We start from the raw sequence: 72,089 nt of genomic DNA, 5'->3' as shown, positions 1-72,089 counted from the left end.
ATGTCTGTCGCGATAAATTTCGTATACACCATAGAACTATGGCTGTTATTACTGTTGCTTATTGTTAGTTCCAAGAAGTTTATTGACTTTTCTCACTCAACTTCTATACTGGATATTATTTTAAGGTGTTAGATATTCAATATTTGATGAATTATTAGTATGTACGTTTTGTTACATTTACAAGTAATAGGGTGTCACCTATGAGAGCGGATAATTTTATCTAATGTGGACCATTATGCCATTATGAAATTTTACGGAAACAGGTTTAAATGGATTCATTGTATTTAACGAAGGGCATTGCGGAACCACAAAAGCTGCTGTAATTTTTTTTTTTTATTCACGGACAAGCAGTTTCTAAAATACGACCGTCTTCAAGCCATGGGTTATCATTACATCAGGTTAAACTAATATTCCTTGACGTAAATACCGATAACAATCATGAATTTTCGATAAGAAACCTTCCATTAAGCAGATTTAATGTTAATCTGTGACGGAGATGTTCGCTTCTCCGGAACTGGCTGTTCGTGAATAAAGACAATTTACAACAACTTCTCTAATTCTGCGATACCGTTTGTTAAATGTGTAATGGCCCAAATTTATCCACCGCACATGTGTTTTCTTATCTCCCTCTTTACAGTAGTAGCGCCAGGTCAACGGAGTAGGTGTTTACTGAGCGATGGAATTAGGGCTGTAAGTGGAATATAATAATTCTTATTGTTTTGGGAATTTGTTCTACTTTGAGTAACGGGTCGCCATGCAATATTTCAACCACCAAGGGATGGAGTACCTGGACGGACGAGTGAGTGGTGATAGGAGCACAGTAATGCCCCACGCAGCACAAAAGGTACAGAACGTGTCGCCAAACAAAACGAAGATTCTCTAATAATTTATTAACACCAGTTGTAAAACTTTATCCATTTCTGACCACCTCAATTGTTTTTGGCTGCAACAGGTCGGAACAGCTGACTGAGAGCAAACTTTATTGACTCTCTGAAATTTAGTCACATATCACGAATATTAAGAGTAAGTGTAGTTGAGGCCTCAGAATATATCTGGAAGTCAAGTGTTCTGCAATCTACTGATTTTATTTTACTTGTGGCATGGATTGCTTGACTGTCTGAACTTCAGTTTCAGTCTAGTAAAAATTTACTTTTATGTAATGCATTTATCGTGTGTGCAGGCAGATATTATTTACTTGTGGTGGGTTACTCCTTAGAACTGTTGTTCACTCAGAGAGGCGGACCTCTTATTACTATGAGAAACACGTGTGTCAGATGCGAATTTCCACACATGATGTTTTTTGGTCGATACTTCAGTCTAGTGACTAATTTTAGAATCACACGAAGGGATACTGATTAAAAACCGTCATAAGCAGTTTCCACAGTTTTCTACAGTTCTTGTTGCTGTCAGACATGAGGTTATGTTTCTCACACCTTTTGTAGATATTTCGAGTCCTACATATTTAACTGCTGTATTATTAAAACTATTTGGAATACATCGTTAATTGTTCAGGTACAGCATTTCATGGAGAGTAAAATATTTTTAGAATTAACTTGTGGAAAGTTAAGCCATTAGGAACATTTTGATATCTTCTACGTTGGCTATTTTTTTCACAAGGATTCAGTTTATTATATCTTGCAAGATTGTCCAATTTCGGCCTTAAAAGCCATTTTCAAATGCTGTTTGCAAATTCGGTGCCCTGTTTACTGAAGGTAAGATGTGCACAAGTACATTTGTAAATGAGAACTTTTGATGCCTTTCATCCTGGCTGTTTTTCCACAAGAATTCAGTTTATTATATCATGCAGGATTCGCCAATTTCGGCCTTAAAGGCCAGTTTCAAGTCCAGTTTCAAAAATCAGTGTCGTGTTTGCTGAAGGTAAAATTTGAAAAGCTATAATTACGAATGATATATTTTGAAGTCTTCCACCCCTGCTGTTTTTTACTCCACAAGAATTCAGTTTAGTAACGTTGCATGATTGGCCAAATGAAAATTTGTGTCAGATTTAAATAGATTCTGTTTTAAGATGTACTTAACTCCTTACTCTGTTTTGATAATATGTCCGCTTAATTCTATTTCAGTTACTGAGTATGCTATATAGTAGTGTAATACTCTAACAGATAGACTATTAAATACAGTAATGACAAGTTTATCAATCGAATATTTGTTCCTAATACGTGAACATGTTGTACTTCGGAATATGTTTTTACATCTGGAAAAACGTTAATTCTTCTGAGTAATTTTTGTAACTCCAGAAAACGTGAATGCAATCATTTCAATAAGAAAATAAGTTAAACTTGTATTATAGGGCTGGCTAGACCCAAAAGTCTGAAAAGGGTTCCGATGTACAACATTTGCCCCTACTTATCAGTTGTACATAGTCGGCGATTTTTGTGTTAGGTCCCTTTCTATGGGTGGTTCACTTGGCCCAAATTATTAGAACCGATATTTACTTTGAAATGGGCTCTCAGAGCTTGACGTTTGACATAGTTAGTTAGTTTTATCTTCTATGGATCATTTTGCACTACAAATTGTAATGGTGTGGAATGATTCATTTTACATTCACATTGCAAATTAATTTGTAAGTATGGTGACATGATGAACATTTACAAGTTTTTTCTTTTATTTTTTTTAAATCTGCAGCTCTGAGTTTGTAATTCCAATCCACCACCACACATTACAGTAAGAGAAATTCTTGTACAGAGTACAAGGAGTTTTTGAGGAGAAACTTTTTCAGTTTGTTTTCATATTTTACTTTTCTGTCTATCAGACATTTTATATCACTGGGTAAGTCATCAAATGTTTTTGTTGCAGGAATGTGAACCACTTTTTATGCTAAAGACAACCTTAATGTGTGGTAGTGAATCTCATTTTTTCTTCTGGTATTGTATTACACTATTCCTTTTGAGCTGAAGTGGGTCATTTACAACAAACTTCATTAAGGGATAAATACATTGGGAAACTGTAGGCTGAATGCTCAACTCTTTAAACACATGTCTACAAGATGATTGTCGATGAGCAACACATGTTATTCTTACAGCACGTTTTCGAAGAATGAAGACATTCTTTCTGAAATATGAGTTACCCTAGAACAGTTTCTATATGAAATGATTGGATGAAAATATACAAAATATGTAAACTTACTGATTTGTCTCTCCCCCAGATTTGCAATAATTCTAAGTGCAAGTGTGGCTGAAGCTGTATTTTATGTTTTAATTCATAAAGATGCTCTTTACAGTATAAATTCACATCAATATGGAATCTAAGAATTTCAAAGTTTACTCGATATTTATTATTTTCTAATCCATGCTAGATCTATCATTGGTTTAGCATCTCTAGATGTGCATGTTGTTTCTTTTTAAAACTGAGGATGAGGCCATTCACAGAAACGAGTCAATGGTAATTTAACATTTCTTCTGTGTGTGTACTTGGATTGATTACAATACTAGTGTCATCTGCAAAAAAACTAATTCTGTTTTTGGAATATTAGTTGACGATCATTTACTTGTATGAGGAACGATAGTGGACCTAAGATTGAGCCTTCGGTAAACCCATATGTGATTTCTCCCCAGTCATAATAATGTTCCAAGACTACATTGCTTGAATTACTAAGTTGAACACTATGCATTCTTTTGGTAAGATGTGACCTTATACATTGGTTGGTTATAAAACTAATCACATAAAACTTCAATTTATCTAGGAGAACATTGTGAGTCACACAGTCCAGTGCCTTAGGTAGGTCGAAGAAAATGGTAACTGGCGCTGTTTTATTGTATAATACTCGTAAAATTTGGTGAGTGAACATGTAAATGGCATTCTCCGAGGTCCAACTCTTCTGACAACCAAACTGTCATTTGCTGAGGATATTATTGTTTCTACAATACCTAAGAAATTGTTATGAAATATATCTGCATCCTCTGACTGATTTATAGCTCTTTTACTCAGTTCAGTAGTGATGTTCCCCTGTTCTGTCGCTAGTTATCTTGTCTCCCTTTTCACTACGTTACTTATAACTAAAGACCCGATTATATGCATCGTAAAAACCTTAAATTATGCATGTAAATATACATGAAAATTGCTTAACATGCACGAAAAGTTCGAAACATGCACGATCAAGTTTTTAAAAAAAATTGTAGTTCTGTGTGCATTATATCTCAAAGTGAAACCTGTTATGAGGAAGAGCGCCGGTCATGCAAAAAAATTGGTGCAATTAGAACGGCGATCTCATTTTCTGAATACTTTCAGGTTCAGGCTAGGAAGGGGGCTTTCTTGGATTGTTTTCTAAAAATTTGCAAAATGGGGGCGTATACCGTGTTTCAAGAATTGTTACATCTTTGCTGTTTTTGTTGGTAACAAGCGGATGCGATGCTAGTGAGTCGCAACGAAATAATCGATGTGTACAGGATCAATTTCGAGATGTATCGCATGTAGAGGGGCACGCTCAAAAACTCAGTAATATTTTGTTTAAAGAAACAACATACCGTCATAAATTTTTTTGAACAGCATTAACTTTCAATTAATACTATTGGACCAAAGTATCATTTACAATTTATTTTACATTTGTCTACTACTGTATACATAAAACACCAAGAACTGTTCCAAATGATCGGTAGTGAGACTGTGTCTTCGATCACTCAGAACATTTTTATAAGCAGAAAAGGACCGTTCTGCATCAACCAAGGTAATTGGCCAGTATTTGAATTTGAGCGCTATGTTAGCGATTATTGATTCTGGTAAAATTTCAACAAGCCCTTTAATAAAACTATCGATTTGGGAAAAGAATTCAAAGCAAGAGTTATTGTTTAAAATGTTTTCAAATTTTTCTTTGAGTTTTCTTTGGAATACCCCGGCAATGAGAAGCTCACTAGATTAATTTTATTCATTAACTGAATAGATTGATTCATCGCCAAATCTTGAGTTTCTAGCTTTTTAATACTTGCAGATCTATGGAAAAAATTGAATTCTAATCACAGCAATGTCTTTTTTAATACCGGAATCGGTAAAAGCTTCCTTGCAGTGGCAAACTGCCAAAGCCTCTGCACTATCGAAGTCGTTTACTACCCCCCTAATGGTCTCGAAATGTGCATTGTAAAACAACACAGCTTTGACCCACGTACCCCAACGAGTTAGCACTGGTTCGGGAGGTAAAGGCACATTTGGTAGTTTTTCTTTTATAGGTCTTGATGCGAGCAGGAGCCCTTAGAAGCACTTTACTTGTGGTGAAATTAGTTTATTTACATTCACAAACGTAGAACGTACTTCTTCAGCAAGGCGATGCACTCGCTGAGCAAAGCACGTCACATGAATGAAATTGCGATAAAATACTTGGAGGGCTTCCCCTGCTTTGATAATACAGGGAGCAGCATCTGAAATAAACACAAACATCCTGTCATCTGCAGAAGATTCTGAAAATATTTTTCTAATACCCTCATTCGCAAATCTGGCGATCGTAGAATGATTTACATTTTCAAGTTCTTTGCACAACGCTAAACAGAAAGAAGGAGGCTCTTCTTTTAAAGCATCAACAGTTAAATTTGCTATGTAACGGCAACAAGTGTCTGTAGTTTCGTCAACTGAGCTTCAGATAATGCTGTCCTTGAGTTCATCGCATATTTCTTCCAAAACATTTACGTAAATTGTCGGTATGTAATTTTTACAAAATGTTGGTTTATGGTGTATTTCGATTTAAGCAATATTTGTGCAGGTAGACTTTGAGGATAGGGTTTGTAAGTTTTTGAAGAGGAATATTGTTTGCAATGAATGCTTCACATAGATCCATGCTAAACCAACTTTTCTGGCTACCTTCGGACAAATCGCTGCTACTGCAACTTGTTACTGTCAGAAGTTGTCATGGTCCTTTCTTCTGCATTCCTGCGAAATTAAGACTTTGTCCTGACATACTGATATATTTGAATCTTTTTGTTGTTGCATGAAACTTGACAATATAAAACGATTCCATCATATCCAAGTATTCCAGGATGTTCAGCTATCCACGAAACGACGTTTCTTTTTTCGGATGGCATGGCGCACATTACGTTACACACTACACGTCGTAAACACGTTCAGCAGTGTGGAAGTAAATAGAAAGCTAAACTAAAACAATGAACGTGCGACTAAAAACTTACGTAGTTTAATTAATCGTTGTCGATGCGTACGGTATGACAGCGGAGGGGATTAACCAGGGGCTCGGGCACAGAAGCATTGACACTGTCTGCCTGTTTCTGTTCTGCAATGATTTCGATAGGCAGTGGCCTCTCGGTTAGCGATTTAAGGCAGTTCTAGGCTGCGGTCAATTTGTGAGACATCAAAAGTAGGTCGAGCTGGAGACCGCCCGACTACATTTTTAAAATATTGTAAACATAGAGCGAAAATATTAGTGATTTTTGAAATGATGTGCTTGTTCCTTGGTTTGTTAGATAACTTTTGTTTGCAATTTTTTTTTGGTAGTGCGTAGCTATTGTCGTTACTCTATTTTTTCTCGCCAAGCGATACATTTCCCTTTTCTATTCACAAGTTGTTTTAATACCTCTAGTGATTCATCGTTTTTTACGTGGCAGTTTAATGTCTTTTGTGTTTAGCATATGCAGAAAGCTATTTTCAAATAATAGTTTGGATTTGTCATGGGATACGTTAGCGTTTGGTTTATTATACATTTCGTCCCAGGTCATCTATGGTGACCTATTCTTAAAAACATTTGTCTTAGAGTCAGTAATTATTTTTCCACTGACGTTTATCCATGGTGCATGGCATTATGTCATTTATCCTAACTGTGCATCATAATCAGAGAGAGCTAATGCTACCAGGGAAAACTGTTATTTTCCTGCTTTGTGCTTTACCAAAGAAGACATTATCAATTTGGTTCTACTATCGTTATCCACCGATGCTGGAAAGTTAGTTACGGAGGTCAAATGTAGGTTCTAAGTAACGTTTCAACTTCATTTTTCCCGTTGCAATGCTTCAGAAAATCTACGCAGAAGTAACCACAGACTACTAACTGCCACCTGCTGTCTAACAGGATAGTAAGGATTCGAGATTTCTCATAAACAGATCAAAATTTTCCAGGATCCCTATATACTTAGAATTAAAAGTGAAATTTTTTCAGTATTAATTCACAGGCACATACCTTTACGTGTCGATCATTAGAAAATTTACTTGCCTGTAGTAATTATGAGAATATAACGGATGCCAAGTGTGATAATGATGGCATTCAATCAAACTGTTGTCTCACACAAGGAATCACAAATCTTACGTCCTGAGGTTTACAAATATTTGTTGTCTATTAGCAGAGTCGTGGCAGATGTAAATTATAAACCTCACATACTGTACAGTGAGTTATTGAATGCAACACTTTCCACCAAAAATATATGCCAGGTGCAAAGTACAGGGCAGATTTCTGAATGCAACATGCACCCCGACTAATTGTAGTTACGGTCAAAATATAGTGACTTATATACATAACTATTCCCGTAATGAATGTGGATGCTCAGAACGTTAATATTCACAGTGTTGTTTTTAAATTTTTTTGTTTTTTAAATACACCAATGCAATAAATCAGCAGTCATGACACACTAGTGTTATGTTTGTTTACTTTTTGCTGTGGCAAAGTCATCTGTTGATCAATAGGCAACTTGTGTCATTCAGGTATTATTGGTATGCTTTTTCCCTTCCTCTCAAACATTTCTTACATGCAGTATACATTAGATAATATAAGTATTGGACACATACAGCATAAGTTGAGTGTTAATTACAAAATAGTCAACTTCATTCTACAAATCAGCTAGATGCCTAGTTTATTTGTAAACATTAGATGACGTCTTGCAGACCCGATACTGCAGCGTCTTAGTTTCAAGATGAAATATTCTTTCGGAGATGCCTGCGTATCCAAATAAACAGGCACTGCGGCTACGACAGCCATTACGAAATACATGAAATTCATTTGCACTTGCGAATACGAATAAACATCAAATGTATAAGGGAATGGCGACAGCGAGAAATCCGTGCCGGATTGGGACTCGAATCTGGTTTCCCACTTTACTGCGCCACAACCTGTACTCGTAAACACGTTATGTAATTCCCGTAAGAGGGAGGAAATGTAATGGAAACAGGTGCTTAGTATTGGCACATAAACACGATATTGCAGTGCCTGTGTTGTTAAGGGGATACGGAATCAGATTTTGGACGAAAAAATCGTTTTCAATTTTTGCTAGCTTATTAGATTTCTAGGAGATTCCTCTTTAAAATGGCAAATCATTTATGGCTCTTCTAGAATTATAACTATTTTATTTTTTTAGGTTTGCGAGTTTGCTCTTTCATGATACACTTCTGTTATGGCTGACCATAAGCATTTTGGCAGTGTGTTCATGTGACATGAATTCAAATATTCCGATTTCCATACCTGTCAAGGAACGTTTCTCTGAAAGTACACTTCCAAGTTGGCGTGGTTGCCCAGTTTAATTTAGTATGCAGTGTTTGTAAATACAACTGTAAGTTTCCAAGCTCTGTGAAATCCGGTTTCGCAGGACAGAGCGGATCAGGTTGCGGAAAGGGCCAATTGCTGTTAGTTATACAAGAACACACACAACTTTATTCCTCAGACCAATGCACAGTTTTCTCTTTAATACAACAAATACCATTTCACGTCTGAGGGCTCAAGTAACTTCTCCAGAATAAGTTTAAATGATTGCTGTTAAAACACCAGCATTTAGAGTAACGGCTGAAGGCCTTAATTAAGTGAAATTACAATATCTTCTCGGCTAAAGGCCGAAATAATATTTTAGATCAGCTAACGAAATTCTTTAGAAGCCAAGAATTTACAAATTCCGGCTAAAGGCCATATTAAGGAAAATTCAAGTTAATTCTTGGGCTGAAAGCCCAGTTTTTTAAAAAAAATTTCTTTACATAATAAAAGAGAGACTTTAAAGATAAGCCTTTACGCAGTACAACAGGGAAACATCTTAAGAAAACTTGAAGTATCTTGTCAGCTCGGCTGAAGGCCCAAACAGTTACTCAAAAATAATTAAAGACTATCTTAAGATAAACATTTACAGAACACGGCTGAAGGCCGTTTCAAGAATTCAAAATAACTAAAGAAAAATCTTACAGACAAGGATTTACATATTAAAGCCACAGATTCTGAAACAAACGGAGCTGAAGGCCTAAATACAGAGCAACAAGAAGTTTAAATGAAACACTGCTGAAGGCCTAATCTTAAAGTTGTTACGAAGTTCGGGTGAAGGCTATATACTAAACATAAAACAGACAATATTAATATTCGCCTTGGCACAGTACCTGCTACCAAATAAAACAACAATCACAAACACTAAACAGTGGTGCTCAGAAGTGTTCGAAGCGTCGGCCTGGGGAGGAAACTCTAGCCACATTTTTGGTGAGACAGGCAGCCAAGCATAACACTAAAGAATCGGGTTGCAACACGACCTAGGGACGTCTGAAGAACCAACCAACAACCTAATCAATTTCCTCTGCCTATTCCAGTATGCAGACAGCATTCATGTGCTCAGTGGAAAACACAGATGATACACACAGTTCCACGTAAACACACTTACACAAGAACTCGAACAATCGTAAAAGCAATCACTGTGGAATCAATCCGACACACAGAGAGTTTCCACAAGCGGTCGGCGACCAAATACACGTCGTCCAGTGAGACAACCGACCGAACGACCAATGCAGGTCGTTCCAACTCAAGTTATGAGCGTCGGCAACGGTAGAGCGAGCCATGGCTGTCTTAAGCTGACTGCAGCTCCAACCCGATTCAACCCCATGTCCGTTCGGAACTCGGAGACATGACGACCCGGGCACACTGGCTCGGACCCAACCATGCAGAGATAACTATTGCCCATTGGCCAAAACATCTCTGCACAAGGAAGGGACCGAGCTACGTCCGGCAAGATGACCAACTGACGAGGCCCAGACACGGTCAAAATACCAAATACACGTCACCCCCATGACACGACCAACCGAACGACCAACCAACCGTCGTCTCGCTACAATCCCCTCCGCCGGACCGTTCATATGTGTCGCCAGCGGTCGGCGAGCACTAGCTGTCCGCACCTCATTGGCGCTCCGTCCCCCGACTTCACTGCTACTGCGTCTGGACTGAACTCTCACAGACGACGACCCGGAAATACTAGCGTTCGCTACAGAGATCGTACGACAGTGCAGATATCGATAAGCGCTGCTGCTGCCACTCACGGGCAAGCAAACCAGCAACCTATAGGCGCCAGCAAATCGAATGAAAAGAAAAAAACGAGGCGACAGAACCACCAAAACAAGATGACGAGCAATAAACGGCACGACCACTAGCCGCGCACGGCTCACTCTGTTTCAGTAACTGTAAATAATAGATACAAGAAAACTGAACCTTGTAAATATTAGTTTAGTCTATGGGTTACGTTCAGATAGTAAAGGCAAAACAGCAGATGGCATGCTATGTGGTGTCCAAATCTTAGCATTGTACCTTCAAAGTTTGACGCTTACAGCTATGTACTAGTATCTGCAATTGAAGATGCAACACGGAAATCAATGCAGGAAGCTGTGGAAAAGACAGTGAAAGGAAGTTGATGACAACCGTGAACTCATCGTAGATTTTGACAGGGTGCGCCCTAAAAGAGGTCACGCCTCCAACAATGGTGTTGTTACACAAATGTTGTAATAATGGACAAATACTGTAGATGCATAAGCAGACTGAAAAATTAAGATGGCGATGACCGTGTTGCTAACTGTTGTGGTAGTAGTGGTGGCAGGGATGTTGTTGATCGAAAAAAAATTTGTATCGATTTCTGAGTGGTAGGCTATAATGTTCGCTATGATCCTAGTATCTGGGAGATGGTGGCTCTAAAGCATTCAAAGAAGTTTGGAAAGCAAACCGAATGGGAAAAGTGTAAATATAAGCAAACTTGAATGTGGAAACGTCCCCTTTGGAAAATTATAAATTACTGTGCTGGTAAACCCCTTAAATTATTTGATTTTCATACAGATGAGGAAAACTGAACGCACTCAGACATTTCTCTCTTTGCTTATTCTGATCAACACTAACTGACACACAATATTTTTAGCGCAGCGCAATCTGACTTTCAGCCGGCCTCGGTGGTCTCGCGGTTCTAGGCGCGCATTCCGGAACCGTGCGACTGCTACGGTCGCAGGTTCGAATCCTGCCTCGGGCATGGATGTGTGTGATGTCCTTAGGTTAGCTAGGTTTAAGTAGTTCTAAGTTCTAGGGGACTAATGACCACAGCAGTTGAGTCCCATAGTGCTCAGAGCCATTTGAACCATTCTGACTTTCAGTAATCCCTACAAAAGAATGGCCCTGACTAACAATGACCTATACCTTTCATGAATCACTTACCTCACAAAAATCTTCGTTACTCGAACTACTGCAATACAGCGAGCGCCAATACTGCCAGCTAAATAAAAGATTCTAACTACTGAAGGCACTAACTACCGATAAGCACAGTTAGCAAATGAAAGATTTTGATAGAGAACAAACAATGTTTTTACCTTAATAATGTTATATATATATCAGTTGATGATATCCAGTATTACAAATTTACTCTTTCTGATGGACACACGTCCATATCGTCAGCTCTCAAAATTCCGCCACTTCTCTCCTCACATCCACCACTGCTTTCGGCTCACCTCCAACTGCGCAACGCTACGCGCTGTTCACATCCAACTGCCCACCACTGCAATAGCGAATATTCCAACAACGCCAACCAGCCACAGACTGCGCACAGCACAGCCAGTGATTTTCATACAGAGCGCTAAATGACGTTACCAACATAAAAACCCAAACAGCCTACTTCCAATGTACAGGACATGTGCAGAAGAGAGTGGGTGTCAGGCTGAGAACGTTGTAATCAATTATGAAAGGAAAAAAATTTGATGGGAAAGGAAGATTGATTCCACGATAGACCACACTCAGAACTGCTATGGCCTAGGAATCAGGCAAAGTACAAGTAATCTTAAAGAAATGAGGAAAGATATTGGAGCTTTGTATATCCACACCGCACCACAGATAACCATCTGGAACACGGTTTGTTCGCCAAAGGTGAAAACAGCTGGTGTAAATACAACAGGGGACTAATAACTGGGGAGAAATACAGTCATCACCACAGTCTGCAAGCAGCCATCCTGGAACAAATAAGGCCCATCTTCAGAGGCCTGGCTGAAAGAATTTTCTGATGAACAGTCTTCATGAATGGACTAAGAAGCCCATCGAGAGCTTGAATAGTGTGATGTGGCATCACCTCCCAAACAAATTGTTTGTTGGAATTAATACACTGCATTATGGAATGTATGATGCTGTGGCGACCTTCAGCCTTCGGAATATTACTAAACGCCTGGTCCTTGAAAAACTGGATTAGCGTGTGGGTTACCGCACATAATGTGCTATGTTGACTTGGCACACACTAAGGCACGTAGACAATATAGTCAAGACGTTAGCGAAAAAAGCAAGATAGGTGCAAAGGAGTACGAAATGAAGACATGAATATGTTTATGAAGACTGCGAAGAAGGTTTTAACTATGGATCAGGAATGTTTTAATTTTCTTACGTTTTATTCTTCTAGGAACATTATCTCAGGTACTGTAGAACCCTTAAGTCTGAAATTTTTATGACGTGTCCCCAAGGGTTTCTTGTACATACTGAAACAATGATTTTTGATTTTCTTGATTTACAAAAGAGTTAGAGGTAGTAACGTGGTGAAAAGTGATGGAAAAATTTACTTTAAGGTAAATATAAAATGTCTCTGTAAGTAATTATTTTGAGAAAAAACTGTTGTTTTATTATTGTTAGAATATACTATCTGAAAGAATTCATAAACACTTCATTTTGACTAGAGTAATAACTTTACGTTGCTCCAAACCCATACATTACTAAGAATTTCTGTAACATGTCAAACCATATACTGAGGGCTTAAAACGAAGGATAGTTAGTCTAAACTGTATCACAATATTTCAGAATAACTTAATCAAGCTTAAAAAGTACTTGTACATGTGGGCAAAGAGTGCTTGTTGTATATGAAATACACACTACTGTTGAATCACAACTTCTAACGCCCTTTCGAGGGGCCATAAACACATCGAAAAAGCACCAATATCTCCAAAGAAACATGATTAATTTTTAAGATAATTTGCAAAACATTCTTTCTTTGTACGGTAATTTCTACGCACTGGCAACATCAAATTACTGCTCATGCTTTGGTTAGCCGCTCTGAAATGTGTACGCAACAAGCTGTGACATCACTGCTTCGCTCTCGGCGATAACGACAGACGGTGCGTTTGGCTGTGTGTCTTAAAAACTGTTGACTGCTTAGAGAGATCTGTACTTACTTCCCGCACTCTGAAGGTTGGTTTGTACATCGGAGTGCTTTACTAGGCGTGGTCCTACTGGATGTGATAAACCCTTCCCTTGCTCCTATCTTTGAAGTGGCTGCACGTCTCGTACAGTCTTATGTAGACTCAAAACCACCGTGGAATTTGGCTATTTTATGTTGTTAGGGATGAAAGAAGGGACAAGTGACAGAATTAATCCTATGACGGACTATGGGTTAAGCCCTGGAATTTTGAATTTAGACCGTGACATTTACCCACATAGCAGTGGGGCTGGTGGCACTAACTTTGTAAGCAGAGAAAGACATGCATGTGATGAAGGGCCGCGGGCGTTAGCCGGGCGGTCTCAGGCTCTGCAGCCATGGACTGTGCGGCTGATCTCGACGGAGGTTCGAGTCCTCCCTCGGGCATGGGTGTGTGTGTTTGTCCTTAGGATAATTTAGGCTAAGTAGTGTGTAAGCCCAGGGACTGATGACCTTATCAGTTAAGTCCCATAAGATTTCACACCCTTTTGAACATTTTTTTGTCATGACAGACGAATGCAGCTGGCCACAGAAAACTCTTAGGAGCAGATGGAACAGGAAACGGTAACGAAAGAAGAAAACAGAGGATGCAGGAAAAAGAGCGAAGACTAGAATACGGAAAAAGCATTAGCGATAGACAGCGACTGAGCTCAAATCGAAGATTAGAAATTTTGCTCAAATAATACCACCACCTTGAGGAAAAACTCGTGAAATCCATCTGTAGACATAATTATCACCAGACAGGCAAAAACATGTAAAAAGTCAAAGATGCATAACAACGGAAGAAAACATAAAAGATAGGGTCAGAAAAATAGGAAGGCTGGAATAACGCGTCAGATCGTATAAGAAAGTAAACAGCACTCAAGGAATTTAAGAAGCCAGAAAAATGCCAAAAAATATACACTCATGTGCAGAAAAAGCGGAACATCTTGAATGACTAGAGATAGGACGTACATATTCATAGGACATTTGCATTAGTTTGTTGTGCAGAAGTGATTAACATATCAGTCACCTTGGTTCAGCATACGTCTTGTTGCCTAGTAGGCACAGGGTCCGCCATGGGCCCTGATGACTTGTTCCATGTACGATGGCATCGACGTGTATAGGGCGCGAATGGCGTCGTGTGATGCAGCCATCCATGCTGCATTCCTCTGGTTCCAAAGTTCATCTCTGGATCACAGCGCTGCAGTATTCGTTTCACTATATCCCAAACATTTACGATTAGCGGCAAGTATGGTGATCTGGAAGTCCAGGGCAAAAGGTTGATTCCTGTGAAACCAAGAGGGCACGTATTCGTGCCATAACATATGGTCGTGCATTGTCTTGCTGAAAAATGGCATCTGGAGTGTTGTGCAGAAAATGTGTGGCTAGGGGTTACAGAATGTCATGCACGCAGGTCACAGTGCCCTGGTTACGCACCAACTTTCATTTGTGGTTGAACCAAGTACCACCCCACACCGTAAGACATTAAGTTGGCGCTGTACGTCTTGTGCAAATTCAGTCACTATGATCCGCTCCCCTTGTCTTCGGTAAAACGAAATGCGGCCATAATTTTCAAACAAACTGAACCTGGATTCGATCTGATGCCATTCCCGTCCCTAGTGACGTCGTCCCATACTCCGTTGTCATCTAACAAGTTTCTGTTCATTTTTCAGGGATATGTGGTGAAATGGACGACGCGCCGTAATAATCGGCGACGGGCGATTGTAGTGCACGATGTGTTAAATTGTTGGGCTGCTGCGCCAGAGCCGAGGAGGATACATATCTGTGCTGCAGTGCCATTCGGGTGAGGTGTCGGTCTTCTCGGGGAATGATCTGTTGAGTGGTGCGACCTGACATCAGGTGTACCATGGTCTTCCGTGAACCATTCCGCACACAGTCATTGCACTGCCGAAACACTTCGTCCCAGTCTAGCAGCAATTTCCTGGATGGATGCATGGCGTTTTCTCATGCCAGTAATGCGTCTCTTTCAAACCCACTGATTTGACGGTACGCTTCTCGCATACGTCTGTGAGGCATCGCGGACGTCTGCTAAAGTCACACTGGCCCGTTATATTCGGTTTGTAGCGACGACGAGAGCTGCAGACACATTTTACTGGTAGGTTGTTCTGCGACGCGATGTCGGTGTTGTCCTTGAACCAGCGAGCCGGCACGACCACCTGCTTAATAGCTTGTTTGTCCGTTTTTGGAACGATTCAGCGTATCATGGATCCGTCTGTTTGCTGGTAGGTTTGTGGAGGTTTGCGACATTAGATGTAGGCGTGCAATTCATGTTATTTGAGTAAATAACGGGTTGCTGATTGGGGTTCGCGAAGATGGCATCCAATAGCGATCCAGATGGGTTCCATAGGATTTACATCAGGCGAATTTGTTCGCCGAGGCATCAGCCTGACTTCACTATAATGCTCCTCAAACCACTGCAGATTGGTTCTGATTGCGAGACACGGACAGTTATACTGCTGAAAAATGACGTCAACGTCGGGGAAGATTTCAAACGTGAATGGATGCATATGATTTGCAGCTGTCACCTGCTACCACAGGTACATGCAAGCGCTGAAGAATGTCTCCCATAACGTAATACGGCTCACACCGGCCTGCGTCTGTGGCAGGCTGCCGTTCTCCTCGTTGACGAGGTTTGTGGAGACGACCATCGACTTCGTGTAGCAAAAATGTAATCCACCCGAAGAGCCGACTGATGGACTGCCGAATCCCTCTGGTTCCGTGCCCACTGCAATCGTAACTGAAGATGTCGTTGGGTTAACATGTCAACACTGAGGGGTGGTCTACTGCGGAACTTCATGTTCAACAATGATGAACAATGTGCTCCGAAACACATGTGGGTGCGCCAATATTATGCTCTTCCGGCAGAGATGCCACAAATGACCATCTACTTTACAGAGGAGAAAATCCCCTGAACCCCACGTTCTGTCAAGAGTCGTGAACGTCCACCCGATAGTCCACCCGCTTAGTGGTTGTTTCACTGCCCTTCCTTTTTATGTAAATGCTCACGACCGTAGCACGTGAAAAATTCAACCAACTTACCATTTCCGGGATACTCATTCGCAGGCTCTGCGTAATAATAATCTGCCCTTTGTCAGCGTTGCTTATCCCAATGGATTTCCCCATTTGCAGCCCGTATCTAAGTTGGAGTGAACCCCCGTCCGTGTCTGCTCCGCTTACACATTTTCGTTACCGCGTCATGTGCCGGCAACGCTACCAGGCGGCATCCAACATCACGGCGTTTAGTGGCCATAACTACACTACTGGCGATTAAAAACGCTACTCCACGAACATGACGTGCTACAGACGCGAAATTTAACCGTCAGGAAGAAGATGCTGTGATATGCAAATGATTAGCTTTTCAGAGCATTCACACAAGATTGGCGCCGGTGGCGACACCTACAACGTGCTGACATGAGGAAGTTTCCAACCGATTTGTCATACACAAACAGCAGTTGACCGCCGTTGCCTGGTGAAACGTTGTTGTGATGCCTCGTGTAAAGAGCAGAAATGCTTACAATCGCCTTTACGACTTTGATAAAGGTCTGATTGTAGCCTATCGCAATTGCGCTTTATCGTATCGCGACATTGCTGCTCGCGTTGGTCGAGATCCAATTACTGTTAGCAGAACACAGAATCGGTGGGTTCAGGAGGGTAATACGGAACGCTGTGCTGGATCCCAACGGCCTCGTATCATTAGCAGTCGAGATGACAGGCATCTTATCCGCATAGTTGTAACGGATCGTGCAGCCACGTCTCGATCCCTGAGTCAACAGATGGGGACGTTTGCAAGACAACAACCATCTGCATGAACAGTTCGACGACGTTTGGAGCAGCATGGACTATCAGCTCGGAGACCATGGCTGCGGTTACCCTTTGAAACGTTCCCTTAGAAAAATTATCCAAGACTGTGCTTAAACTGACACACAATATTTTTTGGCGCAACGCAATCTGACTTTCAAAAATCCCTCCAAAAGAATGGCCCTGACTATCATTAACCTATACGTTTCACAAATCACGTACCTCACAAAAATCTTCGTTACTCGAACTACTGCAATACAGCGAGCGCCACTACTGCCAGCTACATAAAAGATTCAAACTACGGAAGGCACTAACTACTGATAGGCATAGTTAGCAAATGAAAGATTTTAATAGAGAACAAACAATGTATTTATCTTAATCGTCATAATATATATATAGCATTTCATGACATCCATTGGTACAAATGTACTGTTTCTGATGGACACACCTTCAGATTATCCATTCTCAAAAATCCGCCATCTCACTTCCCCACATCCACCTCTGCTGGCGGCTCGCCTCCAACTGCTCAACACTACAATGGCAAATTCCAACAATGCCACCCAGCCACAGACTGCACACAGCACAGCCAGTGATTTTCATACAGAGAGCTACGCGGCGTTACCATTAAAAAAACCTAAACAGCCTACTTACACCTTGACGCTGCACCACAGACAGGAGCGCCTGCGATGGTGTGCTCAACGACGAATCAGGGTGCACGAATGGCAAAACGTCATTTTTCGGATGAATCCAGGTTCTGTTTACAGTATCATGATCGTCGCTTGCGTGTTTGGAGACATTGCGGTGATCGCACATTGGAAGCGTGTATTCGTCGCCGCCATAGTGGCGTATCACCCGGCGTGATAGTGTGGGGTGCCATTGGTTACACGTCTCGGTCACCTCTTGTTCGCACTGACGGCACTTTGAACAGTGGACGTTACATTTCAGATGTGTTACTACCCGTGGCTCTACCCTTCATTAGATCCCTGCGAAACCCTACATTTCAGCAGGATAATGCACGACTGCATTTTGCAGGTCCTGTACGGGCCTTTCTGGATACAGAAAATGTTCGAATGCTGCCCTAGCCAACACATTCTCCAGATCTCTCACCAATTGAAAACGTATGGTCAATGGTGGCCGAGCAACTGGCTCGTCACAATACGCCAGTCACTGTTCTTGATGAAATGTTTTATCGTGTTGAAGCTGCATGGGAAGCTGTATCTGTACACGCCATGCAAGTTCGGCTTGACTCAATGCCCAAGCGTATCAAGGCCGTTATTACGGCCAGAGGTGGTTGTTCTGGGTACTGATTTCTCAGGATCTATGCACCCAAATTGCGTGAAAATGTAATCACGTGTCAGTTTTAGTATAATATATTAGTCCAATGAATACCCGTTTATCATCTGCATTTGTACTTGGTGTAGCAGTTTTAATGGCCAGTAGTGTATGTCTACGGTGAAAAATTTAAATTGTCCTGTTCGAAATAGATTCTGAAGCTTCTAATACGGCCAGCGCTAACAGGACAACAAAAACCCATGAATTAATTCGCTATATCTGTAACATCTGCAGCATTTTATTTATCACGTATGAAACGTAAGTCCTTAAACAACACGTTTAAAAACTATTGCTATCAGTTGATAGTTATATGCCTCGGGTTATTTCGTTCGTATTACTCTACAATGCGCTGAGGATGATGTCTAATGGAGTGCATCTGGGATCCAACTATTGAGGCAATTTTTCTTTTTTTTGAAGGAGGGGGTGGGGGGGGGGTGGGGGGGGTGGGGGGGGTGGGAGGTGGCTTGCATAGCACGCTCAGAGGACGCTTGAATGAGTCCCAGCACCGTGTAACCGATAAGGCTAACGTATAGTCATTGCTCGTGAAAATAAAATAATGGCAAGCTCAAGAAGTGAAATCTCTCTCTATGTTAGTCGCGATAGGAATCTCGAGCCATATGTTCCTGAAGAAGCGGAGTAGATCCCGTGGGATTTAGTCGGGCCATTTCCAGCGGCAGGCGGCCTCTCGCCCTCTCGTAGCGGTCCGGCTCAGTCCAGGGAGTTTGCGTTGGCAATGATTTCCAGACAATATCCTCGACTGTGCCACAGAGGCTCCAGCGTACATTCTCTGTTGTTCAAACTTAATTTCGCACACTTATGATAATGCTACAAGGTTAGGGACCCTAATATCGTCCCCGCTCCTAATTTCTTTCCCCTAGGACTTTCCAATTTCCACAGTTGGTAACAAATGTTTAGCTCTGCGTAAATGCATGACCTATGGTCATGGCACTGATGAGAGAGTTTTTCATGTGGAGCACGTGTAACTCGCATGTACGAAGGGTATTATTTTTTAAAGCTGAAGTGAGTTAGTGTAACAGTCAAATTAACAGAGTGCAATTCCTAGTGAGAACACCGGTTTTCAAGTATTGGGCTGTATCTGAGTAGTGTGTTGTAGTTTCTGGTGCGTAATCGTTATAGTCAAGGGCTTGGCTTACATTGCTGTAGCGGCCGATATAATAAATATAGGGACTTTCGTAATTTCGTCCTGCGTGCAGTTCCTATTTCCGTCTCGGGGATGAAATTTGTAATTGTTGTTAAACATTGATTTTATTTGCTATTTAAAAAAGTTCTTTACTTTTTTGCTACGAAGAAATGAAAGGGGAGAGAAATGGATTCGTTGCATGAAATACTTAGTTTGTCATCACGATACACGCTGCTTATCTACACAAATATACAAATTCATGTGGTACACAACTTTGGAAGGCTGAAAAAACGTGAAACGATTGTTCATTCATGACATACAAGTGATTCATACCAGTAAAATTGTTTGGTTATGTTGGGAACGAAAAATATATTCAAATTAACTGTGCTTGAAAGAACTTTTGTGGTACGCGAAATTAGAAATACTATTTTTTATTTCTATTTTCGCAGTGTCAACAGTTATTTTATGTCATATATATATATTCCTGAATTTATGTTCCACTTAAAGGCAAATAACAATGTAGTATATATATATTCCTGAATTTATGCTCCACGTAAAGGCAAATAACTATATATATATATATATATATATATATATATATATATATATATATATATATATATATATTCCTGGAAATTGAAATAAGAACACCGTGAATTCATTGTCCCAGGAAGGAGAAAGTTTGTTGACACATTCCTGGGGTCAGATACATCACATGATCACACTGACAGAACCACAGGCACATAGACACAGGCCACAGGGCATGCACAATGTCGGCACTAGTACAGTGTATATCCACCTTTCGCAGCAATGCAGGCTGCTATTCTCCCATGGAGACGATCGTAGAGATGCTGGATGTAGTCCTGTGGAACGGCTTGCCATGCCATTTCCACCTGGCGCCTCACTTGGACCAGCGTTCGTGCTGGACGTGTAGACCGCGTGAGACGACGCTTCATCCAGTCCCAAACATGCTCAATGGGGGACAGATCCGGAGATCTTGCTGGCCAGGGTAGTTGACTTACACCTTCTAGAGCACGTTGGGTGGCACGGGATACATGCGGACGTGCATTGTCCTGTTGGAACAGCAAGTTCCCTTGCCGGTCTAGGAATGGTAGAACGATGGGTTCGATGACGGTTTGGATGTACCGTGCACTATTCAGTGTCCCCTCGACGATCACCAGAGGTGTACGGCCAGTGTAGGAAATCGCTCCCCACACCATGATGCCGGGTGTTGGACCTGTGTGCCTCGGTCGTATGCAGTCCTGATTGTGGCGCTCACCTGCACCGCGCCAAACACGCATACGACCATCATTGGCACCAAGGCAGAAGCGACTCTCATCGCTGAAGACGACATGTCTCCAATCGTCCCTCCATTCACGCCTGTCTCGATACCACCGGAGGCGGGCTGCACGATGTTGGGGCGTGAGCGGAAGACGGCCTAATGGTGTGCGGGACCGTAGCCCAGCTTCATGGAGACGGTTGCGAATGGTCCTCGCCGATACCCCAGGAGCAACAGTGTCCCTAATTTGCTGGGAAGTGGCGGTGCGGTCCCCTACGGCACTGCGTAGGATCCGGATATATTTCGTAAACCACTTCAAATACTAACGAATCGATTCCACAGACCGAACGTGAGGAGAGGAGCTAGTGTAACTGGTTAATACAAACCATATAAAAATGCACGGAAGTATGTTTTTAACACAAACCTACGTTTTTTAAATGGAACCCCGTTAGATTTGTTAGCACATCTGAACATATAAACAAATACGTAATCAGTGACGTTTGTTGCATTGTAAAATGTTAATGATATCCGGAGATATTGTCACCTAAAGTTGACGCTTGAGTACCACTCGTCCGCTGTTCGATCGTGTGTATCGGAGAGCACCGAATTACATAGGGATCCAAAGGGAACGGTGATGGATCTTAGATACAGAAGAGACTGGAACAGCACATTACGTCCACATGCTAACACCTTTTTATTGGTATTTTTCACTGACGCACATGTACATTACCATGAGGTGTGAGGTACACGTACACACGTGGTTTCCGTTTTCAATTACGGAGTGGAATAGAGTGTGTCCCGACATGTCAGGCCAATAGATGTTCAATGTGGTGGCCATCATTTGCTGTACACAGTTGCAATCTCTGGCGTAATGAATGTCGTACACGCTGCACTACATCTGGTGCAATGTCGCCGCAGGCTGTCACAATACGTTGTTTCATATCCTCTGGGGTTGTAGGCACATCACGGTGCACATTCTCCTTTAACGTACCCCACAGAAAGAAATCCAGAGGTGTAAGATCAGGAGAACGGGCTGGCCAATTTATGCGTCCTCCACGTCCTATGAAACGCCCGTCGAACATTCTGTCAAGGGTCAGCATAGTGTTAATTGCCGAATGTGCAGGCGCACCATCATGTTGATACCACATACGTTGACACGTTTCCAGTGGGACATTTTCGAGCAACGTTGGCAGATTATCCTGTAGAAACGCGATGTATGTTGCAGCTGTTTGGGCCCCTGCAATGAAGTGAGGACCAATGAGGTGGTCGCCAATGATTCCGCACCATACATTTACAGTCCACGGTCGCTGTCGCTCTACCTGTCTGAGCCAGCGAGGACTGTCCACGGACCAGTAATGCATGTTCCGTAGATTCACTGCCCCGTGGTTTGTGAAACCCGCTTCATTGGTAAACAGGTAGAACTGCAACGCGTTCTCTGTTAATGCCCATTGACAGAATTGCACTCGACGATTAAAGTCATCACCATGTAATTGCTGATGTAGCGACACATGAAACGGGTGAAAGCGGCGACGATGCATTATGCGCATGACACTACTTTGACTCAGTCCAGCTGGAACCGCGCGACCGCTACGGTCGCAGGTTCGAATCCTGCCTTGGGCATGGATGTGTGTGATGTCCTTAGGTTAGTTAGATTCAAGTAGTTCTAAGTTCTAGGGGACTGATGACCTCAGCAGTTAAGTCCCATAGTGCTCACAGCCATTTGAACCATTTTTGACTCAGTCCATCGGCTCTCGCTATGTCCCGTGTACTCATGTGTGGGTTCACGGCAACAGCAGGTAACACACCAACTACACCCGCTTCTCCTGTGATAGGCCTGTTAGGACCCGTTTGCGTGCTACGACCATACCTGTTGCATACAGTTGGCGATAGATGTTTTGCAACGTGCGGCACGTTGGATGCTCTTTGTCCGGGTATCGTTCTGCATACACCCTGCTGGCTTCAGCTGCATTTAGTCGACACTCGCCATAGATGAGTATCATCTCCGCCCTTTCAGAGTTCGAATACACTATGGTCACAGTTCCTACAACAATACACTACCACAGACGTATGGTAACTCGGTGTACTACAGTTGGTCTGCGTGCGGAGACGAATGCAGTATAACAATAGTGGCAAGCGCTACATGCGGACACTGCGACAGCTAGACCAAACCACAACAGTGCACTACAGCCACACTCGTAAACACGGTCGTCATCGTAAACATGTCCCTGCAGATGCTGCTCGCCGACCGTGGCCAATGTTTGTTACAACACGCAACTGAACGTCGGAGGTTTCAAGTGTCAACTTTAGGTTACAATATCTCCGGATGTAATTAACATTTTACAATGCAACAAACGGCACTGATTACGTATTTGTTTATATGTTCAGATGTGCTAACAAAACTAACGTGGTTCCATTTAAAAAAACTTAGGTTTGTGTTAAAAAACATACTTCCGTGCACTGTTTTATGGTTTGTATTAACCAATTACACTAGCCCCTCTCCTCACGTTCCGTCTGTGGAATCGGTTCGTCAGCATTTGATGTGGTTTACGAAATATATCCAGCGGTAATGTTAGGTGATTCACCCTATATATATATATATATATATATATATATATATATATATATATATAATTTGTAACCTTTTCCGTAAGATTTCACGACTGATACAGGTCTTAACATACTAAGGTGACTAAGTTTTAGCCTCCTACGTCTACTAAAGATAGATTTTGACGTCGGCAAATCGATTAAAACAATTTTTCCATTTTGGTTGTCCCAGCAGTAAAAAACAGAGTTTATTAAAAGATCTCTACCAAAACTGGAAGAAATTCTTGTAACCTATAACGATCCAGCGTAAGTAAGTAAACTGAGAGCAGGAAACCAATACTGGACCCCATATTCAAATTTTCGTTTAGAAAGGAAGATCCAGGAGTGCTGATGGAATTAAATTCTGGCACCACCACGGTAACGGTGAGGTATGTAGATATTAGCGTTGGTGGGATTGAGATACAGCTGAAGCCAGTGACACAGAAGACGTTTCTGAGGTTCGATGGAGTCCTTGTGAGATGCAGTGAAAATATCAGATGAACTACGCAACCACTCAACCACATGATATCGTAGGTCCCTAGGGCGAAAAACTGTGCTCATTGGTGGGAAAAAATCACAGGTTATAATCCAGCTAAAAGAAGTGTAGTCGAAGTTGGCCAGAAAAATAACGACAATATTATTGGCATTCTTCTGCTGTAGAAACTTGGAACATATTTGGATCTCAGCCGTAACAAGGAATGTCGAAAGCAATTATATCCTACATGATAACCAACAAAGGCTCCGCAAACACTCTCATGTAAAAATCATCTTGTATTATTCTTACAAGAGATAATTAAAGCTAGGGATCAAGACAATCATGCATATGCAGTGTTTCTGAACTTAACTTAAATTACTTGACTCAGTATCACAGCAACGCTTTTTAACGAAATTACGATCACATGCGATATCAAACTAAACTTGTGACTGGACTTTTCACTACGAATGTTTAAGAATTCGTGACTATTTATTCAATGTAAGTACACGTAACTCCAATCAGTCACTTTTCTGAAATGGTCAGTTATTCATTCTACGTACCGATTTTCGAACCTTTTCAGGCACGTATTCAGATGACATACACGAAGTTACATAGCCATTTCAAGCACAGTGCTGGGTGCTGGTCCTCTGACAAAGAGATGGAACATGCTTTGATACTTGTTACAAAGATCTTCACACAAAGATATGACATAACCTACTTTATTCAGAGATTTTATTTTTTTGTTTGCATGTATTAAGGTCGATGTATGGGTAAACACTTTAATCAAAACTGGTGTTTACATGGAAGCCCAAAATAAAATAAAGTAAAATAAAATACTACAAGAACAAATTTCAAATGCTCTTGTGTCTTATTTCTATTTTTATATTAACATATAAAGCAGTTCATTTATGAGCAAACTCTTTAATCAAGAACAGCATTAAATATAAAATTCACTGTTATACAAACACTTTCAGTTCATTATAAATACTATAACTTTTGTACATATTACCTCCAGCTGAAATAAACACAATCTAACTGTGTTAATATTCCAGATCATGTTAATGTACAAACAGAAGTAAGTCAGCAGTTCCTATAAAGTTTTGTTCTTGTTTTTAAATTTAAGGTTCAGGGAAATATTATAATTCTGTGTTATTTTATTCTGGACATTCATGTTACTGCAAATCTTGATTAAAGTATTTTCTCGTAAACTGACTGTATTATACGTTAATATACACTCCTGGAAATGGAAAAAAGAACACATTGACACCGGTGTGTCAGACGCACCATACTTGCTCCGGACACTGCGAGAGGGCTGAACAAGCAATGATCACACGCACGGCTCAGCGGACACACCAGGAACCGTGGTGTTGGTCGTCGAATGGCGCTAGCTGCGCAGCATTTGTGCACCGCCGCCGTCAGTGTCAGCCAGTTTGCCATGGCATACGGAGCTCCATCGCAGTCTTTAACACTGGTAGCATGCCGCGACAGCGTGGACATGAACCGTATGTGCAGTTGACGGACTTTGAGCGAGGGCGTATAGTGGGCATGCGGGAGGCCGGGTTGATGTACCGCCGAATTGCTCAACACGTGGGGCGTGAGGTCTCCACAGTACATCGATGTTGTCGCCAGTGGTCGGCGGAAGGTGCACGTGCCCGTCGACCTGGGACCGGACCGCAGTGACGCACGGATGCACGCCAAGACCGTAGGATCCTACGCAGTGCCGTAGGGGACCGCACCGCCACTTCCCAACATCGTGCAGCCCGCCTCGAGTGGTGTCGCGACAGGCGTGAATAGAGGGACGAATGGAGACGTGTCGTCTTCAGCCATGAGAGTCGCTTCTGCCTTGGTGCCAATGATGGTCGTATGCTTGTTCGGCGGCGTGCAGGTGAGCGCCACAATCAGGACTGCATACGACCGAGGCACACAGGGCCAACACCCGGCATCATGGTGTGGGGAGCGATCTCCTACACTGGCCGTACACCTCTGGTGATCGTCGAGGGGACACTGAATAGTGCACGGTACATCCAAACCGTCATCGAACCCATCGTTCTACCATTCCTAGACCGGCAAGGGAACTTGCTGTTCCAACAGGACAATGCACGTCCGCATGTATCCCGTGCCACCCAACGTGCTCTAGAAGGTGTAAGTCAACTACCCTGGCCAGCAAGATCTCCGGATCTGTCCCCCATTGAGCATGTTTGGGACTGGATGAAGCGTCGTCTCACGCAGTCTGCACGTCCAGCACGAACGCTGGTCCAAGTGAGGCGCCAGGTGGAAATGGCATGGCAAGCCGTTCCACAGGACTACATCCAGCATCTCTGCGATCGTCTCCATGGGTGAATAGCAGCCTGCATTGCTGCGAAAGGTGGATATACACTGTACTAGTGCCGACATTGTGCATGCTCTGTTGCCTGTGTCTATGTGCCTATGGTTCTGTCAGTGTGATCATGTGATGTATCTGACCCCAGGAATGTGTCAATAAAGTTTCTCCTTCCTGGGACAATGAATTCACGGTGTTCTTATTTCAATTTCCAGGAGTGTAGAAATAGAAATAAGACACCAGATCATTTGAAGTTTGTTCTTGTAGTATTTTATTTTGAGCTTTGATATTAACGCCAGTTTTGATTAAAGAATTTGCCCATATGGCAAATTTAATACACGCCAACAAAAACGAATTATATCTGTGAGCAAAGTGGCCTACGTCATACCTTTGTGTGAAGAAGTTTGTAACAAGTATCAGTTGTATACCATATGTTGGATGCTGGAAATGTTTTGTTATCGCAGTGTATATGCATGCATATTCTGTAAAAGTTGAAACGTCCCCTTAGAAAAATTTATACACGAGTGTGCTTAAACTGAAACACAATATTTTTAGCGCAACGCAATCTGACTTACAAAAATCCCTACGAAAGAATGGCCCTGACTATCATTAACCTATACGTTTCACAAATCACTTACCTCAGAAAAAACTTCGTTATTCAAGCTACTGCAATACAGCGAGCGCCACTACTGCCAGCTAAATAAAAGATTCAAACTACTGAAGGCACTAACTACTGATAGGCATAGTTAGCAAATGAAAGATTTTAATAGAGAACAAACAATGTATTTACCTCACTAGTCATAATATATATATCAGTTCGTGACACCAATTCTTACAAATTTCAAAACTCCGCCATATGCCATATCTCTCCCCAAGTCCACCACTGCTGGCGGCTCACCTCCAACTGCGCAACGCTATGCGCTGTTAGCATCCCGCTGCCGCTGCCCAACACTACAATGGCAGACAACAATGCAAACCAGCCACAGACTGCACACGGCACCGCCAGTGATTTTTATACAGAGCGCTACATGGCGGCGGCGTTAGCAATAAAACAACCTAAACAGCCTACTTACATAGCCCCCATGCTGCACACAAAAAAATTTTTACAAATTGTTTTGGGCAGTGGCCAATAATGATTTGATAAAATTTTTCATCATTACTATAACAAAGATATCAAATGCACACACTTATTGATACAATGTTGGTCAAAAGCTAAAATTTTCTCACAGTCCATATAGACAGTCCTGATCATTCATCACAGTAAAATAATAGCAATAAAAGAAAATGTACACGGAAGTAGTGGATTTCCATGCAGTCTTGAAGAAGTAGTGTTGTCCTTCCAATGGGAAGACAGTGCTGACTCTTGACATGCAGACAGGTAATGGGCCACAACAGAGTCAGTCGACATTGAAGACTATCGGTAGGTAGGTCATCACAGAGCAGACCCACTGTAGTCCTGGTAGAGATTACTATTGGTGGGCCACCAGATGTGCAGACCCATTGCAGTCCTTGTAGAAATAATGGTATTGGTGGGTCATCAAAGGTGTAGACCCACTGTAGTCCTTGTAGAGATGGCCAGCAGCCATCTGTTTGACTGTGCAGGCGCACAATCACCATTGAAGAGTCTTGCGGATAATATAGCAAGTCCATAACCACCACTTGTGCACTCACAAAAATTGTTTTTGAAATGTCCTTAGAACCAGCAATGATGTTATCCAGTCCCTTACTGAGTTATTAACACATGTGCAAACACTATCAGTCCCTACTTCTCACATATTGTCCATATACTATGACCAACAGAAATGTGTGCAGTGAAATGTAATTTACAAGTTACTTAATTTGATGAACTGGTGTCAATTACAATTTTATAACATAAGAATGCAATAACAAAGGTACAAAATACATCTTTAAAGAACATAACAATACAGATAACATTTGCAGTAGTACAGGCTTTACAAAAGAATCGAAATAGAAAATACATCAGTTTTACAAAAATTATGACATATGTACATACATAAAAGATCAGAATAACTTTTGAAACATCAGCTTCACACATGAGCATTAAAACAAAACACAATAAATAATGTCTGAACATATTTACAAAGAAAATAACATAGTATTTGAAAAATTCTACAACATAAATCTTATTAGCTAAACACATAAAGACAGTAAAAAGGAAAATACACAAGGGTACATAGACACATAGAGGAATAATACGAAAGGAAAGGACAGGGTTTGTTTTACTGCAGTATTTTGCATAGAGATCTCCCTTAGTTCATCATTACTCCCAAAAAGTCCTATGCAAACCTGCTTTCTGCATTCTGTTCACATCCTCTTTCAAAAATAGTTTTTCTCCACTGTCCACAACTTTTTTGGCCAAACCATTTCCTTATAGCTTCTCAATGCTTTTCTTCCAATTCATCATAGTTAGTTTCTTATATAGTCTACCCCCTCTTAAGCTAACTTAAAGCTACTGAGCTCAGATGCTAAACTAAGGGACGAAAGCAAAGCAGCAGCACAAAACAAATTAATACAAACAGCAATGTCCCAAAAAATGGAAATTGGTAAAGCAATTGCAATATTACAACTAATACAAGGCGCTGTGCAGCAAACAAGAGAAACAAATGCCTAGTAAAACTGGCTTAACAGAGTAATACAAAATCAAATTCAGTAACATTATGCCTGGCACACAGCAGCAGCAAATGCAATAGCTTATAACTAAACATGACAAAGCTCAAGCAGAAAAAAATATTACAGTAAAGACAACAATGCAGAAAAGGGAAATGTCTGTTCACATATTAATATCTATGTCATTAAAGTGGTGCACCACAAGAAGTTATCCTACCATAAAAATTACCAAATACTTGAAAAGAAAATTATGTATGCAGTTCCTGTGATGGGAAGACTTTTTGTGCTCCTTCGTTTTTTTAATTACATCGTAAAGTTATTATTTACTGCATCTGTAGGCATAAAATAACTATATTAGTACATCTATTAAATTGTATTTAAACCAATGCTGCAGTGCAGATAGAAACTAGATATTAAACAAAATGAGTAAATAAATATATAAAGCAATCCATATGGCATTTCTCTCAACTAGCAAGACAATAGCCATGTAATGTTTCTCATCGTTTCATTAGGCATTTTAGTAAATATCATAAATTAAGAGCTCCACAGTATAATCATATGTTTTCAAGTTTGAGCGTGTCGTATTTGCGATGCTTTCTACAAAGGAATGAATGTCAATAGCGAGGATAATGGCCTTTTTTTTACCTGTGTCTCTGAAAGGCACACACTAATGGCTTTCTTTTGGTCAGGTGGTTGTCGCGCAGCTGGGTGCCCACGACGCATTACATGCAGGTGGTCACTTAACTTTCTTACGGAAACATTTACAACACCAGTTCCCACTACAGTGGCAGTCTCATATAAAAAATTTCACAGGTCAAGAACTTGCGTTACGAATCTGTAGAAACAAAATCCTATTGATATAACAGTGTCCAAAAAAGTTCCGTCGGCATTGTAATACATTCACGCATTTACATACATTTCATAACTCTTAAAGTACGATTCTTAGTTTACAACAACCTTTTTCACAAACCAGAGTCCCTAACCTCTACTCATTATTTCTTACCTTATTCGTCGACACTTCTTCAATATTCCATCATAATAGGTAAGTAGCATAATTAAATAACTCATATAGCATCAGCTTATTGATCATAAACATATCGCAACAGCGTAATACACATCGTCATCATAACATCATAAAACCTCAGCCAGATCTCAAAATCGTCGTAGCTTCTTCCAATAATTTCAAAAACTGAAAAAAATTCTCTGCTCATGTCAAAAGTGTCATCTACCTCAAACATACTTTAAAAATCATGACCCCATACCAAATACATCATTCAAAGCTCTCATAGTATCACAATGGTTCTGAAAAAACATGAACAGTTCACAAAGTACAGACAAAATACAACTTCGTAAGTGTGAAGTTATCCAATGGTGTAATTACGTAAACATCTGTCACTGATGTAGTAAAGTAAATGTTTGTCTCTCTCAGTTAAATGATCACATAGCTGTGTAATTTATGTGTTAGAGAAATATGGTACCGATGTGTAAAGTTGTATAAACAAATACCATATTAGCTAGGGCTCCTTGTGCTTGCCAAACACATGGTACACAAAGTAAGCGTGTACCCCCCTGAGGAATAATGTAATTATATCCTCAGGTGTTACAGATTACAGCAATGGAATGAAATGTATCACGGAAAACTTTCTTTGTAATTCAAATATGTTGAAAAATAAATAGTTTAATGCGTGTCCTGTAGCGCTAAATGTGCGTCTTGCTGTAAGACAATCTCTGTGGAAGTGTCATAGTTATTGTCCTCCGAAAGCTAAGTTCTGCAGAAGTCAATGTACTTACCTCATGAAGAAGTCAATGTACTTACCTCATGATAAACGAAATTGAAAAGCTTTGTGTATAGATATCTTAGTTATTACGCTTATTGCCGTGATGAAGTAAGTACTGTACTGTAAGTATTGTTGTGCTACAGAAAAGGCTGTCTCATTGTAGCTATACCACAAACGTTACTACTAAAACATGTTTTACTTTCCAGAAAAATTCAGAAAAACTGTGCAGATATAAAACAGATAAACTGCAAAAGCAACATTGTAAATTGTCACTCATTAATAGCGTCGTGATAAAATCGTGTAGCTGTCACATAAACTAACCACTGTGTCATCTGGTATCTCACAGAAATTACTTTAAATCCAGAATGTATTTTCAAGTAAACCAAAATGTTGCATTAAAATCTCATTAGCAATACTGGTAAATGTTCTAAGTATGTGAGCCTTATAGTCGTTACGTAATCGTGCAACTAACAAACAAGAATGTACACACGCAATAACACAGTGATGTCTGTTCACTATAACAATGCACTCGTAAATACTGTCTAAATATGTTCCGTAGGTTCTAGACTGGATAGTAAACTTCAGACATTGTTGCATGTTAACAGTTTCTCAGTGTGACAAAGCATACTAGAAATGTGAAGTGAAATGTTTTATGGCAAACACAAAGTTAAAAAGCAGATTACCTTTCAATAAACGGTTTTACATGTGAAATGTGGTGTAAACCTTTACTCTTCCTAGTACGCAGAGTTTCAACTTCAACGCAATTATCATGGGGTATACGTCGGTAAAGAATACTGGAATTTCTCCCAAGGTTAGCGTCTATGTTATTTTTCTCTGAGCCAGCCGGCGCACGCGGCTGCCTGCGGTGCGAGTCATTGTCTGTTTCTTTGTTGGCGCGCGTCGTTAATGGGATTAGGAGACCTAACTTCTACAAATTCACCTTGCTGAGACGGCCCTGCTCTGTTTGAATCCCGCCAGTTCTGATGCAATTCAGGTCTGTCGTTACGACCATATCGTCTGTTGTCATGTCGGTAATTTCTGTAATTAAATTGTTGTCGGTCACGTGGTGGAGAATTTCTCCCTGAATCGTAACTGCGCGCTGGACCGTTGCGTCTTAAGTTATTCCGTCTCCCTTGATAATAATTATTTTGGTTTCCATATTGTCTGTTTCTCTGATTGTCTCTGTGATAGTCATTACCGCGGAGAGGTGATCTTTCCCTGTAATAATTACTACTCTGCCAACGGTTGTCATACGGGTGGTGTCCGTTTTGGTCACGATTTACGTTGTACGAATAGCCTTGTCGTGTATTATTTCTGTCATCGCGGAATTGTGACAGGTGTGACCTGTAATTGTTGTGTTCCTGTTTTCGCGTTCCGCGATTGTCAGTGTCAATTTCCAGTTCTTGTAACAGTCACTGGAAAGCTTCAATGTAGTCTTTGCAGCGTCCTGCTAAAATAATCTGTCGTAAATGTTTAGGTAATTTGATTAAGCAAATGCGGATGAGTTCTGAGGGGCTGTATGGGTTTGAAAGATACTGATTCTAATGTAACATGCCTTCAAAATATTTGACAAGACTGGAAAATTCAGATTGTTCGAAATGTTTCATCATTATGATGCTATGTTTTACTCGGTCTTGTGTAGCTTGAGACCAATATGCTGAGAGGAATGCATGATAAAATTCTCCTTCACTGTGACAATCGTGAATGACCGATCGCATTCTTACAGCTGGTTCATTCTCCAAGTAGCCACACATAAATTCTAATCTGTGCTCTAATGACCAGTTGGGGGGGAAACAATGAGAGAATTGACGAAGCCACGCTTGTGGATGAATGTCGTTGCCAGAATTCTTAAATGTTTTGAATTTACTTGTAGTAATGAACAGCTTATAGTCAAAATCATCGTGTCGGCGGGTCGCATATCGGTCATTGTTACGTCGTTTCGGCGGTTCCATCTCAAAATTCGGTGTACTTTGCCAATTTCTTTCATAATCTCCAAAGTGCCCTGTGTTGTTATTTTGTGGCAGTTCCGTATTTTTATGTCCCTCTTCCCGTATTGGAGTGCGAGTGTCCTCTGAAATACGTAATTCTTGTATTACCTGTGTCAGCTGATCTTGTACTTCCCGGATTTCTCTTTGCTGTTGCGTATTAATTTGATTCTGATTTTGTTTGAATTTCCTAATTTGTTCGAACTCTTCTGTGTCATTAAAGACTACCGGTTTTGTGTCATTCAGATTATCATCTACCTTCATAGATAAATTATTTAGCTGATCCGAAAGCTCAACTACTTTCTCTGATAATGAACTAATGTCCTCCATGTGTCTTTCTGAACCAATTTTCAGAGTATCTACTGTGTCCTTTAAGTTTTCTTGAGTTTTTGCAAGTTGCGTAACCGAATCGGTAGATGCCACTGAGTCAATTTTAGCTTGCAAGGTCTCATGATTTTCATGAACAATTGTTTGCAGTTCTTTTATGGCTGCTTAGTGATTCTGTAATGCATTTTCATGCCGCGAAAAAATAGGTTGGAAATGCTCACAAATTTGTGTTTTTACGTCATTACAGACTTTTTGACATTTCGATTCGATTATATGTAATTCAGTTGTTAAATCTTCACGTGTTTGGTTCAAGCGTATGTTCCACTGAGTCTAACTTTTGAAGCTTTTGCTCCATTGCGTCTAACTTTTGCTGTGTTTGTCTCTGATTTTGTTCCATTGTGTCTAACTTTTGAAGATTTTGTTCCATTGTGTCTAACTTTAGAAGCTTTTGCTGTGTTTGTCTCTTTTTTTGTTCCATTGTGTCTAACTTTTGGAGATTTTGTCCCACTGTGTCTAACTTTTGAAGCTTATGTCCCATTGTGTCTAACTTTTGAAGCTTTTGTCCCATTTGTTGCATTAATTGTAATAACAATGCACTGGTGTCTGAAACATGTTCCTTAGTGCTATTCGGCAATGCATTTGAACCGGCAATATTCGCAGTTTGAAAAACAGAAAATGTGTCTTGACTTATTTGAGAAAGCGGTGAGGACGCAAAACCTAAATTTACAGTATTTGCAAGATTGTGTCCTGTCATATCGGATTCCTGACGCGAGCTGTTGCCGACCAATCGATCGATAATGCTTCCCTGTTCACTAATTGTTTCACTGCCTACACCATTATTTGCAACCTGCTCCATTTCCCTATGCACAATTACCAAATTACTACTTTGAACATTAGTTAATTCATTACATGGTTGCGCTAACACACTGCTTTCGTCTTCACTGTCATTTCTCAGTTTACTTTGGAGCCTAGTATTACGTTTTTCACACGCCATTATTGTCACAATATTTCACACGACAACACAAAAAAGCACAATTTGAAGAGCAAAAATAAGAGAACACATTAACATAGCACTGAAAATAATATCTAGTTAATTGCAAGCGCAGCTGCGAAATACTTGGTGCAACTCTACATGCATGCCACAACTGTTTTACTGTACAATAGTGAAAGACTACAACTACAAAGGAAATTCCCTCTATGATTACACGCTAGCAATAAAAAAAATCTACATTAATTACACAAACTACAAGAAAAAATCAGAAGATTCCAGTGAGGTGGCAGGGTCGCCATATGAAACGTCCCCTTAGAAAAATTTATACACGAGTGTGCTTAAACTGAAACACAATATTTTTAGCGCAACGCAATCTGACTTACAAAAATCCCTACGAAAGAATGGCCCTGACTATCATTAACCTATACGTTTCACAAATCACTTACCTCAGAAAAAACTTCGTTACTCAAGCTACTGCAATACAGCGAGCGCCACTACTGCCATCTAAATAAAAGATTCAAACTACTGAAGGCACTAACTACTGATAGGCATAGTTAGCAAATGAAAGATTTTAATAGAGAACAAACAATGTATTTACCTCACTAGCCATAATATATATATCAGTTCGTGACACCAATTCTTACAAATTTCAAAACTCCGCCATATGCCATATCTCTCCCCACGTCCACCACTGCTGGCGGCTCACCTCCAACTGCGCAACGCTACGCGCTGTTAGCATCCAGCTGCCGCTGCCCAACACTACAATGGCAGACAACAATGCAAACCAGCCACAGACTGCACACGGCACAGCCAGTGATTTTTATACAGAGCGCTACATGGCGGCGGCGTTAGCAATAAAACAACCTAAACAGCCTACTTACAAAGTGAGTGGTGTGGTTCCAACTGGCCGTCACAATGGAAGCAGACAGATGGATATTAACAACAAAAGCAGCCCGTGCTGTCACATTTAGTACAAAACTAAGTTCTGGATTCAAGGTGGTAGATAAACAGTACTCATGGCAATGCGTTAAAGCACGTTCCACCTTTTTCTCACAGAACCAGCTCCCAGCATTATGCTTGAAATAGCTATGTAATTTCGTGTACACGGTTTCGAAAACGGGTTCATAGAATGAATAACTAACTACTGGTTGCAGTTTTATGAATTGACAATGATTTAGAAGTGACATTAAACGTTCTCCAGGAAGTGTGTTGGCGCCTCTAATGTTCAGTGTGTTTGTTAGTGCCCTCTCAGGCCCTATTAATAATAAGCTAAAATTTTTTCATGTAATGCAGTTATCTACTCTATAATGAAGTAGAGGGAAGTGTTGTACCTGGAAGACAGTGTACCTAGGAGTACACAATGTTTCCCGGTCGGTGTTTCAGTCTAGTGGCCGATTGCAGAAAAACATGAAGAAATGCGCAATAGAGATCGCCATAAGCACTTCCCGACATTTTCTGCAATTTTTTTGTTGCGAGACATGTGGCTGTGTTTTGTGCAGCGAGTTCTACATATTTAAGATCTTCTATAGTATGTTAAAGTTATTTTGAGCTTATTGCTATTTCTTCATCTACAGGGTTTTGTGGTGGGTAAACTTCTGTATATTTTTAAAACTAGTTGCATAACGTGTGGACACTTGAGCAATACTTCATCTGTCGTACACGATCTCTTACCATGAAATGGAAAACCACCTACCATGGAGCACGTGATATCTGCTAATGAACTGGGTTTCTTTAACGGATTAACAGTTTTCCCTGTCTTCAAAATGGAAATTTGTGTTAGCTGGCAATACCTCCTATTTCAATGTATTTTAAGTTGTAACTTGTTTTAGAAAATAATTCTTCCTAATTTGATTTCTCGTACTGGTTATTGCTGTGTAGTAGAGTAATAATATAACCTATAGGCTAGTAAATGCATTATTAATAAGATTTTCTCGATTGAAACACTTTTAAATTTAAATAGAGTAATTGGTTCCAGGTACAGTCGTGCTCAGAAGTATCCGAACGACCTGAATCGCATTTCGCCTGATTCGCATGCAACCCTAGTAACACAGCTGTCTAGCAGGTCCTCTAATAGCTCCTTGGTACATTCGTTTGACTGTTGAGAAAAGGTTCCAATAAATCACCACTATAAAACACTGCTCTGTATCGCAGTAACTCAAGATGTGAAGTAATACCACGATACGACAAATATCAGGGAACACCTTATTACAGATAAGATTCTCCTTAAGGCTTGTAAGCTCACGTTTATTACAATAAATGACATACTGAAATGTTACCACGCTCATTATTACGTCTGATAGGTAATGCATGTAGTAAGTTCGTCCTACTCATGATTTCCTCTTCAAAGTAACATACCGTACTTACTATTTAATACAAAATGACATTAAAAATTTAACTTATTCACGAGCTGCTAGTTGAGAATATGTATGAACTTCAAATGACATGACAAACCGTCTCGTTCAGCATATGGATTCAAACCCAGGTTTTGCAAACTAAGCAAAGATTTCGTGACTGACGGAAACTGTCATTCCTGACTAGGCATACAGAGAGTGAAAGACCTCGATTTCATACAGTATCAGATAGCAAATATCAACTTTAAATTACATAGCGTAAACATTTTTAATAGACGAGAATTCCTACCCAGCACCTGTTGTCCCTGTTAACGAACTACTAGAGATGTTAAATGGCTTCTTCACAAGTAAATTACTTGAAATGCCATGAGGTAAGGCTTTGTGTTGGACAGGGATTCGAACCCAGAAACTAATCGGATTGTTATCGAAGCAAAATCAACTGTGACATGTCGGATTTTCTCGGCTGTACCAAGATGTTTTAACTGAAATGACGAGAGGAAACATTAGTTTTTCCTTCCCAGGACTCCAACCCAGCACCTATCGCTGTTATATTCTAGAGAAAACGAATGTTAAATATGGGTTTGTTACACCAGCAGTGACATGGAAATAATATGACGAAGAGTTCAGTGCTGACCGGTAATCGAACCCCACACATATCGTTGTTGACTACACACAAAGAGACGCCAGCTACCCAATTTTTCTTCACCAGCGGCTCGGAATAACATTCTTGAACTTACAGTGCTGTGTGTCACTGGGAGTCAAAAAGGTCAGATACATTACAAATCAAAATTATTGTACACCAGCAGATAGGTGTTCTCATGCTAGAGCTTGATATTACATCATGAAAACTTTAGTGCTTTAGTACTGATTCACATGCAGTATGTGGAGTTGTTGAGGAATCTGCAGTTTTGGTCAAACAACAAATTGTAGTGGAGCTGTATTGTCAGAAAGGGATCAAATTCCGAGTTAAGGGCAGTCCGAGTTGCAATCCCAGTTCAGACCCAATTTTACCGACACACAGAAGCTCAAATAAAAGGTGGAATAAGTGTCCTGTGACCCTACACAGCGTTTGTTTCGTCACAAGAGATAAATAACTAGTATAAGAAAGGTTACTGGTGATAGAGATTCTACATGTCGCCATTCATAACTTTATTGTGGTTCACCCTAATGTCTACTTGGTAGTGAAAGAATATCATGTTTAATGTGAAATTCAGACCACAATGCCACTATACCTTCTTCACTTGGCGTAGCCAGATGGGAATAGAATCTGTCTCTCCGTATCAAAAATCATTGGCAGAAGTTGGAAACGAACCCAGACGCTGCATATATGAATCTACCACCAATCCAACAGACCACCAAATCCTCTTCTCTGTGGCTCATTTATCTATTGTAATGCAGTTTCGCCACACTGAATGACAATTGTGACACACAGGCTCCCTGTAGTGGTTTGCAGTATGTTCAGTACATTCATTTACTTGGTTGACCGAATCGCCATGAGCTAGCTGCCTCGGCACCCAACTTTGTAATCACGTAACTGCCACCTACACTGAACTGCCAACAGTGTATGATGCAGAAATTTAAACTGTAAGTGTTCCTTTCCACTCGAGCTACTCTATTGCGCTATATGTTTGTTGAAAACGTCGTGCAGTCCAAAAGAAAAGCTGTAACTGTGTCTCTCAGAAGTCTACTTCTGGCCATATGCATTATCTCACAACACTGTGGAATGCGGAAGTTCTGGAGGAGTTGATGTTGACGTCTAGAGGTGCAGTAACTGTGGTTCAGCTATAGTGTAACGGTGAGTGTAGTGTACTGTAGACAAAATGTGACGAGGTCAAATACATTCAGTGCCATACTTTTTAAACGCAATTCTGCTGTCTGCTGAAGTTATCAATCTAATGGAAGTTTGAACATAATTCCCTTCACTTCTCAGCCCAAAGTAGTTGCATGTGGAAAAAGGGCCAACTACTGCGACATTTTGTTCCTTTCATGTTCAATAGACGGCCAGATAGCAGATGCATCTCGAAACTTTTGACTCATGTATGGGGAGAGCATATCGTGCTAAAATGCGTCAGAAAAGTATTTTCTACATTAGCTGTCGTGTGGTAGTGGTATTTTATTCTTCTTCAAACCTTGCTTGACAGCTTTAACTCAGAACAAGGTTTCTACATTCATGTGCATTGTCAGACTGTTAATAGATAACATCAGAGAATTCGCATATATCGTTGATGATGAGCTTCTGTATCATCTTTAATATTGTTTAAACAACACTAAAAGAAACCCTACGAGAATTATGCACTGTGTTATAAGAAATGAAATAAAACTACGCACAATAACCTTACGACGAAAGTCTGTTTTAATAAAGCTGAGTATCTGTACACAATCGTGCCTCTATCGGACCGAATTGGTAAAATGCTACTCACTTAGATTTCTATTGGGTCAGTGTTTAATTGGTATGCTGTGTCATATTCAAGAGGTATGCAAATATAGCGTTTCATAAATAATGTATTCCTAGAATCCCAAAATTTGCTTGTCAGCAAGGAAAGAGGCATTACCTGTTGTGCAGCATTGTACGTTTTTCACCATTGCACTACGAGCCGAAAGTATTTTCTCGCATTTTCCTTGTCGATGTTTGATCTGAATGCTTGAAGCTCTTCGCAGAAGGGAAGAAGGGATAAAAACGTCTCTGTCAGCGAGACTGGAACCGCGAACCAGAACAGACGCGTTATTTACAGGTCAGTATGTTACCGCAGAGCTAGCGAATAGGTATGTGTCTGGCATTAGTAACACGAGGCTAATAGTGACTAGAACTCGTAAAATCGCTTTTTAAAAGACAAGATTAGTTGCGATTTCCACGTGCAACGACTTTCCTGGGCTGAAAACAGTAAATTTACAATTCTTTGTTACAACTCAAGCGATAATAACTCAGGTTATTCAATGGAAATGACAGGAAAAATCAAGTGAACTTCTAGGCTTAATTCTGTGCACACCAGGAATTAACTCGTCGATCACAGAGTTGCCAAACATACCTTGCCTTGTTGCCAAATCTCAGCTACAGTACCAGCAAGCAGAAGACGAACCGATGTGTTCCTACAGATGGCTGAGAAGTGACCATAGCTGGCAACTCAAAGACGCGGCTAGAACTGCCTGGAATACGTAATGCATCTGATTCCCATTTCTGTAACTAGGTTTAGGGACTGGAGCGTAGTTATTAATAATGCTCAGATGTGACTGCAAACTAAGCATCATAAATTGTAACTCTCATAGTTGTTTTTATATTTCTTTCGTAAGTGTACTCATAACTAAGAAACTCATTCACGGACGTTTTCGTGCCTGGACGATAGTCGAGCACAACAAACAAATAAAAATAAAAAACAAAGTGTGTGTGTGTGTGTGTTTGTGTGTATGTATGTGTTTATGTGTGTGTGTGTGTGAGAGAGAGAGAGAGAGAGATAGATAGAGAGAGAGAGAGAGAGAGAGAGAGAAGGAGAGAGAGAGAGAGATAAATATAAAAAAGAATGAGAGAGAGAGTAAATAATTGTTGTAAAGAAATTGCATCATGGTATGTAAAAAAATCTTTCATTAAAATGACACGTTCTACATCATTACGAAATTTCATATTCATGATCAATGGAACAATTATTAGTCTAATCTAATCTAATCATATTGCTGACCATCCATGAAGAGACATGAATTACCGAAATTTTCGCCAATAGCAGTAACCACATCTAAACGTGAAAATAAAAGACCACAGCTTTGTAATAAACCGGGACTCCTTTTAAGACGCTTTCGTCCCTGTTAACTATCCACTAAAGATGTTTGATATACTGCCATTCAGAAGTAAGAACTGTGTATCATTTAAAGATGAAGCGCATGATGTGATGTTCTGTGATGGAGATTGGAACCCAACACGTAAACCGATTGTGAACTAAGTAAAATCAAATGTTATGTATCGGTTTTTCTTACCAGCTGCTCAGTGTTTGAATCTAAAATAAGGATACAAATTTTTGTGCCTGATCAACAATCGAACTCCACACCTACCGTGCTTCTTTATCATCCACAAATATAGCTTAAGGATCAATTGGTTACTCACCAACAGTAATATGTATGCGTGTTTGACCAGAAATAACGACACCTATTGGGAATGCTGGTAACACATGAACAGACATTAATAATGCACGTCAATTTTCACTAGCAGATCGGTGTACACGTGAGAGGGCTTGAAATGAAATTATGAATATTTTTGTACTGGATCAGTATTTGGACCCTCATACTTACCTTTCGATGAGACCTAGATAAGATTGCAGTCTTGGGAAAAGGTACGAAATGATTAAACTATACTGTTCCTAGGGATTCAGATCCTCGAGAGAGGAGATACTTTTTCAAATCACACTCCAGCACCTAATGTTTCAACGTCTTTTTCAACATCAATCAAGTACAAGTAAAATAAAAGCCCTGTTCCTTTAAAAGGCTATCGGTTCATCAGATAAAATAAAACTTTCTGATGTAAGTAAGTTTACTCTGGGGACAGTATTTCTGTTAACCATAACTTCCGCCTATGTCAGTTGCCAACGTAAACCAGATCCGCCCGGTTCGAAATGAAGGAACGTGGCGTTTAAGGTGGATTCTGAATTATAACGTCTTTCTCTTGAGGTTACCAGACGTAAACTAAATCTGTCTGTTCCTCTTAAAAGTAAAGTAAACGGATCTTACTGCCTTCCGATATGCGTCATTGTCGGTTCTTCCATATGATTTGGTCGACTTGACCTGTTTTAAGTTGTGTATGACAGAGAATGTTTCAGAAAATCAATTGTTTTCCTTTGCAATAAACAGAAAGATTTTCATTCTAAGGTATCCAAGTTCAAAATTTTATCAATATTAATTAAAATTAAATATTCGCTTCTGTAATGTGGGAAAGTATTTCACAGTTGCAGAACTCGCATCGGACCCATTGACCTTACATTTAGTCGCTGACCATAAATTCTAGCTCAGAGTGACACCAGTTTAAGTAACCTAATGTAGCGAAGACTGTTTGCCAGTGCCCTTTCTCACCGGAAAATACGCAGTTAACTCATTGGGCTCCGTGAGTACACTGTAACAGTAATTTCTATGTGTGTGCAATGCATACGGATTGTAGAATTTAGTGGTGCTCTCTTTTCCACTTCTGTATACAATATGCCTGATCTAAACGGTACCTTTATCATTTCATGCCCTGGGCAGTGCATCATACAGACAACAGTAATGTGCCTTTACTGACAACCTAACTGTTCGTTTTACCTGATTTTGTAATCACTTAAATAAAACCTTACAATGAGAGACATTTTGTCCCCCTTTTCCTTCTGTGAAATTTGTCAGCAAACTTTTTGCCTTCCAATCAGCGAAATGCGGCAGAGGACGGCTGGTAAACGATTCACAAACCACGATCTAGTGCCGTTAAGACGATTTCTTTAATCGTTGTCGTAGCTGAAGGAATTTAGTTTCTTCTTAAATCGTCTTATGCAGGAATGTTACAGATATCTCAAATAGGAAAAGATCTTTGTCCTGGTATGAAGGCTGTAAAATAAATTCCCACAGTTTGTGTCAGGTTGGTCTTTTCGTCTGATAGCACTGCTTTAGTATTTGGTCTCAGAGGTATGACAAGTACGTGTTCCTGTAGCTGTCGGAATCATTGGTTTACAGCGAGTTTAACACCAATGGGTACAGTACTGCTAAATATTAAAAATGATTATCAACCTAAGACTGAGGTCATTCACAAACTGAGGTGTATTTATAATATTGAAGCTAGACTGTGTATCCTTGTCTTCCTTGAATGGGCATTGGAAGGCGTTTACACACTAGTATACAATATTATGAATATTTTGAACGCTATAGTTAACGTTGATCTCATAAGCTAATTTTGTTTTTTTAATTCTTCTGGGTCTTCAGCATGCAATATGTGTTATAGATACAGTCTTAGACAAAAAAAATTGACCGCCGAGTAGTTCACATAAGGTGGCCAATACAGTCGTGCTCCCCTCAGAATTCTCTGTCGAGCAATATGCTCGATCTGGCAACATTATAGACTACGGCACTTCCCAGAGGAAGTCTTGACTGTAATCTGAGTAGATCAGTCTTGACTACGACTGTAGTCTTGAGGTAAAACACGAGACTAGCTATTACGACATCTGGCAACAGAAAGATCACGTCGTCAAAATTTTTATCGCCCCTTTCCTCTCGGTACTGAAGCTTTGAGTGTAATTCAAGCAAATCTACAATATATATTTCGCTTTCTGTCACATCAGTAATGACAGTTTAGTTCAATACTATTTTAGCGAGAGATTTCTTGGCCAGCCATCTGCCTCTGAACACTGCATGCGTTTGAATTCTCTGGGACATGTTTGCTGTCTACCGGTTGGGGCTGAGGCACTGTGCTGCCTATCCTTCTGCCGACAATGTCTGCTCCACTCCCGACTCTTGAGGTGTAACAAGCTTTAATGTTGTTGAATGATGACCCACAAAATCTGTCTGCAATTTGTGTTTCACACTCGATTCCAATGGAGGCACAAAACTGTTTTTATTTGATAAGTATTTTATTACTCTAGTATGCAATACATCAATGTGGCACAGAATTAATTTCATTGTTCCTGATCCAGTGAGCTATAATTAAAGTGTCACATTCTGTTATTTTTCCTTCCACAGGAGAGTATTCAAATAATTTATTTTGTCATGGATTCATATGTGTTAGTCAAGGCACAGAGAGTAAATGCAATGTAATGTGTTTTTTTCTTTGTTTCCTTATGGTAAATAGATACAAAGCATTGTGTCAATACCTTTCAGATTCAGCTCTATAACTACTCAGGCAAATTGTTTGTTTTGAGATCCATACATTAATTAATGGAGAAGTGAACATTGTTCAAAAGTGGTATTTAAAATATGCAATTGGATTTAAGGCGACAAAATTGCCCATATTTAAAGCTACCCAGAGAAAAAGTAAGTTGCTGGAGCCGCTGTTTGCAAATGTCTGCAAATAGTTCCTAATTGCTACTGTGGAAATTTAGCATAGAGGCCCTATAGTAATCAAGAGGTTCATTTCCTTCATTCTTATCACTTTGGCAATTATATTGAAATTCGTATCGTTGACGGTCGATTTGAATTTCGTCAGAGACGCTTCTATTGTGAAGCAGCTTGGCAGTCAGAAAGCCGAGATCTATGACCATTAACACAACTTACTGTGTCGAGCTACCAAGAGGACTTGATGTGTAAAGGTTTTCTTCCGATTTCATTACAGAATTTTTTCTGTAAATTCGCAGCTTCATTAAATCAGAAAAAAAGCTCGCACACGCTGATCCTTGTCATGGTTAGAACTGACGACTCATTGAGTTGATGTGACACGAGATATGGGCGGGGGCACTGGACTACTGACACACTGCTGCCAGCACGCCATTCCCATCATGGTATTGGTCGCCCATCCTCATAACGCATCGTGAACGATAATACAAGTTGTCTCTTACGTGAAGAATAGCATGTCTTTAGCCAAAAAATTGAATTTTCTATCTCAGTGTCTAGAGGTTATATAGCACGAGTCATTCAAATGGAAAGGGAATATCAAGTGAATTTAGTGAGTCAATTCAGTACCATATGTGGGAGTGACTGCACTGTCACAGTGTTGCCAAATTTTTGTGTCGATGTTGCCAATTCTCAGTTGTGCTAGAAACAGCTCTGTAGCGGTATGCAAGGAGGATCCCGTGCTAATGCCGTAGGAGGTTACAGAGAGGAGGTGTGGGGTTTGGTTAACATGCAGCGTATGAGCGTGTGGGTGCTGTTCTGTCATTCTGCGCAACGGATTAATATGATATGTACCCTTTACCCTGTGGCTCCTGCAAGATGCAATTTCCAGCCCCACACTACTATAGAAGTCAGACAGACGCTCCTAACGTTCTAAAGAGAAATACCTGAAAAACTTACAGCAATAAATATCTTCTGGAGCTGTCCACTGTAGGGAAATGACACAAAAATTCACAAAATTTCTTATGTAACTAGTGGGATACTTGGGCACTGGAGTAGTGCTAGTTAGTGTGAGAAAGACATGAAACTAACGAAAATTATTATTTGTTTGGCAAAAATTCTGAAAAATCAAAATGGCACTTTTAGTTATGAATTGAACAGGTTGTTTCTGGATTCGTTTCGGAATATGAAGATTCTCTTAAGGATAGGATTCGCTAATGAAATTTCTATACAAAGTTTAAGATTGTTATTAACTTGGTAGAATGGCTGAGAGCCAGGCCTACTCAACTTGAATAATTATCTGTTAGAATGTCGCTAGGTGTGGTCGAGGCTGTCGTGTGTGAAATGCAGTGATGTGTACTGTTGTGAAGGAAATACGGGGCTCGCAAGAGCTGAATCGCACAATACCATAAGCTGCGATGACTACTATCTGCGCCTCTCGCTGCTGACAAATAAGATAACTGTCGTTCTATCTGGACTGACCTTCGCCAATCAAACTCTCCCTACGCCTTGATGAAGTCAAGGACTCCTATTCGTCCCTAGGCTAACTATTGGCGTGGTACACCAGTCAGATAGTCAGTCCACTGCGATGCCACTCAAAAATTCGCTCACAGGCGTTTAACTATAACACTGTCTGTTCACACTGCACAATAAGTGTGGCGGCCAACACAGTGAACAATGCTTAATTGCAAGGACTCAATATAGAGCCGCACTTAGGTTCACTCACAACAGAGGTGCTCTCCCAGTTAAGTACTGAGGAGAGACTTGTTCCTCGCTCTTTGAGTACATGTATGAGCGCGCACGCTCTCGTTACGTGTTCTCGCTCCAAGAGCGACAACAGAACGGCCCCTCTCCACGCCAGACGTGAAGGGGTATATCTTTTGGTCTTTTCCATTACTCCTTCAGCTCAAGGCGTCAGATATATCGACTGCCAATCATCATTGCTCTTCTAAAACAGGAGAATGACTTTTCATTAAAGGCGACCAATCTGGAAATCTGTAGTATCGGCGTTTGGCGTTTGCTGTCTCCCAGTGAAAATCTCTGAAACTGCGCGCTATGTGTAAAGAATGCGTAGGCTGGCCACTCCCACTCAATGTAGCGCAATTTGTTGTTAAGCCGAACACGGGGTCGTCCTTTCAATCGGGCAAACGCTGTCTGCTCTACAGGCAGTCACTGGCGGACGTAGATGGGTTTGGACCAGCCTCCTGGCGTGTGATTGCCTCTCTCGAACTAAAAGCTCCTGTGACCGTCGTGTCTGGAATGTATGTGTGTACGCCAGCCTCGAGTATTTCAACCACGCTGCGCACTTACGATTTATTAGTTATTTTCATATCGTTTACATGAATTCATACAACACTGACTTTATCTAATCGAATTTGTTTTCGAATGAGGCGTCTTCATGTGCGGAATATGATTGATAGGGCGGAATATGTAAGCAATGAAGGTCAGGAGATTACGACGCCTTACAAGTGTTGTGTCCTACACGTTGTGTCAAACATTCAAGTGTATAAACTTCCATCACGATTACAGTTTCCCACAAAATATATGCGAATAAAACACTTACTCTGTTACTTTGTGACAAAAGATTATTTCAGTGCAATAAAAAGTCTTTGGAAGTGAACATTGCCCACCTGTCACGAAAGTAAGATAACAAACACTTTGCACCTCAAAATCGATTGCATTTATGTGCAGTCTTGTGATCATACAAGTAGAATTTCATGAACTGCACGAGAATGTAGAAAAATGTTGGTGGGAATGGAAGCTATAAGAAACACAGTTAACTAATTATTCTGTGACACGGAATAATCAATACATTTGAAAATTCAGAAGAGAAGAAACTAAAAATTATACTTATTAAGACAGAAACTAAAGTGGAGATGCGGGCACTGTGCAGATCTGTGCTTTTCATCTTCAGATGTATACAAATAATGCACACTAACCAGTGTATTCATTGCTTCCGTAATGTTTCCCTCTTCTTTAGTCTTCTAATGATGAACTGGATCCACACCCATGAGTCTGATTGTTTCTTCGTATCCTCCCATCTACTATCTTTGTGTGTTATTGTTCGGTGTTCAAAAAGCAAAATGTTGTGCCTGCTCCCACGAGGTATTAGAACGAGGTCGCAAGAAGGCTAACAAAGTATAATCAAAATACATGAGACGCCAATCTGTCTGTCGCCATGGTGTTAAGTAGACAGAAATAGTTGGGTATTATTGTCTGCATCACCGGCATCCCATTGTTGTCTTCTCTTACTGAGATTTTCGTATTACCCTGAACACAAGACCCTGAGATAAATGAGTATATTCTCCATGACGAAACAGCCCACATTCCATTCATCCTGATCCATTCGTTACGTCCATCGGCAGCAATGAGTGATAAGAAAGCTGTTGCGAGGTGACGAATAACAATAACAAAGGTAGTAGTAAGAGCTCAGTAATCAAGGATGTTGACTGCATTATAGACAACTTTTAAGGATTAACAAAATAACCAAGAAAAGCTTTACCATTTGTTGCTGTATTCTGTTCTGGTTGTTTGCAGAGGGAAAGGAGAGAACCCTGTAGCCATACATATCGCTAGTGCAACGAGATATTACCTATCAACTATCCTTGCTTCACATCACGAGACGGACATGGCGTTACCGAGCTGATATTTGAAATACATTTCTGTTTTCTCTCCACGTCTTTCTTTCTCGCTTTTTCTTTTTCTTTTAATTTTTTGAGGAAGGCAGCAAGAAGCGCGAGTAATAAGCAAGTAGGCATATAATCTATTTACAGTTATTTTCATCGGGTTATATAATGCAAAAATACACCTTTTAAGTGTATTATTGCGTAATTCCAGTTATTGATAGTCTATTCGTGAGCTTGCGCGCATTCAGTGGGGTGAAGCCTATCAGAGAAGCAAGCAAAACACAAATATTTCTTGTACCATCCGCAACACACAAACGAAATCTCGCTGCACTGACGCATTGTTTGATATATTGCTCGGAAAACAAGTCTTACTCATGTTGCTAAATACAGCTCTATCAGATATCAATGTGGATGCGTACCAAGTGTATAAAAGTATGTCTTGAAATACACAGAAGGCACAGAGCGGTATTCGACTAAAACATAGCCATGAACAAGATTGTAACTGGGGCCTACAGCATCGTCGTCTACCACCTTGACAACTCGAACGGTGACAGTGCTCGGCCGGTTACTTACGTTTACTGGTATCAAAGCTACAGCATGAAAACACAAAATGTTAATAACCTGAAGATCATTAACTTTGGAACCCGTAGCAAAGTAAAGCAGTCATCAGAAGAATGGTTTGAATACCACAGTGCTTTAATAGGCATGGTCCTGTTGGAGATGGTATGATGTTGCTTTCCTCCGACCTTTCTGTTGACTTGCCTTGACAGTTAATGCAGGAACCTACAGTTTAACGTGGCTTTCGGACCAAAGTGTAGCTCGGCTTTTTTCACATCAACAAACACTGCCCGAGGGGAAATAAGTGTAAAATGGGAGATAAAATTCGTGCGACTGACCAGAGATAGAACACGAGACCGACGTACTCGTAGTCTTGCTATTTATCACTTTGCCGCCATGTGGCTTCTTCTCGACTTTAAAATTAAGGAATCTCTTGTTTGTGCCTGCGTTGGCACTTGGGCGTCACTGCACCAAAGTAAAGAGAACTGAATTGAATGTAGTGCCTTTAATTTGGCGTAAACAGAAACGGAGAAAAATTAAACAATATAAACGGTATCTCTTTGCTGCCTCGATCTTCATTGCCATTATGCGTCTTATGAGAAAAAACGTACACTGGAAGGTCATGTTTTATTTAAATGATTACAATTTCAGGTAAAACGATCAGTGAGGTTGTCAGTAAAAGCACATTACTGTCGTCAGTATGATGTTGCACTGCCCAGGGCTTGTAATGATAAAGGTCCCGTTTAGATCAGGGATATTGTTTACAGAAGTGGAAGAGCGAGCACCACTAAATTCTACAATCCGTATGCATTGCATACACACAGAAATTACTGGTACAGTGTACTTATGGATCCCAATGGGTTAATTGCGTATTTTCTGGGGAGAAAGAGCATTGGCAAACAGTCTTCGCTACATTAGGTTACTTAAACTGGTGTCACTCTGAGCTAGAATTTATGGTGAGCAACTAAGTGTAAGGTCAATAGGTCCGATATGAGTTCTGCAACTGTGAAATACTGTCCCATATTACAGAAGTGAATATTAAATGTGAATTAACATTGCGAAAATTTTGAACCTGGATAGCTTAGAATGAAAATCTATCATACACAACTTAAAACAGGTCAAGTCGACCAAATCATATATAAGAACTGACAGCGACGCATATCGGAATGCAGTAAGATCCCTTGGCGTTTGGTTTGGCGGTATTCGACAGCCGTTTCTAGGCGCAAGTTAATGAAGAAAGACAGCGCGTTTTTGTTATCGAGTGACGTCTTCATCAATTACTTCAGTTTTTATGTAATCTAGAAGTAATTGCTGATGTTTGATATTAACATGAAATTGAATTCCGCAGACAGGGAAAGAACCTGTTCTTTGGTAACTACTTCTGTAATGACCAAAAGGCAATAAAAGACGTTCAAGCACTTGTGTTCCAGCAGCGGTATGAAGAAAATGATAGTAATAATGACGGTAATAATCGATTTATCCCGTAACTTCACACTTCACAGTGGATTTTATCGAACTAAGAAATTTGCTGAATTACTGAAAATTTCAAAATGGTTTTACATCGAGGATACGATACCTAGAAGAGTCTTAACATCCTGCTGACATGAAACTAGCAAAATGTCCGCGTCAGAAGCTTGCTTCTGCTTAAACATGTAATAGACTCGCATTTTTTTCCACCGTGACTAATTTTGTAAAGCAAAGCATATCATCCGTTGCAGCACACTCCTTGGGCTGGGAAATGTGGCCACAACGGTCTGATAGAACGAACTATCACAGGTGCTATGCGTGGCTACAGGCATTTACTTTTAAGAGGCACAGACAGATTAACTCTGGTAACCTCAAGAATCAGCATTAAACACCACGTTCCTTCATTTCCAACTGGGCGGATCCGGTTTACGTTGGGAAATGACATAGGCGGAAGTTATGGTAAACAGAAATACTGTCGCCAGCGTAAACTTACTTACATTAGAAAAATTTATTTTATTTGATGAAGCGATAGCCATTTGAAGGAACAGGGCTCTTATTTTACTTGTAGTTGATTGAACTACAGACGCTGAAAAATTTGATGCTGGACTGTGATTTGAATACGTATATCCTCTATCAAGGTTTTGAATCCCTCGGAACAGTAAAGTTCAGTCATTTCGTTACTTTTACCAAGACTGCAGTTTTCTCTAGGTCTCCTCGAAAGGTAAGTATGAGGGTCCAAATACTGATCCAGTACAAAAATATTCATAATTTCATTTCAAGCCCTCTCACGTGTACACCGGCCTGCTAGTGAAAATTGACGTGCATTTTTAATGTCTGTTCTTGTGTTGCCAGCATTCACAATATGTGTCGCTATTTCTGGTCATACACGCACACATCTTACTGTTGCTGAGTAACCAATTGATGCTTAAGCTATATTCTCGGACGATACAGAAGGTGTGCGGTTCGATAGTCGCTCAGGCACAGAAATTTGTATCCTTATTTTAGATTCAAACACCTAGCAGCTGGTAAGAAAAACCGATACGTAACATTTGATTTTACTTAGTTAACAATCAGTTTACGAGTTGGGTTCATATCTCCATCACAGAACTTCACATCATGCGCTTCATCTTTAAATGGATGCACACTTTGTTACTTCTGGACGGAGGTATATAAGACATCTTTCGAGGTTAGTTAACAGGGACGAAAGCGTCTTGATAGGAGTCCCGGTTATTTATAAAAACTGTGGTATTTTATTTTGACGTTTAGACGTGGTTACTGATATTGGTGAAAATTTCGATAATTCATGTCTCTACATGGCCGGTCAGCAAAATTATTAGATTAGATTAGATTATTTCGTTATGATGTAGAACGTGTCGTTTTAATGAATGATTTCTTTACATACCATGATGCAATTTCTTTACAACAGTTATTTACTCTTTCTCTTATTCTTTTTTATATTTATCTCTCTCTCTCTCTCTCTCTCTCTCTCTCTCTCTCTCTCACACACACACACACACACACACACACACATACATACATACAATCACACACACACTCTTTGTTTTTATTTTTATTTGTTTGTCGTGCTCGACTCGACTCGAAGTTCACTTGATTTTTCCTGTCATTTCTATTGAATAATCTGAGATATTATCGCTTGAGTTATAACAAAAGATTGTAAATTAACGGTTTTCAGCCCAGGAAAGTTGTTGCACGTGGAAATCGCAACTAATCTTGTCCTTCAAATAGTGATTTTACTTGTTCTAGCCACTGTTAGCCTCGTGATAGGAATCCTAAACACATAGCTATTCGCTGTGGTAACATGCTGACCTGAGAAAAAGCATCTGTTCTGGTTCGCGGTTCCAGTCTCGCTGACTGTGACGTTTTTATCCCTTCTGTGAAAGAGCTACAAGCAGTCAGATCAAACATCGACAAGGAAAACGCAAGAAAATACTTTCAGCTCATAGTGCAATGGTGAAAAACGTACAATGCTACACAACAGGTAATGCTTCTTTCCGTTGCTGACAATCAAATTTTCGGTTTCTAGGAATACATAACTTTATTTATGAAATGCTACATTTGCATACCTCTTGAGTATGACACAGCATACCAATTAAACACCGACCCAATCGCAATCTGAGTGAGTAGTATTTTACCAATTCGGTCCGATAGAGGCACGCTTCTGCACAGATACTCAGCTTTATTAAAACAGTCTTTCATCATGAGGTTATCGTGGGTAGTTTTATTTCATTTCTTATAATACAGTGCATGATTCTCGTAGGGTTTCTTTTAGTGTTGTTTAAACAATAGTAAAGATGATAACAGAAGCTCATCATCAGCGATATATGCGAATTCTCTGATGTTATCTATTAACAGTCTGACAATGCACATGCCTGGGTTAAAGCTGTCAAACAAGGTTTGAGGAAGAATAAAATGCCACTACCACACGATAGCTAATGTAGGAAATACTTTTCTGGTGCATTTTGGCACGATGCGCTCTCCCCATACATAATACAAAAGTTTCGAGATGCATCTGATACCTGGCCATCTATTAAACATGAAAAGAACAAAATGTCGCAGTAGTTGGTCCTTTTTCCACATGTAACTATTTTGGGTTGAGAAGTGAAGGTAATTAAGTTCAAAGTTCCATTAGATTGATAACTTCAGCAGGCAGCAGAATTGCGATTAAAAAATGTAGCAGTGAATGTATTTGACCTCGCGATGTTTTGTCTACAGTACACCACACTGACCATTACACAACTAGCTGAACCGTAGTTACTGATCCTCAAGAAGTCAACATCAACTCCTCCAGAACTTCCGCATTCCACAGTGTTGTGAGACAATGCATATGGCTAGATGTAGACTTCTGTGAGACTGAGTTACAGCTTTTCTTTTGCACTGCACGACTTTTTTAACAAACATATAGCGCAATAGAGTAGCTCGAGTAGAAAGGAACACTTACAATTTAAATTTCTGCGTCATACACTGTTGGCAGTTCTGTGTAGGTGGCAGTTACGTGATTTTATTTTGGTGGTTACAAAGTTGAGTCGAATGTATGCACTGGGTGCCGAGGCAGCTAGTTCATGGCGATTCGGTCAACCAAGTAAATGAATGTACTGAACATACTGCAAACCACTACAGTGAGCCTGTGTGTTACAATTATCATCCAGTGTGGCGAAACTGCTTTACAATAGATAAATGAGCCACAGAGAAGAGGATTTGGTGGTCTGTTGGATTTCTGGTAGATTCATCTATGCAGGATCTGGGTTCATTTCCAACTTCTGCCAATGATTTTTGATAGGGAGAGCCAGGTCCTATTCTCATCTGGCTACGCCAAGTGAAGAAGGTATAGTGGCATTGTGGTCTGAAATTCACATTAAACATGATATTCCTTCTCTACCAAGTACACATTACGTTGAACCACAGTAAAGTCGGGAGTAGCGACATGTAGAATCTCTATCACCAGTAAGCTTTCTTATACTTATCTCTTGTGACGAAACCAACGTTATGTAGGGTCACAGGACAATTATTCCACCTTTTATTTGCGCTTCTGTATGTCGATAAAATTGGTTCTGAACTGGGAATGCAACTCAGACTGCCCTTAACGCGGAATTTGATCCCTTTCTGACAATACAGCTCGACTACAATTTGTTGTTTGTCCAAAACTGCAGATTCCTCAACATCTCCACATACTGCTCGTGAATGGGTTCGAATCCTAGCCCGGCACTAAAGTTGTCATTATGTATTATCAAGCTCTAGCATGAGAACACCTTTCTGCTGGTGTATAATAATTTTGAATTTTAATGTATTTTCATTTGCTGTCAACACTAACGATATCTGACGTTTTTGACTCCCAGTGAGACACAGAAGTATTTTCGTGAGCACTGTAAGTTCAAGAATGTTATTCCGAGGTGCTGGTGGAGGAAAGTTGGGTAGCTGGCGTCTGTTTGTGTGTAGTCAACAACGATATGTGTGTGTTTGATTACCAGTCAGCACTGAACTCTTCGTCATATTATTTCTAGTTCAAACATGCTCACATGTCGCTGCTGGTGTAATAAACCCATATTTAACAGTCGTTTTCTCTAGAATATAATAGCGATAGGTTCCGGGTTGGAGTCCTGGGAGGGAAAAACTAATCTTTCGTCTCGTCATTTCAGTTAAAACATCTTGGTACTGCAGAGAACAACCGACATGTCACAGTTGATTGTGCTTCGATAACAATCCGATTAGGTTCTGTGTTTGAATCCCTATCCAACACAAAGGTTTACCTCGCGGCATTTGAAGTAAGATACTTGTGAAGAAGCAATATTTAACATCTCTCGTAGTTCGTTAACAGGGACAACAGATGCTGGGTAGGAATTCGCGTCCATTAAAAATATTTACGGTATGTAATTTGAAGTTGATATTTGCTAACTAATACTGTCTGAAATCGAGGTCTTTCAGTCTCTGTATGCCTAGTCAGGAATGACTGTTAGTTTCCGTCATTCACGAAATCGTTGCTTAGTCTGCCTGACCTGGGTTTGAATCCACATTCTGAACGAGACGGTTCGTCGTGTCATTTGTAGTTCATACATATTCTCAACTAGCAGCTGGCGAATAAATTAAATTTTTAATGTAATTTTGTATTAAATAATAAGTACTGTAAGTTACTTTGAAGAGGAAATCATGTGTCGGACGAACTTACTACGTGCATTACCTATCTGACGTAATAATGAGAGCGGTAACATTTCAGGTATGTCATTTATTGTAATAAGTGTGAGCTTACAAGCCTTAAGGACAGTCTTATCTGTGATACGGTGTTCTCTGATATTTGTCGTATCGTGGTATTACTTTATATCTTGAGTTACTGCGATACAGAGCAATGTTTTCTAGTGGTGATTTATTGAACCATTTTCAATAGTCAAACGACTGTACCGAGCAGCGATTAGAGTACCTGCTAGACAGCTGCGTTATGAGGGTTTTATGCGAATCAGACGAAATGCAATTCAGGTCGTTCGGATACTTCTGAGCACGACTGTACGTATAATTTAGCAAAGTTCTTTCACTGTTGTATTTTTGCGGTAAATCTGCGCACGCTAACGGTTTGTTATTATCTCATCAAGCCTCTGTAACCGGAGCTCGTATGACTGTAAGTCTGCTCCAGGGCGCACGTGGCTGTTGGCTACCAGGTAGCGTGGATGGGCAGCTCGTCTGCCTAAGCAATGACATGGTGTGAGGTTGTTTGGTGGCAGCGTTGCACACCTCAAGTGCCGACGATCAGAAGAATTTAGCTTCACTAACTACGTCGGTGTTCAACAATGTACCTGACGGGCTGGAGCAGGTAGCACTCAAAGAGTCTAAAAGGAAAACTCTATAGTCAGGCAGCTTATCTGTCAACGATGACAGCCTGGGGGGCCGTCATGCGAGCCATCGAGTTAATGTACAATAGATCTCACTGTGGATCAGATGGGGGTCACACACGTAAAGAAGAAAGCTTTCGTTTGCTTTTTCTTCTCTCATTATCTGTATTGGCATCACGGGTAGGTGAGGCTGAGTCCTCCCTCGGGCAGAGTGTGTGTGTTGTCCTTAGAATAAGTTAATTTACGTTAGATTAAGAAGTGTGTAAGCCCAGGGACCGATGACCTCAGCCGTTTGGTCCCATAGCAACTTACCACAGTCAAGTTTGATGTCTTCCCTGACAGTGATGTCGTCTTCGAGCAGCGTAGTTGTTTGTGTCACAAAGCCAGGCTACTACTAATGTGGATTCAGTAGCGTTATGATACAATTACGTCTACGTCTTGGTGTGAAATTCGTCTAAAATGAACCCCATCGAGCACATGCTCCATGTCAACAAACCACCGGCCCGTAACTTATGGGAATTGCCTTGCTTGCACAAAGAGAGCTGGTGTCATATACCTCAGGGAAGACCAGTAAGGATTTGTGGAATCTACAATACCCAAATTCGCCGCTGTGTGACGTTACAAAGGTGAACAAACACGCTTATAAGCAGGTGAGTCGCTCATCATTGCAGGTGTAATTATAAAATTTGGATCGCACGCATCCACAAATCGCGGAGAAACAGCACGGTGTAATCCAACCGATGAGCTCTTTCCGCACTCGTAACGTAATACGAACATATTAGAGCTGCTGCAGACTTCAGTATAGCTAACCTGCCAACCTGTAGAGAATTTTAGGATAGCGTTCCGCTTCAGTGATACGAGTATTATAACTGTAGATTAAACAAATCATATACCACACGGTCACTCTCATAGCGATCATAAAGAAGAGAATAGCGACAGTGAAGAAGAGAACAGACAAATTAATTCGAGGTGGTCAACTCTGCGTTCATAGCCTTCTGCCCAAGCTGAAAAGATCTCAATATACGTCATACAGACATATACGGAAAAGGAATGTCATGCTTAATGACGTCCATAAGCCAGAATCAAGGGACCGCAATGCCCTATAAGTGAAATGTTGTTATATCCAATGATGGAACATATCCAACGATGGAGTCCCGAAATACAATTGCACACTTTCTGTGATTTGGTACATTACACATAGTGCAAGTTGTAAGTGACATATTATACACTGAAGAGCCAAAGAAACTGGTACACCTGCCTAATATCGTGTAGGGTCCCTAAGAGCACGCATAAGTGCCGCAACACGACGTGGCATGTACTCGACTAATGTCTGTATTAAAGTTGGGGGGAACAGACACCATGAATCCTGAAGGACTGTCCATAAATTCGTAAGCATGAGGGGGTGTAGATTTCTACTGAACAGCACGTTGCAAGGCATCCCAGATATGCTCAATAAAGTTCATGCCTGGGGAGCTTGTGGCCAGCGGAAGTGTTTAAACTGAAAGAATGTTCCTGGAAGCATTCTGTAGGAATTCTGTACATGTGGAGTGTCCCATTATCCTGTTGGATTTGCCCAAGTCTGTCGGAATGCATAATGGACATGACTGGATGCACGTGACCAGACAATATACTTATGTACGTGTCACCTGTCAGAGTCGTATTTAGACGTATCATGTGTCCCATATCACTCCAAATGCACCTGCTCCACGCAATTACAGGGCCTCCACCAGCTTGAATAGTTCCTGCTGATATGCAGGGTCCATGAATTCATGAGGTTGTCTCCAGACCTGTACACGTCCAGCTGCTCCGTACAATTTGAAACGAGACTCGTCCGACCACACAGTATGTTTCCAGTCATCAACAGTCCAATGTCGGTGTTTAAGGGCCCAGGTGAGTCATGAAGCTTCGTGTCCCGCAGTCATCAAGGGTACACGAGTGGGCTTTCGCCTCCGAAAGCCCATATCGATGATGCTTCATTGAATGGTTCGCACGCTAACACTTGTTGATGACCCAGTACAAAATCTGCAGCAAACTGCGGAAGGGTCGCTGTTCTGTCATGCTGAACGATTTTTTTTTCTGTCGTTCATTGTCCCATTCTTGCAGGATCTTTTCCGGCAGCAGCGATGTCGAGGATTTGACGTTTTACCGGATTCCTGATATTCACGGCACACTCGTGAAATGATCGTACGGGAAAATCCACACTTCATAGCTTACTCAGAGATGCTGAATCCCATCGCTCGAGCTCCGACTACAACACCACGTTCAAACTTACTTCAATCTTGACAACCTGCCATTGTAGCGACAGTAATCGATCTAACAACTTTGCCAGACAGTTGTCTTATACATGCGTTGCCGACCGCAGCGCCATATTCTGCGTGTTTACATATTTCTTTATTTGGATACGAATGCCAACACTGATCTCTTTGGCACTTCAGTGCGGATATGTAGTGTGTACTAGAAGGCCTAGTCATTTTACATGTGTAAGTAAGTAGTGACGTCACTTGGCTCATAACGCTATACAGTATAGGACGTTACATTTCTGCAGTGTACTGACTACAGTTACAATATATTCAGCTGTTGTCCATCTGCAGCTTATTTTTCTTCTATATCCCGCAAAGGATTGGAAATTTTAGTGTTCCAGGAGAAAAGTACTTACAGATGGAAACGGTCATCCATCGAGGTAACAGAGCATCCCATTCAAAAGAACAAGGTCTTTCTACTCAGAAGCCAGCTCCATCTTCTCTACTGGTGATGGGGCAATCAGACGCAATCACCGAATAACAAACAACACTGCGAGACGTTGAGTCTACGATCCGTCAGCGGACAAAGTCACTTTTCCTGCAGAGCGGGTGGTCTGGTTTCAGGTGCTGGCGTCTGTAACTTCCACACTCTGTAGCGTCTTTGGATTATGCTTCAGGACACGGGTTCATATCTTCGATTTGTATCTCAAAACATCCTCTACGTGCCCTCTAAGTTTATCTTCATATTTCTGGGCCATTATTTACAAACGAGAGGTTGCTACAAGGTTACTAAAATACATACCGCTGTGTGCCATTCCAGTTTTCTTCTGATCTGAATTGTGAGCCCAGTTGTAAGGGCGCCACCATGCAGCTTTTCTTGTGTTACGAGTACTGCAGAGGGTTGCTGTTTGGACGGTTGTGTGGGAAGTTCTTCACACTTGCTAGCAGGCCACAAGGATATGGAGAGTTTATTGTGGAGAATGTATAGTATAATTGTAGCATGTGGCATTCAGAAAAATTAATAACTGCCACGATGGATGTTTTGTGGATCTGAGAAGGAAAATATCTGTATCTGGTACTTTATTTGCTATCCTGCGACCACCACGTCAAACAGGGTCATACGATCAACTTAATTCGTTTCCTAGATGCCTATGTGGCCCACATATTAAAAAGAGGACAGGAGAAATTGCAGAAAATTTTGAAATCAGCCATATTAGTGAAAATGCTACTGTGACTTTGGTCGCTATAATACTACTTGCGAAGGTGTGTGAGGAGAGACACAGCCTCAGTCATTAGTTGAATTATTTCTACGTTTAGATATTAGAATAGATGCTGGAAATAACCCCGTGCAGAGAACGAAGGGTAAAGAAGAGATTGAAAAAAAATAATCACAATAGATGATGCACTGAAGACTAAATTACATAGTAAATCCGATCACCTTAATGTGTCATTATCACAATAAAATCACAGTTCGATTAGCAGAAGGCTCAGTGCAAAAAAATCTGACTCTGAAACTTCTAATTTCGTCCACGGACAGAATCTAGAACTTGCTAGTGTTCAAAACTGGTTCAAATGGCTCTGAGCACTACGGGACGTAACACCTGAGGTCATCAGTCACCGAGAACTTAGAACTACTCAATCCTACCTAACCTAAGGACATCACACATATCCAGGCCCGAGGCATGATTCGAACCTGCCACCGTAGCAGTCGCGGGGTTCCGGACTGAAGCGCCTAGAACCGTTCTGCCACCGCCTCCGGGAAACTTGCTTATGTCAGACGATAGAGCACAGACAGGTCGTATGGTTAACAAAACTACTTTGTCGTGTACAAGGTCATTGAACAAATCCTGAAACGAAATTTACTGATGTCAGCGAAGTGGTACGCATTTGGGCCGATAATATAGCGAAACGTGGTCAAACAGTTTTGAAGAATGAGATTAACACAATATTCCACAAACGCAGTAGCGAGCTACTTGTTTCCACGCCCGAACTTATTACTAACGACAGCTTAAACTGAGGAACGTTTCTGGAATCCAGTCCAGGTAATGGCATGCATGCAATGATTTTTCAACAATTTCGAAGTGCTATTCGCAGTACCTGTGTACACGGTCAGAATAAAGAACTGTTTAAAGGATGGAGCAAAAACTTGTGAGGTAGCGAAGCATCGTAAGATTATGAAGCTGTCAGAGAGTTAAATTACAGCTTTCTTCAAGAAATATTTGTCACATTTCTACCAGATGGGTATCAAATCTTCACTGTTGTCACCACCAAACCACTCATGGTGTAAGGAAACAGAATAAGAACATTTACAAAATTTAGATTAGACGCATGCACACGTTTTCGGTGGTCCAGCAAAAGATCATGAGTTTACAGAAATTTCAAAATCCGTGTTGTGGATTCCTCCCAATTCTTTTCCCAGACTCCTCCAGTACAGTTGCTTTATGTATAAAATAGTGCGGTCCAGTCCTATTGGTTTCGGATGTGAGGGCATCCTTGTCAAATTTCTGGGATCATTACTGCATAATTAAACTCTAAATTTGCAGACCCATTCCTTATCTCTATAATTTATTATTTAGTTTACGTTCTTATCACTGTAACCTATTATCCAATGCGGCTGGCATACTGAAACATGGCTGTCCAAGAGAAATCAACCAATATCAGTGTCACAGTGGACATAGCCCAGTGCAAAATCACGGGAGGCTAAAAATATTCAACTAAAATAGCTTGCATATTGATGAAGATTTCTTGTGTCTCGAGCCGGGTGGTAGCGTATATATATATTGCAACGTTTCGGGTAGTGTCATACTACTCATCTTCGCCAGTAAGCCTAGAGTCACATATACGACGGCTTGCACACTGTTTATTCTTCTTCTTCTTTTTCTGTTCTCCTTGAATTAGGCAATATTGCTTATTCCGGCTTCCAAACATATATGACTCTCTTTTCTTTGCTGTTTCCAGATATTCTCTTCCTTTAGCCCTATGAAGAAATACTCTTCCTGGAATCCTCGCCTTCCACATTCGATCAACATGCTTTCTCCAATCATTTATAGAGTTTACAAGTTTTATTTCGAAGAATTTGTTTCTAGTTCTTCAATCTATTTTTCATTTAGAATTTTATCTGAAAAGGAAGATCCTCCTATAATTCTCAAGGGCTCATTTCGGCAGCAGGGTCTTGTTTTTGTCAGCTTCCGATAACGTCCATGTTTCAGATCCATAGAGAAATGTACTCACAGCCACTAATTTGTAGAATTTCATTCCCCTTTCTGTCCTTCTGCCTTTCTTTAGTTTTTAGACTTCTATTCATTGTGTTGCATGTTTTCTGGAACATGAGTAATTTGGTTTCTCATTACTTTTCATATTTCTAAGTGGCGTATTTTCCTAAGTAATTAAAACACGTGACTTGTTCTAATACAGTTTCTCTGATTACAACTTCAGTTCTGACATTATATTTACCTTCGAAAGCAATTGTTTTTGTCTTATCTGAGGAACATTTAAAATTGTAGTTGTCATACAGCTTCTTTGTAGCTTATTTCAGTTTTGCTTATTATAATCTGGTCATCAGCAAATTGTCTGTTTAGGTCCGAAAGTGGCACGTGTGCAGAAACGTTACTTTCTGAAACCTATTTGTTCTTCTGTTACGAAATGTCTATAATAGCTAAAATTCTTTAACTCATTATTGTGTATTGTGTATTGAACCGGGGACCTGGAAACGATGGAGAAGCTTCGTCCCGCCATGGCCCTCAGAGGTTCACAATCCCACAATAGGCCATAGCAGTCCACCCACCCCATAGCCGCCCCACACCGAACCCAGGGTTATTGTGCGGTTCGGCAACCAGTGGACCCTTCTCCCCCTCCCCCCCCCCCCCCCCCTCCCGCGTTCCGGCTCTGGAAGCAACGCGATAGACAGCGCGGCTAGACGGGCGATCTAACTTATTATACCTACAATTATTTTATACCCTCTATTCAAAACACTGGTTCCCTCATAATTTTCACTGCTGTTTCTAGGTCTGCTTTGCATTATGGGCACAATTTGGGCATGTCGCCAAGACATCTGCTATCCATTCTCAAATCTATTAACCAGATGTAGAAATTTCTGATGTAATATAGGGTCCCTACATCTACATTACTCTGCGTTATTCTATCTTCTCCTGTTGGCTCCCTTTCTTGATTTCTTTTATTGCTATTTGTGACTCCTCTAAGGTGATGGGACCTACGTTTCCATAAAGAGGTTCATTGTTTTTTTCTTCTTTTTCATGAAATTATTAACTATAAATATCTTTAATGTTGTGTCCACGGTTATTCTTCGATTAAATTTATGTTTGCTACATCCCTTTCTTCACTGCATAGATGCTTAAGCACTTTACAGGCCATCATTTATCACACCATGTATATCAGTCTCAATGGTGCTTCCAAGACAATTGGTGAGCTTTCCTTAGAATATTTTTTGCTTCATTTCGCTGTTCTCTATACATTTGTCTTGATTCACCGGTTTGTTGCTGTAATGCTTGTAGATGACCTAATTTCTTGTCTCTTATTTCGATGGAAATTTCTTAATTCCGTAGTCATAATCTTTTTTCTTCCAGTACTTCCTTTTTCTACCTAAAATTACGGTAGCTGTAATGCTTACATGGCTAATTTAGTATTTTGGTATGTAAGCAGACAACCTTCTTTGCTATAATGTTTTTATACTGTCTTCTTGTAATATGTATATTTTAAACACTTGTTTATTCGCTTTTTCGTTTCTTTTCATTTTCTTCTACCTTTTTAAGAGATGTACTTTTGATGTTTTCCAATTGTGATAGATTGATACATCACTTCCACAACAGACTTTCACATCTTTTGTTTACTTTGACAATTTTTTATTCATAACGACATAGACAATTAGCGATCTATGTCCCCGTGTGCTACAGACAGACTTGTGGATCTCTTTTTTTAAGAAAGTATTTGCTATCGTTAATTTGTTGAATGCTGCAAACTGTCTCAGTTTCTCTATATAATAAATCAAAATATCTTCACCAGACTTATGAGTGCTATATAAGCACAGACTGATGGTGGGGCTGGTACTTTATGGCCTTGCAGGATTTTTAATCGATTCATCCTTCCTTAGGGTTCTGTCAAAAGATACTGATGTTTACGTCACACATTTCAGTACTCCTCAAGTCTGTCAATCTTTGATTTGTATTCGGCATTCGGCTCTCCTGATAATATAACGTAATCTCTTTTTAAACAATTACTCATTTCTTTCTTTAGTTCTTTACAGAATCTTTCACTATCGTCTTTTCTGCCTTCTGCAATTATGGTCAAGTGACCTCTAGGTATTTTAAAGCTACGATTTAGTATTCTGTCATTTGCAGAATTTCATGATTCTGTTAAATTAGCCCACTTCTTTTCAGTAACTGAAGCAAGTTCACTAGCTCCTATTTGCAGTTTACTAACTCCACAATAAACAAAGAGATATTGGCCTATGTATTGAATTTGTTTTCCGTTTCTGTTAGAAACACTATAGTAGGTTTTCTTTCCTCATATTCTAGAGGATGTTCTACTTCCTTATTACATAAACCACGAACATTACATCTTCAAAAGAGTAGTTTGTCTTACTTTCCAAAGTATATGTCCTTGTTGCCTTGTCATCTGGTTGTTGTCCATCTGCCTTATTCTTAAGCAGATTGTTAGTAAGGAAACCATGCTCGATAGAGTTACTAATTCCATACAAGCACAGACTGATTGTGGAGCTGCCACTGTAAGGCCTTGCAGAATTTTTAATTTAGGCATTCTTCCCTAAGGGTTTCCAGCCCAGTGCAATCAAAAGTTACCGACATTTACGTCCCACATTTTAATACTCGTCAAGTCAGTCACCAAAATCTATACGGCAGGTGGCCTAGAACCAAAAAATTCTTTAAGGGGCAAGGTTTCACAGTACAACCAAAAGAAAAAACCAAGACATATAAATATGTATCTGTATCACAAGAAAAAGGTTTTTTTCATTTGTCATCCTGTCTATCTGTCCATCAATCTGTTAAGACCACTTGTATTCTGGAAGGAGTAGACTTATGAAGTTTAAATTTATGTCAGATGCTAAGCTCTATTGGCCCTTGGCGGTGTAGTAAATACAAGACTTTAAGAAAATGCAACAAAAAGCTACAGCCATTTAGTACACATGTTCTGATACTCGCAAACTCACTCATCAAAAAGCTCAGGATACCTCTCGTTGGCCGAGAATCACGAAATTTTTCAGTAAGCAAGGGTTCTCAATAGAAACAAAGGGAAAAAAAACAACCAAAATAGATATTTGTAACTACACGACACAATTTGTTTGTGTCATTTGCTATCAGGCTGTTTGTCTGTTTGTCGCTCTGTTAAGGCACTTTTCCCAGGAATGGGTAGATTATCAAGTTGAAATTTTAGCACAATACTAAGATCTATGGCCTATTGTCAGTATAGTAAAAGTTAACTTCTGACTCAGTACATTCAAAAGGTATGGCCATACACGTAACATATTTTGATACTACCAGACTCACTCATCGAAAGACACAGTGTTCTTCCCGTTGATATGCAACGATAAAAATTGGTGCGAAATAGGGTTTCACAGTACTACTAAAGGAAAAAGTCCTAAAATTGCTAATTTCTAATTATATCACCTCGAAAAATACTTCTTTTGTCATTTGTTATTTAACGTCAAACATGAAGTTAAAACAATGAATAGTTCTGTATTGCCGAACGGAGTAGCCGTGCGGTCTGAGGCGTCTCCCCACGTTGGAGGTTCGAATCCTCTCTTGGGCATGGATTTGTGTGTCGTGATTAAGATAAGTTAGTTTACTTTAGATTAAGTAGTGCGTTAGCCTAAGGACCGATGACCTAAGCAGTTTGGTCCCATAGTCCTTACCACAAATTTCAAAATTTCCAAGTCTGTATTCCGATTGAGTGTGTCGCAACGTTAAAAGTCGAAGATCACGCAAGGACTGACCCTTTTAGCTGAAATGAGGCGATTTGGAATTTATCCATCATCAGATACCGAGGAGCGATTACTGCACATGGATATACGAATGTTTGTTGCACATACAACTTGAAACGTCGTATCTGTGTGCACTAATCACTCATTGATATCTGGCGATGGATACATTCTGAAACGCATTGTATGAGCAACAAGATCATTCTTTGCCTGATGGTTGTCTTCTACCATCACAACAAAATCAGCCTGAATAGAGAGTTGTTGATTATTATAATAATGGTCACCTACCTCCTGCACGACTTTATGTCACATTTATTACTTACTCACAGGTCATACCGGACTCGAGAGTTCATTACCGCAGCAACGTATTTACGCCATCTGTCCCTGTCTTGGGCTATTTCCGTCCATTCACCTTCAATACCCAGGCTCCTTAAATCAGCCTTCACATTGTCCTCCCATCTACGCCTCGGTCTCCCCACAGGACGTTTTCCTTCTAGGTGCCCTGCCAGTACTCTGAGCGTTGCCCTGCCCTCATCCATTCGAGCTACGTGACCCGCCCATTGCAGCGTACGTGATTTAATAATACTGATTATGTCAGGGCTTGAATAGAGTTCGTGAACCTCTTCGTTATGCAGTTTTCGCCACTCTCCGCTGTCATCCATTTTTGCTCCAAAAATTTTCCTCAAAAGTTTGTTTTCAAATACTCGAAACGACTTTTCATTTTGCACAGTGAGAGACCAAGTCTCATACCCATACAGCATAACTGGTAGAATAATAGTTTGTATATTCTAATCATTAAATTCCTAGACAATATCCGTGATGAAAGTAATCTATTCAGTGAGAAGTAGCACGCATATCCCGCCCGTAATCTCTTCTTCAGTTCGGATTCAATATCTTTTTTCGACGTGATGTCCAAGCCTAGATACTTAAATGTGTTCAATTTTTCAAGTGCATGTCTCCAACTCTTAACATTTCCTGATCTACTGCTGGTGGCAATCTAGTAGTAACCAGGTATTTAGTTTTGTCTTCACTTATCCTTAGACCTACATCTTCACTAGCTTTGATTAACGAATTCGCATTTGCTATTACAGATTCTTTCCTATCGCTAATGATGTTTAGATCATCTGCATACCCTAATATCTTAATATTTCCATTTAACTCCACACCCTTTGAATTATCTGCTGCCATTCGTACAATTATTCTAGAACTAAATTAAAAAGTAGCGGAGACAGGACATCTCCCTGCTTAAGTCCGTTCTTTATTGCAAATTCTTCCGACTCCAATTTCCCCACGTGTACTCTACATTTTGTGTTTTTCAAGCTCGCTTCTAGAAGTCTAACATACTTCTTTGGTATTCCAAGTTCCAAAAGAATTTGGTACAATTTTGTCTGCAATACTGACTCATATGCTTTTGTGAAACTTATGAAAAGACTATGAACTGGTTTATTGTATTCCCATTTCTTTTCCAAAATTTGACACAGGGTGAATATTTGGTCTATAGTTGACCTGTTCCTCCGAAAGCCGGCTTGGTAATCCCCCATAATTTGATCTGCATATGGTGTAAGCCTGCTTAGCAGAATATTCGAGAAAATTTGGGAACATACTGGTAATAGCGATATCCCTCTATAATTACTACAATCCATTTTGTCACCTTTCTTAAAAATTGGGATCAGAATCGACTCCTACCACTCTTCAGGATCATCTCTGAGTTCCATACTTAAGTTATCACTATGTGAACTACTTCCTCCAATTTCTGTCCCCAATTTTTAACTAATTCTTCAGTTATCCAATCTGATCCTGGTGCTTTGTGGTTTTCCAATTTGTTGATTGCATCTCTTACTTTCTTTAACGTTGGCTCAGGTATCTGGGATTCTGCTGTATGTATTTCGTATGCCTTCCCATTTCCTGCTTCCTGGTGTACATTTAATAGATGCTCAAAATACGCCCTCCATTTACTTAATATAGCACTGCGGTCTGTCAGTATTCCCCCAGCATCCCCTCGAAGTGACTTTGTCCCAGCCTTGAAGCGCTTCCTGTACCCATTTATATCTTGGTAAAGTTCCCTAATGTTTTTTGTTTTACTGTTTGTTTCCATTTTTGTAACTTGATTGTTCAAATAATCACTCTTCTTTGCCCGTAGCCTACGACCAACTTCCCTTCTCAAGTTCAAGAACTCCTCTCGTTTTCTGTCTCCCATTCTATCCCAATCTAATCACGCTTTTCTCCTTCCTTTATCAATTTCTCGCATTCCTCATCAAACCACGGTTTCCTCCTGCTCTTCTTAATTGTACCTATTGTGACCTTCGCTGCCTCTTTGATATTATTCCTCACAGAGATCCACTGTTTATTTACATCCTCATCTTGATCCTCGTGTGTCCTGAGAGCATCAAACCTATTTGTACTTTCTATCATGTACCTTCTTCTAAAGTTTTCATCATTTAGCTTGTCAGTGTCGAACTAACAAGTTCTGCATTGCGACACCTTGATGTTGCTGTAGATAGCCGTTGGTGAACTTTAGCAACTACAAGAAAATGATCAGAATCGCAGTCTGCTCCCCTGAAAGTCCTAACATTTTCTATACCAGTGTGCCATCGTCGATCTAAAAGAACATGATCAATTTGGTTTCGGGTGTGTCCATCCGGAGGGACCCAAGTTGCTTCATGAATGTCCTTCCTTTTGAAATATGTGCTCTCAACAATTATGTCTTTTGAAACAGCAAAATTAATCACCCTTGTGCCATTATCATTCGAAATGTTATGCAAACTTTCTTTCCCTATTGTAGGCCGGAATGCTTTCTCCTTTGCATTAAAATCACCTATGATTAATTTTGTATCATACGAGGAGAACTCATCTCACAGTTGATCTAGTTCTTCATAAAAGCCATCTTTAACAACCTCTTCAGTGTCCTCAGTTGGTGCGTGTACATTAATTACTACTAGTCTATTCCACCTGCCGGACAACATTATAGCTGATAGTCGGTCACTAATGAACCTTATATCTCTCTGATTGCATGAAGCACTTTTCACTGTATTGCGAAACCTGTTCCGAAACTGTGAGGTTCCGCACCTCCATAGAGAAATGTATAGTTACCCCTCTTTATGCTACCCTCCCCCTGCCACCGAGTTTCTTGAATAGCTGTAATGTCTACATCGTATCTACCTAATTCATCTAATAATGTCTGGAATGTTCCTGGCCTGTTTAAACTTTTAATGTTCCATGTTCCCAACCTGAAAGTTCCTTTCGACCTGAATTTCGTCGAAGTAGGTTCCGCCCGGAGATCGGAATGGGAACCTAGTTTACCTCCGGAATATTTTACTTCAAAAAGGACCCATGGCCATTAATGTTGCTGATTCTTGATGAATAGATTAGCTAGGAAGAGAAGAAGAAACAGGGATGGTTCATCACGACATCGCCTGCTCCCCACCGACTGTCCGTGACTGCTTTGTATTCGCAGCTACCCTTCACATCTGAAGACCGTATCCCCTATCCGCAACCTTGGGACGCGCTGTGCCGCGTGGTAGGGGCCCACGAGACAGGAGATACTGAAGTAGCAGATTAGAATAACTTTTTGTTACACAGTTATGTCACATTTATATTACTGAAATTAAAACATTTTAGAAAACCTTGGACTCTCTGCTCAGATAGCTTGCCGGTATCCACGTCAATAAAAGGCAAAAATGGTCAAGCTACTCGATTCCAGAAATGGACGAACTGTTTGCAGATATAATTAAGTTTTGTACCGAAACTTCAGTGCTCGAGTGCTACTCGGAAATGTCCCAATTTTTATTTTAAAAATAATGCATTTTGCGTTGCTATGCAGTTTCCACATAACATATAGTGATGCATTTATAATTTCAAAGAGTGCAGTATTCCATTACAAACTCATAGAAGGTGTGAGAACCAAGATTTTACATGCTATACATATGAAACTTAAAGAATCGTCAGACAGGTGACCGCAAGTCTCAACAAATATATTGGGTGTTTAATTGTAATGGGTATGAGATGATTTGCAGCAAAATAATCAAAACTATAGCACACACAACATACATCTTCTTGGGTTCACATTAGTAACTCTTTCCTATCATGTTCCTATATACAGAACTGAAGTTTCCACCAGTACAGCAAACGAAAAGTTGTTGAATGTGCTACATCGCAGAACATTGTGCGGCAGTTTACACCACAACAAGAGCATTTGGCATGAGGTACTCTGTAAAAAAAGGTAATGTTTATTTGTGTGAATAATGACGAGCACCCCCATGGAGTTACAAAAATCAGCTTAATACAAGCTTCTTTAGGCAGAAAGTCATATTTGAGGGACTTTTGTACGATCATTAAGACAAGCAACGTGTGTGTGTGGTTTGTATGCACAGTTTTATTCTACGCACCAGAAACATTTACTTTGGATGGAAACTTGGCGATGTATATTTATTTAAGTATCAGCCGAGGTACCCTTTTAATGCATGTATCACTCCCAAGTGAACATAAAGTTCAATTTGAACACCAGAAGTAGAGAAAAAGATAATGCCGACCCATTCTTAACATCGAAAAGTACCCCAGCATGGGGGATTGATATACTATATGGATGACTTGGATATCAGTTTCAGCGAAACTAAGACAAGGCTCTTAACAAAATAAGGAACATATCTAGAAATTGAAGTAACATTGTTTACTTTGGCACTACGATAAGGTAAATTTTCTATTCACAACTGAGATATGTCATCATTCTTATATATTAAGATAAGCAACCTGCTTGTGGCATGTAACTACTGTACGTATACGGGTGAGAGTGTCATGGGACGAAAATCAGTAAAACAGTGCAAAAATATTTCGGAAACCCCACCTTAGAATAAGAAAAATCTGAACTCACATGGAAAGTTTAAGAAGTTGTTTTTTCTTTCTCCATTATAGAAGGGAATTTTTAGTACTGCCACTTTATTAATATATAGATATGTGCTGTCATCCCTCTTCTATACTGTTGCATAATATTTTGACAGCATGTGCTTACATTGTTAATTTGATCCATTCAATATGTAATCTGATGTACAAAGTGGTTGTAATTAAGCGTTCGCTACCTGAGCCACTGTAGACGGAGAGCTATTTACTGCATAGATACTCAACTTAACAGGAATGATGTTAAATCTGTACTACAAGATTTCCTTTGTTACTAGTTTTAGTGTCATGACTTGCCATTATGCATTGGTACTGGTAGGTCGACTTAGGGTTGAAACACGACCATCCGTTTGTATTACAAGTGCAGACAGTCAAAATGGATCTAACGAACAGGGCTTTACTCGTAAAGGAATTTTTTTTGAAAACAACAGCAACAGTCGTGCTGTTTTTCACAAGTATCGACATATTAAAGGAATGTGTGGAGGTTCTCTTTCCCTACTGAGGGGTAATAACATAATTCGGAAGTTCGAAGTAACTTCGGGGCCGACAGCCAATTGTGTCACAAATTGTTGAGAATGTTACTGTTGCCATGGCTGAAATCCTGGATACAAAGTGCGATCTTCAAACAGTACACAAGCTGTAGTCGCGACAGCTGAACTTTCCATGGTCTATCATTTGAAAAGTGCTTTAAATAGCTGAGAAATGGTATCTTTTGTGTGGTTCCAGGCAGTCAGGGATGGAGACAGTCGTCACATTGAGAAACGTTACCAGCCTGGAACGGAAACATGGTAGGCAATTAATAACTATTACCTTTTCAGTGGAACTAAAATACGTTTCTCTCAATGGTTTATTTGGCATTTCACTTCCACATGTCCTTACAAACGTATCCACAAGCTTTCATTGTTGCAGAATCACTGATTTTCATGAGGCCCTTTCAAATAGCGAGAGTTTCAATGAAAGCACCATGTATAGCTTTGAATGTTTCATCATTCCTTTACTAAATTAGAGATATGTTGTATCACCTACCTCTTATACTGTTGCGCATTATCGTTAGGCGGCATGGGCTTACATCGTTCATTCGTCCTATTCATTACGCAATTTAATGTATAACTTCGAATATCTCCTCTTTCCTCTATGACAATATGTATATGTAGTTTCATGTCTTCCGATATGTAGTTCTTCTATTGCAAATACCGATTACTTTCTCTGTATACTGCTTTTTCTAACTGTATCTATAAATCACTGGAGAGGACGAAATTATAATTGTTACCTTATGGAGTGTTCGTGTAACATCAGAATTGGATATTTTACATTGCTGTCTCAAATACTTACTAAGTGACTTATCGAATGATAAATCCCTAGAGAAGTTGACTATTTTCTGTGTGTTTGCACATTGCAGGTATCCCCAGCTGCTGGATTAGACTTCTGAGATGGATGCGCCCATGACAGATCAAGATTGGGGCTCAGACATGGAGTCACCTGCATTAGGTCTACACATAAAAGGACGCAATCTGCCTAGCAGTTTAAAATTGGGTAAGTCAGTTTCTAGAAAATTATTTACATATTTTGCATACATCTTAGATCTATAAAGTATATAATACATTTTGAAAGCTGCAGTTAATTGGTAATCTGTTATCAACATAGGAGACTAAAATCTGTATTATCTTTCCTAGCTAGCTATGGAGCTAGAATTTGTAAGAATCAGTGAGTGTAAAGGTGTATTTATCGACTAATAAATTCATTAGAAGATCAAAGCAAATAGCAAAGCGATTTAGAAAACATATCTGAATGGTGCGAAAATTGGCAGTTGACCCTAAATAACGAACAGTGTGAGGTCATCCACATGAGTGCTAAAAGGAATCCTTTAAATTTCGGTTACACGATAAATAAGTCAAATCTAGAAGCTGTAAATTCAACTGAATACCTAGGTATTACATTTACGAACAATTCAAATTGGAAGGAACACATAAAAATGTTGTGGGGAATGCTAACCAAAGACTGCATATTATTGACAGGACAGTAAGAAAATATAACACACCTACTAAGGAGACTGCCTACACTATGCTTGTCCCTCTTCTTTTAGAATACTGCTGCACGATGTGAGATCCTTACCAGATAGGACTGATGGAGTACATCCAAAATGTTCAAAGAAAGGCAGCACATTTTGTATTATCGCGAAATATAGGAGAGAGTGTCACAGAAATGATACAGGATTTGGGTTGGAAATCATTAAAAGGAAGGCGTTTTTCGTGGCAACAAAATCTTCTCACGAAATTCCAATCACCACCTTTCTCCTCCGAATGCGAACATATTTTGTTGACACCGACCTACAAAGGGAGGAACGATCACCACGATAAAATAAGGGAAATCAGAACTCGTATGGAAATGTATAGGTGTCCGTTCTTTCCGCACGCTATACGAGATTGGAATAAGAGAGAACTGTGAAGGTGGTTAGATGAAATCTCTGCCAGGCACTTAATGTGTTTCGCAGAGTATCCATGTAGTTGTGGATGTGAATCATGGTTAACAGTCTTCTCTGACTTCTTGGGTGGCAGCATAAAAGAGGCCATTTAACATCACTTACAATAAAACACACAGGAACTCTTGCTTGTAAGTAATTATCTTCAACTACATGAACACAGGACCTTGTAGCTGCTCACAAATAACCTCAATAAAACAACGCATTACATATCTTCATATCAACAAAACTTATCTGCCCTCTGGGGGATAACAGGTGGAAATCATCTATCCTCTCTTATCAACTTACAGCGGTAAAACAGATCAATTCTCTTCCATCACTATAGCTCTTATCATGGTACATCGTAGCTTTGTGCATTAAGTTAACCAATCAAAGAACTACCACTTATGAAAACAGAAGGCATGGACAGAAAAAGAATAAATGGTCAGGAAAGAGGATGCAGAGAGACAAGAAAGAAAAGAAAGAGAAGGTAGAAAAGTTCATACGTTATTGCGCCAACGATTTCGAAAAACCTTGCAGACACGGTATGATGGCACATGGCGTTACAGAGCCTTTAAAGCGCTCACGTCTGTGGAGCAAGGTGAAGGAACTTACTTTCATCATAGGGCGGAGAATGAGGCTTACAGGAAAGATGAAATAAAAAAGAGCTGATCACGAGATGAAAAAGAAAAGGGAGAAAATGCTATGAACGGCTGGGAGACTGTGGTTGCCAAACACATTGTGCAAGCACTCATTTTGCAAGCTGAAAATCCCTGAAGATTAACTGCAAGCACTCAAAAAAATCTTAAAAATCTTCTCATTACAACAACTAGGCATGAAATACCTTGACGACAACAGAGCTTAAAACAAGGATAAGAGGTTTGTGGCAGTAGAGATGATCAACGGAAGTGTATTTTTAAACTAATATCCACCTAATATACATCTGAGGGTCTTATCCACGAATTCAGCATACGTCATGTCAGTTACACCCACAAAAATTTAAAGTTCAAATCGTTCTTGTAAATGAAGTCACATCTAAACAAAAGGCAAGAACTGTATAAGACGCAAAATCTATGCTCTTACTTACTGATCTCTAAGTCATTCTCTGGATAAAAGGCTGCAATGCCTCAGCGCATATCCACAATGACAGTACAGAAGAGACAGTGGTGGCAGAAGTGCGGCCTCAGAGGTCATATGCACACGGTACTTACGCAGCAGCG

Source organism: Schistocerca gregaria, chromosome 7, assembly GCF_023897955.1.
Source record: "Schistocerca gregaria isolate iqSchGreg1 chromosome 7, iqSchGreg1.2, whole genome shotgun sequence".
NCBI classification, from domain to species: domain Eukaryota; kingdom Metazoa; phylum Arthropoda; class Insecta; order Orthoptera; family Acrididae; genus Schistocerca; species Schistocerca gregaria.
The sequence above is the reverse complement of the archived record's forward strand: the minus strand, read 5'-3'. Positions refer to the sequence as shown.